At 46.0% G+C, this 72,089-nt stretch overlaps 1 protein-coding gene across 2 annotated transcripts; it reads left to right on the forward strand.

Moving 5' to 3' along the window:
* Positions 1-5,219: 5,219 nt before the first annotated feature.
* Positions 5,220-60,435, forward strand: LOC144674379 (uncharacterized). Of its 2 annotated transcripts, XM_078535778.1 has the most exons (7): positions 5,220-5,464; positions 48,519-48,567; positions 51,416-51,685; positions 54,003-54,071; positions 56,080-56,221; positions 59,400-59,531; positions 60,167-60,435. In XM_078535778.1, the coding sequence occupies exons 3-7, from the start codon at positions 51,445-51,447 to the stop codon at positions 60,171-60,173; spliced, it is 591 nt and encodes a 196-aa protein (XP_078391904.1). In that variant the 5' UTR covers positions 5,220-5,464; positions 48,519-48,567; positions 51,416-51,444; the 3' UTR covers positions 60,174-60,435. The 2 variants fall into 2 exon arrangements, with proteins under 2 accessions (XP_078391904.1, XP_078391903.1); XM_078535777.1 differs by lacking the exon at positions 48,519-48,567.
* Positions 60,436-72,089: the final 11,654 nt, after the last annotated feature.

Here is a 72,089-nt window from a genome sequence, read left to right on the forward strand (position 1 = left end):
AATAAAATAGATGAATGACATAAAATAAAGAAAGAAATTATTTTGGAAACATCTTATAACTTTTTAGTTTCAATTTTACTGATATGACATGGGAGGAAAACTATTTTTAAAAATAATTCCATCTATTAAGTGTCTGTTTCTACACAGGAGTCACCCAGTCTAATCCCACTCTCCAGTTCACTCCCCGCACCCTTTAAAATGCCACCCAGTCTAATCCCACTCTCCCCATACATCCTGTACCCTTTAATATCTCAGCCTGTCTAATCCCACTCTCCCCCTTGCTCTCTGTACCTTTTAATATCCCACCCAGTCTGAATGCAATCTCCCCCTCACTCCCCATGCTGTTCAATATCCCATTGTCTAATCCCACTCTCCTCTTCACATCTGTACCCTTTAATATCCCACCCAGTCTAATCCCACTCCCCCTTCACTTCCCATACCCTTTAATATCCCATTTTTTGTTGCAATGACTTTATTCCCTTTTTTTGTTTGCAAATTTGTTGCAATATTTGCGACAGAGAATCCTGGAATTAATTACCTGTGTGAAAAAAATCCCTAAAATTTTTATAGCTTATTTTATATCCAGGATTCTGTTTTATATGCTCTTAACATGAAAGTCAGCAAGTGTGTGCATATCCGTGTGAGACAGAAAGCATGTGTGTGTGAGACAGAGAGAGAAAACACGTCAGGGAAGGATTGAACCAGGGATGAGGGACTTCAGTTACTTGGAGAGACAGGAGCAACTGGGATTGTTCTCCTTAGAGCAGAGAAGATTTAGGGGAGATTTAATAGAGATTAAATATTGCTGAAAAGAGAAACATGTTGCCAAAGCTTATTAGGACAAACACAAGAATACCAAATTTCAAACAATCACACCAATTTATACTGTAGGGGAAAAAGGTGCTGATTTGTAGGCAAGTTGACTCTGATTGGCCAAGGCATTGCCACAGACAAAGAACCTATAGGCTCCCAAGTGCCTGTTGAGGTCAAAAAAGGTACAAGGCTTGAACTTATTCCTTTTGTTTGCAGAGAACAGGTCCCTGCTTATGAATGTATGTAACTTCTAACAAGCATAAATGAGCCATATTCAACCGATTATCTTACTTTGGCTGTTAATATAGCTATTAGCACACTCAGGATTGTTCACCAAGTGTTTCCCTCTCCAGGATCTCAATTTGCTTTTTAGGTTTTCCCACAATATTGGCATGCAAACATATTGACACTGATTTTCACCTCCCCTGGATTCCTGCTTGCAAATGCTTCGAGGGAAGCAAATATTCTCAAGAATAATGTTCAAGTGGCTGTGTGAGCCTGGAGTATTACTGTAGTATAAATTGTTGTGATTGTTTGAGATCTGGCATTCTTTTATTTGTCCTGATGAGTTCAAGATGAAAAGCTTCAGCGACATATCTCTTTTCTCAACAATAGTCAAGTATTCAAGCTCTGTTCTATCAGTGACAGTTTGATAGAGGCGTTCAAAATCATGGGGGGTGGTTTTGATTGAGTAAATAAGTAGAAACTGTTTCCAGTGGCAGGGGGAATCAGTAATCAGAGGAACACAGATTGAAGAGAATCGGTAAAAGAACCAGATGAGGGAGGATGAGGTGAATTGTTTTATGTGTGAATTGTGGTCCAGAATGCACTAAGGGTTGAAAGCAAATAAACCCTCAGATTACAATGCTATTTTTCCCAAAGCAAAGAGAGCTTGGTAGGGAGGGGGGTGGGGGGGGGTGCAGATTTATGATGAAAGTTTACGGGAACAGAAAGAGGTCACTCAAGGGGCCCAATGGCCTCCTCTTATGCTGTATCATTCTATATGTTTCAATCTCCTGCAGAGAATCAGCAACAAAGTGCTGCAGAAACTTTCTCGGCCACTAGAGGAGGATGCAGGCATGTCAGCTCGCCCTCTGGTGCCATGAAGCTGACATTGCAGCAGGTTAAATAGTGTTAAATCAGAGAAGGGTCACAGCACCAGAAGGAGGTCACTCGGCCCGACATGTCGGGCATGGTCCCTCTGCAAGAGCAACTCAGATACTTCCACTCCTCTTTTCCTGTAACGTTGCAAAGTTTTTTCCCTTTCAGATAAATATCCAATTCCCTTTGAAAGCCACGACTGAACCTGCATGCACCATGGAGCAGTGTATTCCAGATCCTAACCATTTGCTGCATAAAAAGACTTATCTCCCTCTGCCCTCGCACCCTTCCAAAACTGCGATGTCCAGAACTGGACACAGTGCTCCAGCTGAGGTTGAACTAGTGTTTTATAAAGGTTCACTATAGCCTCTTTGCTTTTGTTATCCATGCCTCTATTTATAAAGCCCAGGATCCCATCTGCTTTAGTATCTGCTTTCTCAACCTGTCCTGCCACCTTCAATAATTTTACAGCCAGGTCCTCTGCTCCTGCACCCTCTTTAGAATTGTACCCTTTATTTTATATTGCCTTTCCTCGATCTTCCTACCAAATTGAGCTGTGTTGTTTATTCCACATTGGAGAAACCTTGCTTCTACTTGTTTCAAATTGTTAAAATGATTGGATAACTTACCTTAGGAAGAATGTTAGAGTCACTGAGAAGGGTACTCACAAGACAGGGTCCAAGGGAGATGAGGCGTTAGTCTAAAACAAAAACAGAAACACCTGGAAAAACTCAGCAGGTCTGGCAGCATTGGCGGAGAAGAACAAAGTTGATGTTTCGAGTCCTCATGACCCTTCAACAGAACTAAGTAAAAATAGGAGAGGGGTGAACTATAAGTTGGTTTAAGGTGGGGGTGGTGGTGGGGGGGAGAAGTGGGGGTGCGGGGGTGGGGTTGGTTGTAGGGACAAGCAAGCAGTGATAGGAGCAGATAACCAAAAGATGTCACAGACAAAAGAACAAAGAGGTGTTGAAAGCGTTAGTCTGTTGTGGGAGAGGCTCAAGGGGCTGAATGGCCTCTTCCAATTCCTGTGCTCCTCAGTGCTCTGCGGGCTGTTCCCAGGGACACACACCGAGACAAACATCAACTGCAGCTGGAGGATCATCAACTCGGTGAAAGACGCTCTTTGGTCTGCCCGAAACTTGTTGGTCTTCCAGCACAAAGAGTTGTCCCCGACCGAGTGTTGCAGACTGGCACATTCCAAGGTCCAGGACTACGTGCTGAGGGACGCACTAAAGCTTGGGGCAGCCGCCGCAAAGGTGCAATGGGGAAGGGTCGCTGTCTAAGACCTTTCTGCCATAGTGCACCGAGGGGCTGGGAAAGGTATAGACCCCTCAGGCTGTACGACTCACAATGAATGTATGTAGTGAATACTAAATGTATTATAATTGTATTGAAGCACCTCAGAGTGCAACATGATGTATGTCGATAACTCCAATACCATTGGCACTGTCTGACTGTCTGTAATGACCATATTGAAATGACTGTAATATTCATTGATTGTATTGAAGCACCTCATGATCCATGTGTTAAAGTGGAATCTGATTGCTCTTTTTGTGATGGCCATTTAGAAATGTTTTGTAATGTTCTTTCAGATATTTTATGAATAAAGTATATTTTTCAAACAAAAAAACCTCCTGTGCCCCTCATGGTGAAGAGGTTTCTTGGCAGGAGGTGGCACAGATCTGGTAGAAATGTTAAAAAGTATAAAGTTAGAGACAGAAAAACACATGGGCTCCAGCGGCTCAAGGGAGGCGGCCCAGCACAATACAGTTACTAGCTCTGGCTGGGTGCATTCCTAGAGGTTATGTCATGGTACTGCCTCCTGCCAAGTGCCCCATGTTCAACCCCATTGGTTACTTGGCACGTCCATCCTCCAGGCCTCCCACTTGACCAGTTAGAAAGCGAGCAGCCTCTTCATTATCTGAGTGGTTGATTCTTAACTCTCCTTCTCAACTTGGACATTTTTGGAATTAATGGACAGAAGTGTTGAAAGAGCCTTTTTTTTTTCAATGCCTCAGGCTTTGCTCCTGGCTCTTTCCTGGAGATTAATCTTCGATTCCTGTAGACTCCAGGACAATCCTGGAGGTGTGGGCAACCACTTTGCCACCTTAGAGCAGTGAGGGATGGGCAATAAATGCCAGCCTTGTGAGTGACGCTCGCACACTGAAAATGACTAAAGGTGCAGTGACCTCCTGTGTTGTGGATTGATTGAACTATGCAAACTTACAGATTAGAAGAAGGCCATTCAGCCTGTCATGTCTGTTCTGGCCCTTTGAGAGAGCAGTTATGCTTAGGCCCACAACCTCACTTTTTGTCTGTAACGCTCTAATTTCATCATCCTTGGTCAACTTCTTCTTAAAAACCATTTATAGAATCAGCTTCCACCACCTTTTCAGGTCAGGCATTCCTGACCCTGATGACTCTATAAGTATAAAAAAAAAAAAATTCTCCTAATCACCTGTCCCAATCTTTTATCGATGATTTTCAAACCTGGTTATTAAATCTGCTATTTAAATTAAGTCATTAACCCCCTCACCAGAAGAGATGGTTTTTCATTATCTAAACCTCAATCCATCTTAAAAACCTCTAATAGGTCACTTCTTAGCCTTCTCTGTTCAAAGGGGATAAGTCTGAATTTTTCCAACCTCTCCTCACCAACCATAAAATTCTATGATTATCCTTTCCAAACCAGTTCAAACTACTTGGCTGGTAATATCAGGCCTCTTGTATGCTTTTTATACAAGCAAGTGAAAGCAAACATGTAAGCAGTGCCTTGGTGGGATAAATATGTCACCTGCGTATAAGAACATAAGAATCTGGAGCAGGAATAGGCCCCTCGGGTCTGCTTTGCCATTCAATAAGATCATGGCTGATCTTCTGCCTCCACTTTCCTGCCCTATCCCTCAATTCCCTTACTGCTCAAAAATCCATCAATCTCAGTCTTGAATATACTTAACGATTGAGCACTCACAGTTCTTTGGAGAATTCCAAAGATTCACAGTCATCTCAGTCCAAGATGGCCGACCCCTTACCCTGAGACTGTGACCCCCGAGTTCTAGACTCTCCAGCCAGGGGGGAAAACAACTGCCAATAATCGACCTTGCCAAACCCATAATTTATATGCTTCAGTGAGAGCACCTCTAAGTGCAAGCGAATAAAGGCCCATTCTACTCAAATTCTTCTCATAGGACAGCCCAGGAATAAGTTTTGTTTAGCTTTGGCCAAACGGACACGAGCGCTGAACTGTTGTCATGGTCTAAAAAAATCATGAGTTGATGTCAACCAACTGTTTCTTCATTCTGCAGCTGCTCTTATATTTGGCGACCATCCTCCAAATTGGAAGTATGGGGAGGGAGGCTATCTACCCAAAAAGCATTAACGATTCCAAAACCTACTCCAGGGGGTCAGTGCCGATGCATCAGGATCTCATGGAGAGAATGGTTGTTGCTGATGTTGACCAGGTCCAGAGATACAGAGGGTCACATGAGAACTGCTTCGTCCAAGGATTTACAACTGGTTGATTTGGGAAACTTGTCCTGCACTACAACTGGTGAGTAAACCATCTGTACAATCAGAGAGTTATATGATTTTGGACTCTTGTCAGTGAAATGTTGTTGCATCCCCTGTAAACTTGAGCTCATCCTAAACTCTGTTGCTCTGTATAGTAACACCCACCAAGCCCCATTCGTCACATCAGCTCCTGTTACTCACTGACCTACATTGGCTCCTGTTCCAGCAACACCACAATTTAAAATTGTCGCCCTTGTTTGAAATCCCTGCATGGTCCCCCCCTATCTCTGTAACCTCCTCCAGCCCCAACAACCCTCCCTACCTCTGTAATATCCTTCAGTCCCACAACCCTCTGAGATCTCTGCGGTCCTCCAATTCTGGTGTCATGTGCATCCCTATTTCCATCACTTCACCTTTGGTGTCTGTGCCTACAGTTGCCTAGGTCCCAAGCTCTGGAATTCCCTCCCTAAATCTCTCCATCTCTCTCTCTTTCCTCCATTAAGATGCTCCTTAAAACTGACCTCTTTGATTGATTCGTATGTGGTTTTGTATCTTGGAGTTATTCTTTGTTTTATAATGCTCCTGTGATGTGCTTTGAGAGGTTTCATTACTTTAAAGGCACTGTGGAAATATAAGTAGTTGTTGTTATTAAAGGCACTATTGAAAGGCAAGTTGTTGTTGCTGTGATTCTGTGGTTGAAATGCCAACTCCAGCCAGAGGTGGTGCTGTAGCCTGATCCCAGATATCTACAATTCTACAGTCAGCCACTAGGGGCCACACGAGGACATGTCCTATCATTGCTCTGTTCCCCCCCTTCCCTCTCTGATTCCCCTCTGGACCACAATACCCTCTCCTGGTAAGAATGAAACTCATCACAGGAATCATAAACCCATATTCTCCTGTTCACCCACACAGAACATTGAACTCCATGATGTGTTACATTGCCAAACTAGCCATTTATCTCCCATTCCCACTAAGGGCATTTCTTTTTAACCACATGATATGTGAGTTATGGAAGTGAAGAACTGAAATTTGCTGCCCGCTGCTTAAACTCGCACCAATTCCTGTTCAGCCATCACCCCGTGTACTTACTGACCTACATTGGCTCCGGGATCAGCAATGCCTCCATTTAAAAAATCTTCCCCTTGTTTTTACAAGAATACAAGAAATAGGAGCAGGAGTGGACCATATGGCCCATTGTCCATTGAGCCTGCTCCACTAATCAATACGATCATGGCAGATCCTGGGCTTCAACTCCACTTCCCTGCCCGATCCCCATATCCCTTGATCTATCAATAGACCAAAAACCTGTCCTTGAATCTCCTCAAATCCAGATTATCTGTGGTCCTCCAATTCTGGCCCCTTGGGCATCTCCAATTTAATTGCTCCAACATTGGTGGCTGTCTTCAGCTGCCTGGGCCTTCAGGTGCCTGGGCCCTAAGCTCTGAGATACCTACACCCCTCCACCTCGCTTTCCTCCTTTATGAAACTCCTTAAAACTTACCTCTGTGACCAAGCATTTGCTCAGTGTCATAGTTTGTTTTATAATGCTCCTGTGAAGCACCTTGGGATGTTTCATTACTTTAAAAGGTGATATATATATATATATATAAGTTGTTGTTATAGCTCCAGTGTAATAATTTGGGACATTTTATATTCTATTAAAAGCTCCATAGAAAGGAGGTTTGAAATAACAACAGAATGTGCCGGAAAGATCCAGGTCTGGCAGCATCTGTGGAGAGAGAAACAGAGTTGATATTTTGAATCAGATTTGACTCTTCTCCCGAACTGAAGCAAGGTGGAAATGCGATGGGTTTTATTCTGATGAAAAAGTGGGGAGGGGCTGAGTGCAACAAAAGGGAAGGTCAGGGATAGGTTAGAGGGTGAGGAAAATGAAATACCAAAGATATCATGGAACAAAAGGCAAAGGGAGTGATAATGATAGTAGTAGAGAAACAAAGCATTGGTCCAGAGTAGGTGTTAATAGCAGAATATAGGTCAGCGCTGTCTGAAAGCAAGACCATGAGCATAACATGTAAACTGGAAATTGGGGAAAAAGAAATTAAAAATGGAAGACAAGAGTTCATGGTCTGAAGTTGTTGAACTCAATGTTGATTCCAAAAGGATGTAAATTCCCTAATCGACCTAAAGGCATTTTACAGCCTCTGGGCTGTATATTGGGCTCTAAGCATTAATTCTGTTTCTCTCTCATTAATGCTGCCAGACCTGCTGAATTTTTCCATCACTTGCTGTTTTTCTTTTAGATTTCCAGCATATAAGTATTTTGCTTTTATTAAAGAAATAAGGTTGGTTGTTGATGTTAAAGGCTCCTTAGAAAGGCAAGTCGTCGTATAAGACCGAGGGTTGTGATTGTTGTTAAAGTGCTGTCCAAAGGCAAGTTGTTGCCGTGATGCTCTGGGTGAACTGCCAACTCTGGCCAGAGATGGTGCTGTAGCCTGATTCCCTGATATCAACCATTCTACAGTCAGCCAGTAGGAGTCACACAAGGACCACTCTTGTCATTGTTCTGTTTCCCTGTCCCTCTAGTTGTCAGCTGTGGCTCAGTTCATAGCACCCTCGCCTTTGAATCGGAAGGTTGTGGGTTCATGTCCCACTCCCGGAAACCAAGAACTGTGAATGTACTCGAAAGAGTTACAATCTGTGATTGTTGACAACTCGAAAGAGTTACTCCTCTATTCCCCTCTCTTCAAGAAGGAGAGCTGGGGGAAGGGAAATTCCAAGAGGATGAGGAATTGGTAATCGATGTGTTGGCACGTCAGGAGTGTTTGGTGAGGGTGTGAGTGATAAGGAAGCAGAGCGGAAACCAGGTTTGGTGAGTTGTGATGGATAGTGAGAATAGATCAGGAGGCCAGCAAGGAGAATGCTGGAATAATTAAATGGAGAGATCATAAAAGTTAGGATAAAGTTGTCTTTGGAAACAATCAAACAGTTTAAAAAAAAAATGAACAGGCTTAGAGTTATTTGCACTTGTGCTTTCACTTTGTTATAACCTACCTGTATCTGACCCATTTTTACTTGGAAATGGTTGAGTACCTCATTATTGTAAACCCTGAGATCATCAGTGGTTCATTGTTGGTGAATTGAAAAAAAAACACATTCTTATAGAACATTTCACAATCTCAGGAAAGAATTTTGCAGCCAAGAAAGACATTGTTCAAGTGCAGTTTGTTATGATCCCCAGCTGAGGTTACCACTGGACAAGTCTAATCCCATACTGGTACCCAGCTTGATAGATCCTAACTTTTATTTATTTGTTTAGATACGTGGAGAGGGGCTACTGAACAGAGTCACTGGAGTCAGCTGATGAACTTTTAACAAAAGAATAAAACATTTATTAAGCAAGAAAAGATGAACCATATTACAATATCCCTCACCCACAACTATACCTTTTATAGATATATACAGATTTGTAAGGATAACACAAGTTACAAAAACCTTATATTCTAAGATTCATAGTAAGTACACAGCCCATGTAAACCAATAGGCATCCTGTGGTCAGACACACCCACACCCTGAAACCAAGTGACAGATGCTCAACCAGATGCTATGGATTCCTCCTTAACTCCCCCCAGTGAGCCAACTAGTCTCACTGCACTCCGTCCTTCACATGAGGGTTTCCAATCTCCACTCTCCAAGAACTTGCTTTGGAATCTTGCCCCTAAACCAATGCATTCTCTCAGACGCCTTCTGCAAACGTTCACCTCCAGAGTGAACTCTCCTTCCAATGTTCCTAACCCCTGAGTCACCACATGCATTCAAGCTTTCTCCTATACACTCTCTCTCACTGTTCTCGCTTTAAGTCTGCTTTCTGCAGCTTTTGTCTCTTTAAATCTGAAGCTTAAATCTGGAACCTTTCTCTCTGCCCCTCACTCTTAATTCCACTCAACAGGACCTTTTCCAGGTTCTTTTCCTTCCCTTTGATTAGAAGGTCTGCTTGGCACTTTCTCCTGTTCCACTTCCCTGGATTTTGGGGTCTTTTCTTTAGCGTGGGACTGGCTATCTGTCCCCTTGGCTCCAGTCTCTCTTGGCAGCTACTTTCAAAACCAACTGAGCTTGAACAATTTCCAAATCAAACTGCTGTTTCTAGTTTCTTCTGTGTGTGCCTGCACGAGGGCCCTGCCTCACTGGACCCCTGTTGCTAGGTGACAGCCCAGTTTTTTTTACTCTTGTTTGCTTTACTTAACTTAGAGTTGTAAAACTCGCATTAGAAATGGAGGCACCTTTTAAAGTGAAACCAAAACTCAACTTGACCTTTTCTTAACCCACAAATACAGAAATAGAAATCAAACTTAAAATTTAAAGCTAAAACTCATTCCTAACACCTACAAATACAACTTAATTCATCCATCTCTATTTCCTAATACCTTTTCCTCTGGAGGAAAGAAAGCTTCACAACAGTGAAGGTTTCTTTACAATGGCCTCATATCTGCCTCACACAAACTTATCATAAACCTCTAACAATAACTTATTATATACTATACAAATAAATTTTCATTTTATTTCACAATTACACATCATATTTCACAATTACAAAAACGTACTTAAAGTCAATAAATGTAGCAAGATTAGTAGAATTTGCACATCATAGTATTATCATAACTCAACTAATGTTTATTTTTCTTCTTATCGCCAGTCTTTAACTCAGCAAAGAATTTTTCATTTAAGTCTACAGCCCAATTGTCCTTTTGTTAGCTGTTGGCATAATTCCATCTTCAGGCCCATTTTCCAAACTCAGATGTGGTAAATTCTCATTTCGATTTCGCAAAGTCAAAATGACAATTTTGTACATTAACAGCTCGTTTCTTCTCTGGTTGAAATCTCTTTTTGCCGTTTCAAGGGTGCCATCAAGATGCTGTATCAAGATATTGATACAAAAGGGTTTCATACTCCTGCTTGATTTGATCTTTAAACTTTTTATGATCTTGTTGTTTCTCACAATCCCATTTCGAGCAGGTCTTTTCCGCGTCTCTTTGGGCAATGTCAATTATATTCTCCCTGTGGAGTTTCATCGTTCGTTCCAACCCTTCAATTCTTTTGCATAATTCATGAACTATATCAGTCCACTCCTTTTCATGTTTTAGCTGGTCTTTTGCAACCTGTCCACTTGCCTGGATTCCAACTGCTGTATTTTGTACATTAGCACCGGCAGGCATTTGTAAATCAGTGTCTCTGTTCATTGACCTGAAAGTGTCATTTTGTGCTTTCAGTCTTTTTTGTTGAAATTCTTGATTTCCAATTCTGCAGGCACTTTAGTTGTTTTCATATTGTCCATTACCGAGGTTGATATATTAGTAATTTTACTTGGATCAGTGCTTTGCTCCACTGAACCACAATTCAGCAAGAAATTTTTATTCACAGGAACAACTTTGGAACTGTGACACTCCACATCACAGATCTCTTTCATCCTCTCCAGTTTGCATTGAAGTTCAAGAAATTCATTGCTCTTTGCACAGCAAAGTTCTAACAGTTTGTTAGTTTTGGTTTTTAATTCTCTTTTAACATCAACCATTTATTCTGATTTACCAACAATTCCTTTTCCTGATCAAGGCATTTTCCATGATATTTCATAAAGACTACTGATGCTTGAAGTTCATCAAGTTTTAACTGAAAGTTGACTTTGGTTAAATTTGCTTCTACAAGTTTAACAGTTAGACATCTCAAGTCCTCAGTCAAGTGTTCGACTTTCTGTGACTGATTCTCAATTGTTCTCACACATTCTCTTCTTTCATTAACAAACTCCTCTTTCATACGTAAAAGTTGGTCCTCCACAGGTTTTCCTTCGATTTCTTGTTCTCGGCAATAAGCACCTCATTTTTGGCCACAGTAGTTTTCTGAAGTTGCTTAAGATCAGCATGATCAACGGCCTGCTGCAATACAGTTGTTGCCACATTGCTGTCTCCACTAGCCAAATCATTACCCAGAATAAAATCCACCCCTTCAATAGGTGATTGGGGAATAATTCCCACCGTAACAATTACATTTACAAAGTGACTTTGTAAGTTAACTTTACGCAAAGAAACAGGTTCATAAGTTCCATTAATGCCACTTATTAATAGTTTCTAGTTCATAAAACTACCTGGAACACAAATGGTATCATCAGCCACCATCAATGATTGATCTGACCCTGTATCTCCCAGAATTTTGATTTGTTAATTTATTTTGTTGGAGGAGCAAGGGAACACTTCTCCCTTCGACACAAAACATCCAGACCCTCTGTTATCCTGACTTCCTTCACCAGCAATCAAAGAAGAATTCTCTGGACTACCTCAAACCATCTCCTCCTTTCCTGTATGTTCTGAGGGAACACGTTTCACCCATATTCCAATTCCCTTTCTTTGTCTTCTCTTTCTCTTGCATATTCAAGTCGCTCCATTTGCAACTGGATCTTAGCTATCTCAGTTGACTCACCCCAGGGAGAACGTGGTCTCTGTTATCCCTTCCAGTTTTAAAGGCTGTGCCATTATCTCAAATATCTCTGCTTTCTTCACCCCTTCAAGTAATTCTAACTCCAACTTATCTGCCAATTCCATTAGCTTGCTCTCGGTAAATTTCTGTAAACCGGTCAGAGTTACATTTTCCATCTGTAGGAAAGTCAAAGCAACTTCCAATGCCCTTTTGAATTCCAACCTGTATAATACACTTTACAGCATCTCCAATGCCTCTTTGCCTCCACATACTCATTAAACAGGATTCACAGATCCCACCAAAAGTCAAGGATTTCCAATCCTACTTTATGGTGATAATCTAGAACCAATTATTATTCTGTGTCCAATCACCCACTGTCCGCATTTCAAATCCGGCTAGGGCCCTCTGTTGACTCTGTCTTTGAGTACAACTGATGTACTGAAGCAAATCAGTCTTACTCCCGGTAGTTCGTTTTAAGTCGACTTTATTATATCACATGGACTTACTTAAAAGCCAAAATAACTCTAAAAGCTTACACAGTTTGGAATGTATTGATACTACCCGTCCAAGAAGAGGTGATCAGTCTCTGGCTTGGTGGTAGATCTTGTTGCTGAGAGTCCCTGTCTCAGGGTCCAATTGGCGAGGGTCGTTCCTGCAGGTCTTCGCTGTCCATGTCTCCGAAGTTCCTCCTTTTATACAGTTGCACCCAGCATTGGGAACGTTCTCAATCACATCCTGATGTGAATCGTGGTCATCTGTTTACTAAGCGATAAGTGTAAAACAGGTTCCATCTGTTACACTGTTCCTTGTGATTAAGTTAGTTTCTCATTTATGTTGATTCATCCAGTGGGGAGGCGGGTGGGAGGTGGTTGGGGTGGGGTGGGGGGAAGAGGGGGGGGGGTGGGGTACCTTCTGTTCCCTGAGATCAATCGCCCCTTCCCCTTCAGCTGATGGTGCACATTCCATTCCTGCCACTACTTCTATGTTGACATCCTTTACCATCATGTTCCATGAATGTTGCAGCTTGCTTAGCCTTTCTGGCTACAGTCCCCCCCCACCTTTGATCCATTGGAAGGGTACTGCAAATGGATCACTTGCACACACCTTCTCTAAATAGGCAGTATCATCACCCACCCCCAAACCATGCATGGTACATGGATGGTTTACAACAGTTACATGGTTCACGACTATTTATCGACAGACCAGACATTTTCGTTAATCAATCAGTCCCTTTTCAGCACATATAATTCCATATCTAACTTCCCTTCCATCTGAATTTTCCAGCGTTTGAGCATTAGTACAAAATACGTTAAGCATATCAAAGTACAAAATATCAAGATTACAGCAACATGAGAAACAATTCTTATCCATGGATAAATTGTACATTTGTCCCCCCAATCCCAAATATCATCCCACCAATTACTCTCCTTAATACTGCTAATATCCTTAGCTTTCCCTGCGGTATTTTGTTCAACTTCTAGGTAGGTCACAAAGGTTTTAGTTAACTCCTCCTTTATTCTCGTCAAATGTTCGGGCAATAACTTGATTTCTGTCAAGTGGTTTTCCTTATAATTTTTAAGTTTCCCTTTTATTTCTTCCGTTACATTCACATCAACTGCTTGTCTTTTATGAATGTCTACTAACTCTATCCTCCCTATCCTAGTTGGGACGTCCGGTTGCAAACAGAAGGTGGCCCCATTAATTGGGCATCTTAAGTGCCCATATTGAAATATTGCTTCTTTGGTGGTCACACAGTACACTCCTCTGCCCGTGTATCCTATTCGGGTGGTACTACCTATTGTTCTTCTCGCTACCAAAGTGCAATTCAGCATTCCCTTTGCTTTAAATCCACACAGGGCTCCCTCATTCGGATATATCTGGTAAGAACATATGGTGGTTTTGTCTGTTCCCTCGCACCTAAATAACTCTGATCCCACTGTAGTTCCATTCATTTCTATTGCATAGGCTTGTGTGGCTTCGTGTTCTATGCTTACCCCATCTGTGATGACTCCTATATTGTCCACGGTGAAGACTCGCTTCTCTATGGTGTTTTTCGACACTGTAGGAATTCACAGCACCATTCCTATTGCACTTTCAGTACTTCCCTTGCAATCTTCATCAAACCACGCTTTGGTTAGTTTTCCTTAACTCATAAGTCATCAGGTTAGGATTAGATTCTCTGTTCATTAAATTCTGCAATTGTTCATTACCTATCCATGATGGGACGCCTCCTTTATTAACGTGTTCCAAATTTTCTCTTAACTGTTCAACCATCCAATTTCTGTAGATACCACAAAGAGTTCTGTTTTGTCCCCTATTGCTGATATTCTTTTGCCTCATTATTAATTGGTTTATCGTCTTAGCATGTCCCCCTAGTACTCTGACTATTTCTTCACTTGCCAATGTTTCTTTCTGTTCAGCCTGCGAACTTGTCCTCTGATTTTCATTTAATCTTTCCAATACCCCTTTCACTTGCCTAATCAACATTCTCAACTTAGTATCCAAATTTACTAAGTCAAGGGTGTTTACAGTTGACATCCCAGCACCATAGGCTGACAGGCTGGTCTCTATTAGGCCTCATCTCTTTCTGCTATGTCCCCCTTGCCCTATCAAATTCTTGTCCTATTTCTTAGCCCAATAGTATTTTAGTCAATGACAGAAACAGTTTCTTTTCAGTATCCGGACACCAGTCGAGCAGTTGGATAGCACTAATATTCAACACCACTGGTATCAACTCATGATGTACATTATCATACAGCCTCTGTTCTGTTGCTCTTAACACAATACCACTGTCAGGTCCTGGAACAAGAACTGGGCATGACAATGGGTTTACAGGAGTTGTGGTCAAGACTCTTGTCATGGTTGGTGCTGTGGTAGTCGTCATGGGAGGCTGATAGCATACTTCTTGCTTCCGTTTCTGTCTATCTATATATCCTATCAGAGAGGCTATCGTAGATGGCAGAGTGTCTGGAGTGGTTACCTTATAACACGAAACATTGACACATTTTGTGTTTTCCCAACACTGAACTGTGGCTGGACTGCTTTTTGTACTCTGGGTAAAATTAGGACACAGGTGTGTGTTATTATGTAATTAAGTATGAAGGGTTTCCTAGGCCTCTCTGAGTGTCAATAGCAGTAATGTTTGGGCTCAACTGTAAAGTATTGGGCTCAATAGGACACATAAAACATACAGGGGTACTTTTTTCATTCACCATTAATTTCGATCCACGGTATGTTCCCAATCCCTTCCAGTGTAAGTTCACGGATTGTTCTCGGTTGCTACTGACTCCAACCATTCCAAAAATTGCTAGAAGAAATATCACTCCTTTCTGGATCATACTGATTGATCACTTCAATTATTCAATCTGGAAAATAATCAATGTAACATCTGCTCTTATCTACAGTTCGTACTACAGCCAATTAACCTGGCTGAGGTCAACGGTATCATCCAGGCGACTTAAATGCCATTTTCTCTGTAAACGAGTCCAAGACGGGGACATCAGTATCTGCTTAGGCTTCCTTTGCTTTTGGCCCTGATTCCGGGGTGGTTGTTGTTGGGCCCTTTGAGCGTTCCTTGTGGCCCTCCCCGCTCGCAGCACTTGTGGCGGTGGTTGAGGGATAGGGACCGGAGACAATGTTTCCCATGCGTCCGTCAGTACATGATGCTGGTGGCTACTTTACTTGCCAAACAATTTTAATTGGTTTACATGATACCACCCCATTTGGCTGGAGTCCAGCAAAACCTTGTATACTGTTGGGCTTGCTTTGTCCACTATGGAGTGGGGACCAAAGTATTTAGGGGACCAAGAATGTGCCTGGCTGGTAGAGCTGGAGCATAACTCTCTGTCCTATGTCATATTTGACAGGCTTCGCTTTGCCATCAAAATATGCCTTACTCTATCTCTTCTCCTTTCCCATTTTTGACCATGACAGCCATTTGTGCAGCCTGGACATTGTCCAATAACTGTTGCACGGCTTTCCTGTGACTGAGAGCCATCAGTTCAGGTTCTGAGAGGTTGAGTCGCACGAGGGCTTCAATTCCTCTCATGGGACGCCCTGTCATCAGGACATGAGGGGTAAAACCTGTTGAGCTCGATACCATGTTGCGTACCAGCATTAGGACAAAGGGTAGGACCATATTCCAGGTGGAATTGTTCTGTTGTTGGACAGTTTCCCGAATCATGCCTTTCAGGGTTCTATTCATCCTCTCCACTATAACACTAGCTTGCGGACGGTAAGCTATATGGAATTTCTGATTTATTCCCAATAAGGCCATTACATTTTGCCTGACCTGGGCGGTAAAATGGGTACCCTGGTCGGACTCAGTACTATGTGGGAGTCCCCATCTGGTGAATACTTGCTGCACCAATATGTTGGCAGTTAATTTAGCTGTATTAGTCCTGGTGGGAAATGCTTCAACCCACTTGCTAAAGGTGTCAATGATCACCAGGATGTATTTATATCCCCCCCTTGCATGGTGGCAGAAGGCCTATATAGTCTATTTGCAAATTCTTCCAGGGTCCATTTACTGGTCTAGTGTGTCTAAGTTCTCCCTTGTTAGCATAATAGTCAAGGTTATTTTGGGCACACACCAAACACTTGTCCACATAGTATTTTACGTCCCTGTCTACATTGGGCCACCAACACAAGCTCAGTCGTTGTTTCTATTCCTTGGTGCCCCTGAATATTCCGGCATTGGTATATTACCTGGTTGCGGACTTGGGTTGGTACCACGCACCGTCCATCCTCAAGGACGAGTCTGCCCTCGATTTGCACCCTAGCTTTCCACTTGTTATATGACGTGGGGTATACTCCATCTCGGATTTGTTCTAGGTCATTACCCATACCTTGGGCCTGTATAAGGTCCTCAACTTTAGTCTGGGTTGACGATGACTGTGTTTGCTTGCTCACCTATTCGTGGTTGCCATGGTTCCCCTCCTCAGGCGCCTTGTTTTGCCAATTCATCTGCTCCTCTGTTCCCAGCAGGAGTGCGCTTTCACTTTGATTCTACCGTATTCCTGCCCTTGGGCTGTTTGGACAATGTATTTTAAGAGGGGCGCAGATGGCAAAAGGTTTACCGTCCGCTGATACAAAGCCCCTTGCTTCCCACAGGGGCAGGAAATCAGTTAAGCTGTTGCATACACACACGCTGTCCGAATATATGTCCCATTGGTGGGGGAAATTTGTCGGAGTGGCCCACCACATAAGCTACCGCGGCTAATTCGGCGTTCTGAGCGCTCATTTGAGCTGGCAGTTTTAAAGCAATCTCTGCTCAGTCTTCTGCATAGATGCCACATCCTGTTTTCCGAGCTCCGTCTTCCATCATGGAGGGTCCACCAACAAAAATATTCAGGGTCTGACTATTACTATTGACCCCCAAGCCCAGGCTTCCGCCCTTTTCGCTTCAGCACAAATGGTCCCTTGGGGTCACTTGCTGTCAATACCTGACACTCATGATGAGGCTCACTGCTATAACTGAGATTGTCAGCCAGAAAGGCAGGTGCTTTGATCTGCAATATCTCTACCCTGCAACATCAGAGTCCACGGGACTGTACGATTTTGGCTAACGGTACCATCCTCGATGTGTCCGACCAGCAACAGCTGGATGGGTGGGTATGCTCGGTGAGGACCATTAAGGGGTTCAAGGCCAATTATGTATGCGAAATGTTGTACCGCCCAAATGAGGGTGTCGCTCACAGACTCAAAACCCTTGTTCTACAGGGGTTAGAAAGCCGAGATGCATATGCAACTGGTCCGAGTCTCCCGTGGCCTTCCTGCAAGCGGACCGCCGAGATGGTAGAGTCCCGTGGCAGCAACCTCCAGAGCAAAGGGAAGTGCTGGGTCTGGTACCTGCAAGGCCGGAGCCTTGGCCAGGGCTTGTTTTAGTCCCAGGGTGGCCTGAGTGTGTTGTTCCGTCCACAGTCATGAGGCACCTTTCTTTAGAAGGTCTGACAGTGGGGCAGCTTTGGTGGCAAAACCATCGATATGGTTCTGGCAATATCCTACTAAGCCTGGAAAGGATCTGAGGGATTTCACATCCCCGGGGGAGGGGTAGTTGTAATATTGCCCTGATACGTTTAGTCTCACTCTCTCGTTCCCATAGGTATACCGTCATTCCCAAATACGTAACTTGGGATTTCATAATCTGGGCCTTTTTTTTTTGGTTAACTTTTGAGTCCCAAAGAGGCGAGGAGGGGCTAACAATTCACCGAGGAGCTGAAAATAATTCTCCCTCAGTGTCGGTTTGGAGGAGGAGATCATCAACGTATTGAATTAAACGTTCGGGTTGGTGAAAAGCTAGTGAGTCCCTGCGCTAATTCTGATGGAAGATCGAGGGGGAGTTATGAAATAAAAATATAAAGATAAAAACAAAAAACTGCGGACGCTGGAAATCCAAAACAAAAACAGAAATACCTGGAAAAACTCAGCAGGTCTGGCAGCATCGGCGGAGAGGAACAAAGTTGACGTTTCGAGTCCTCATGACCCTTCAACAGAACTAAGTAAAAATAGGAGAGGGGTGAAATATAAGCTGGTTTAAGGGGGGGTGGGGGTGGGGAGAGAGAAGTTGGGGGGGGGGTGTGGTTGTAGGGACAAGCAAGCAGTGATAGGAGCAGGTAATCAAAAGATGTCACAGACAAAAGAACAAAGAGGTGTTGAAGGTGGTGATATTGTCTAAACGAATGTGCTAATTAAGAATGGATGGCAGGACACGCAAGGTACAGATAGCTCTAGTGGGGGTGGGGTGAAATAAGACTAAAAGGGCATAAAAGGTATAGATTTAAAAATAATGGAAATAGGTGGGAAAAGAAAAATCTATATAAATTATTGGCAAAAACAAAAGGGAGGGGGAAGAAACGGAAAAGGGGGGTGGGGATGGAGGAGGGAGTTCAAGATCTAAAGTTGTTGAACTCAATATTCAGTCCGGAAGGCTGTAAAGTGCCTAGTCAGAAGATGAGGTGCTGTTCCTCCAGTTTGCGTTGAGCTTCACAGGAACAGTGCAGCAGGCCAAGGACGGACATGTGGGCATGAGAGCAGGGTGGAGTATTGAAATGGCAAGCGACAGGGAGGTCTGGGTCATGCTTGCGGACAGACCGAAGGTTATGAAACCCTTGAGGTAGACAGGTCCAAGTGTATTCTTGACCTTCAAATGGAAAAGCACATTTTATGGACAACCCCTTTGCAAAGGAATGGACCAAAAACCATTACTAATATCCAGAACGGTAAATATATCGGGCTTGTTTCACATAGTCTCAGGGCTGGTCGCCATCGTATGTGCGGTCAGCAGGATAGCCCTATTTAACTCCCAGTAGTCGATCGTTAGTTGCCAAGAGCTGTCAGGCTTCCTAACTGGCCAGATTGATCAGTTGTTTGTTGACGCCACAGGGCACAACACTCCCTGTTGTAACAGACTCGAAATTTCACTCTCTGCTTTCTTGGGGGAACCCGTTCCCGTGGTTCTGGATCGGGGCCGCCTATAACCGCCTCACCTATCATTCATTCGACTGCAGTGGGTTGCAAAGGTGGATCTATGCTTACCAATTGAGTTCTTGTACGTCGGGATCATCAGCCATGTCCGTAGGTTTAACCCAAAGTCCCCCGACTGTGCTAATTCTCTCGGGGTACGCCCCAGTGGGCACTTGCACGGGCACCCCCGCTACTTCGCCCCATTCGCCAAAATGCAGCCATTTTACTGGATCAAATGACAAATTACACTTTCTCATTAGGTCAGCCGAGAACGTACTCTGCTTCGGGGTGTAAATTCACTCAAATACTGCCGAGTGGTAACAAGACAAATCCCCCCCCAACCTGAGTTCTAGAGGGCTAGTCTCGAATCCCTTCTGTGAGTGTCCGGTGAAACCACTCAAGATGATTGTCCTTGAGGTGCATTTTGTCTGTCCCCTTATGAGGTGTCAGCTGTGGCTCAGTTCATAGCACCCTCGCCTTTGAATCAGAGGGTTGTGGGTTCATGTCCCACTCCTGGAAACCAAGAACTGTGATTGTACTCGAAAGAGTTGCAATCTGTGACTGTTGATAACTCAAAAGAGATTGTCTGTCCTCTTCCCAGTGCTTCTGTCCAGCGGGTCCCGGACCCTCCAATGTCTGATCGGCATATTCGGCCCTTTTGGTGGTTTAGGTACTCCCGGAGCACCTTCTCCCATTCTGGCATTTTACTGGCCATTTTACCTCCGTTTGTCCGCTATGTCGGTGGTTCAAGCATGGTTGTGACTTTAAGGCGATCACTTAACCGGACCACCCAGGGACGCCAAAATGTTGACTCTGTCTTTGAGTACGAACTGACGTACGGACAAACCAGTCTTACTATCGGTAGTTTGTTTTAAGTCAACTTTATTATATCACACAGATTTACTTAAAAGCTCTTTACCAGAATAATTCTAAAAGCTTACACCGTTTGGAATGTAATGATACTACCCGTTCAAGGAGAGGTGATCGGTCTCTGGCTTGGTGAGTCTCTCTTGTCGCTGAGTCCCTGACTCAGGGTCCACTTGGCGAGGGTCGTTCCTGCAGGTCTTCGCTGTCCATGTTTCCGAAGTTCCTCCTTTTATACAGTTGCACCCAGCATTGGGAACGTTCTTCATCACATACCGATGTGAATCGTGGTCATCTGTTTACTAAGCGATAAGTGTAAAACAGGTTCTATCTGTTACACTGTTCCTTGTGATCAAGTTAGTTTCTCATTTGTGTTGATTCATCCTGGCACCTCTAAGCTCAGTAAGGCTACAGTGACAGCCATGAGATAATTCTGTGAAAATGCAAGGCTAAAATAAGAACTAGGAGCTGCAAAGCAAGCAGTAGTTGAGCTACAGAAAGAAGTGTCAGATGAGAAACAGAAAAATCGGGGAGGGGGTGGTACCTTCTGTTCCCTGCAATCAACCGCCCCTTCCCCTTTTCCCATTTTCCCATTCCTGCCACTACTTCTATGTTGACATCTTTTACCATCATGCTCCATGGATGTTGCAGCTTGCTTAGCCTTTCCGGCTATGCCTCACTTTGTTATGGTCCCCAGCTGAGGTTACCACTGGACAAGCCCGATCCCAGGGTGGAACCCAGCTTGATAGATCCTAACTTTTATTTGTTTGTTTAGATATGTGGAGGGTGTAGCTGCTGAACAGAGTCACAGGAGTCAGCTGATGAACCATTAACAAAAGATTGGAACATTTATCAAACAAGAAAAAATGAACTTTATTACAAAAACTATCTTATACTCTGAGCTTCACAGTTAGTACACAGTCCATGTAAACCAATAAGTACCCTGTGGTCAGCCACACCCATACCCTGAAACCAAGTGACATATGCCAACTCAACCAGATGCTATGGATTCCTCCTCAACTCCCCCCAGACACTTGTCACACTGTGAGCCAACCGGTCTACTGCATTCCATCTTTCACATGAAGGTTTCCAATCTCTGCTTTCCAAGAACTCACTTTGGATTCTTCTGCCAAACTGACACTTTCTCTCAGATGCCTTCCACATGAGTCCACCTCCAGGGTTTTGAACTCTTCTTCCGATCTTCCTCTCCCCTGGGCCACCACATACATTCAAGCTTTCTTCCATGCGCTCTTTCTCACTGACTCAGCCATCAACAGCACACCACTGTTCACATGCCCATAGCAAAAGGTTACAGACTTTCAGCCCTCTCTTTGCACCTTCTGGTCTCTTGCAAGCTGTTCTCATTTTAAATCTGCTTCCTGCAGCTTATGTCTCTTTAAACCTGAAGCTTGGAGCCTTTCCCTCAATCCCTCACTCTTAATTTCACTTCACAGGACCTTTTCCAGGTTCATGTCCTTCTCTTTGACTAGAAGGTCTGCTTGAGACTTTCTCCTGTTCCATTCTGCTGGATTTTGGGGTCTTTTCTTTAGCTTAGGACTGGCTACCTGTCTCCTTTGCTGCATTCTCCCCTGCCAGCTACTTTTAAAACCACTGAACTCAAACAACTTCCAAATCAAACTGTTGTTTCTAGTTTCTTCTGTATGTGCCTGTGGGAGGGTCCTGCATCTCTGGACCCCTCTTGCTAGGCAACAGCCCAGGTTTTTTTTTAAACTCTTGTTTGCATTACTTAGCTTAGAATTGTAAAATTCTCATTAGAAATGCTGACACCTTTTGAAGTGAAACTAAAACTCAACTTGACCTTTTCTTAACCCACAAATACAAAAATACAAATCAACCTTAAGCTTTAAAGCTAAAGCTCATTCCTAACACCTACAAATACAAATTTCACTTACTTGAACTATCTCTATTTTCTAATAAGTTGTTAATTGCATTAATTGAGATTGAGTGCATGCAGGCGGAGGGCATTGATTAGATGGTTCCTTGAGCGCAGAAAAAGAGGCACTTACTGACAACAGGGGTAGAATGGAGTCAGGAGATATATACTTACACTGTTTTACTCTGAATAAATTGATTCCAAGTAAAGACTGGCTCTGGTTTCTTCCTTCAACATCTATTTTCTAGTGATGTTTGTTGAGGGACCTGGTGGGAAGAAGGGGGAAATAACTCATAAGATTAGATCATCAGAAATGGGAGCAGCAGTAGACCATTTGGCTCATCGAGCCTGCTCTGTCATTCAATGAGATCATAGCTGATATGATTCTGGCCTTAACTCCACTTTTCTGCCTACAACGCCCCCCCACCCACCCCCATAACCCTTTACTACCTTGTCAATCAAAATTCTGTCTAATTCAGCCTTGAATTTATTCAATGACCTGGCCTCCACTGCTCTCTGGGGAAGAGAATTCCAAAGCTTAATGACTGTCTGAGAGAAAAGAATGCTCCTCAACCCCATGTTAAATGGAAGGCCCCTTACCTTTAAACTGTGTCCCCTAGTTCTAGATTCCCACACAAGACCCCCCTCAGGATTTTATCTGTTTCAATAAGATTAACTCTTATTCTTCTAAATTCCAATGTGTACAGGCCCAACCTGTTCAACCTTTCCTCATAAGACAAACCCCTTCAACCCAGGAATCAGCCGAGTGAATCTTCTCTGAACTGCTTCCAAAATTAGTACATCCTCCCTGAAGTAAGGAGAAGCAAAACTGTACACGGTATTCCAGCTGTGGTCTCACCAATTCCCTGTACAGTTGTAGCAAGATTTCCCTACTTTTATACTCCATCCCCCTCGCAATAAAGGCCAACATTCCATTTGCCTTCCTAATCACTCCCTGTTCCTGCATACTAACTTTTGGTGATTTAAAAAAAAAGTTTCATAGGCTGTGGCAAGGCCAGAATTTATTGGCCATCCCTAATTGTTCTTGAACCAAGAGACTTGCTAGGCCATTTCAGAGGGCAGTTGGTCAACCACATTACTGTGCATTTGGAGTCACATGTAGGCCAGTCCAGGTAAGGACAACAGATTTACTTGTATTTTTACACCAGTCAATGATAGCTTCATGGTCTAACTAGCTTCATAGTCCAGATTATATTATTGAATCTCAATTCCAGTAGCTGATATGGTGGGATTTGAACCACTGCCCACAGAGCATTAGCCTGGGCCCTTGGGTTATTAGTCTACTGACATTGCCACTACACCACCATGTCCCCATAATGTGCACTCGCCCCCATTATACACCATGCACCAAATCTCTGCCCAAATCTCAATTAACTTATCTATATAAAAACAAAAAGCTAAAAGCTACTGCGGATGCTGGAAATCCAAAACAAAAACAGAATTACCTGGAAAAACTCAGCAGGTCTGGCAGCATCGGCGGAGAAGAAATCAGTTAACGTTTCGAGCCTTCATGGCCCTTCGACAGAACTGAAGCATAGTTAGGAGAAAGGAGAAATATAAACTGGTTTAAGGTGGGGGGTGCGGGGGGGGTGGAGAGAGAAGTTGAGGGTGTGGTGATTGTGGAGATAAGCAAGCCGTGATAGGAGCAGATAATCAAAAGATGTCACAGACAAAAGGATCAAAGAGGTGTTGAAGGTGGTGATATTTGTCTAAGAAAAGTGCTAATTAAGAATGGAAGACAGGATACTCAAAGTACAGCTCTAGTGGGGGCTGGGGTGGACAGACTAACAAGGTTTTAGTTTTAGATTTAAAAATAATGGAAATAGGTGGGGAAAGAAGAATCTATATTAAGATTCTAAAGTTTAAGATCTAAAGTTGTTGAATTCAATATTCAGCCCGGAAGGCTGTAAAGTGCCTAGTCGGAAGATGAGGTGCTGTTCCTCCAGTTTGCGTTGGGCTTCACTGGAACAATGCAGCAAGCCAAGGACAGACATGTGGGCAAGAGAACAGGGTGGAGTGTTAAAATGGCAAGCGACAGGGAGGTTTGGGTCTTTCTTGTGGACAGACCGCAGGTGTTCCGCAAAACGGTCGCCCAGTTTGCATTTGGTCTCTCCAATGTAGAGGAGACCGCATTGGGAGCAACGAATGCAGTAGACTAAGTTAGGGGAAATGCAAGTGAAATGCTGCTTCACTTGAAAGGAGTGTTTGGGCCCTTGGACGGTGAGGAGAGAGGAAGTGAAGGGGCAGGTGTTGCATCTTCTGCGTGGGCATGGGGAGGTGCCATAAGTGGGGGTTGAGGAGTAGGGGGTGATGGAGGAGTGGACCAGGGTGTCCCGGAGGGAACGATCCCTACGGAATGCCGTCAGGGGGGGTGAAGGGAAGATGTGTTTGGTGGTGGCATCATGCTGGAGTTGGCAGAAATGGCGGAGGATGATCCTTTGAATGCGGAGGCTGGTGGGGTGATAAGTGAGGACAAGGGGGACCCTATCATGTTTCTGGGAAGGAGGAGAAGGCATGAAGGCGCGCATCCTCCCTCACGCCTTCTCCTCATCCCCACCCCGTTTCTCCCCCCCTCCCCCCCTTTTCAATAATTTATATAGATTCTTCTTTCCCCACCTATTTCCATTATTTTTAAATCTAAAACTAAAACCTTGTTAGTCTGTCCACCCCACCCCCACTAGAGCTGTACTTTGAGTATCCTGTCTTCCATTCTTAATTAGCACTTTTCTTAGACAAATATCACCACCTTCAACACCTCTTTGATCCTTTTGTCTGTGACATCTTTTGATTATCTGCTCCTATCACGGCTTGCTTATCTCCACAATCACCACACCCTCAACTTCTCTCTTCCCCCCCCCCCCCTCACCTTAAACCAGTTTATATTTCTCCTTTCTCCTAACTATGCTTCAGTTCTGCCGAAGGGCCATGAAGGCTCGAAACGTTAACTGATTTCTTCTCCGCCGATGCTGCCAGACCTGCTGAGTTTTTCCAGGTAATTCTGTTTTTGTAACCTATCTATATCTCTTTTCAGACTCTGTCACATTCCTCATCATGCTTTCCCACCTATCTTTGTATCATCTGCAAATTTGGCTACAATACAGTTCTGTTGAAGAGTCATACGGACTCGAAGTGTTGACTGTGTTCCTCTCCGCAGATGCTGTCAGACCTGCTGAGTTTTTCCAGGTATTTTTATTTTTGTGTTTATTTTGGCTACAATACAGTTGGTCCCTTCATCCAGTCATTAATATAGATTGTAAATAGTTGAGGCCTGAGCACTGATTCCTGTGACACTCCACTAGTTACAGTTTGCCAAACTGAAAATGGCTTATTTATCCCAAATCTTTTTCATGTTAGTTAGCCAATCCTCTATCCATGCTAATATATCACCCCCAATACCCTGAGCTCTTGTCTTGTACAGTCATTTAAGGAAGATGCTTGTGTAGTAGTAATGTCACTGGGTTAATAATCCAGAGGCCTCGGCTAGTGCTCTGCTGACATGGGTTCAAATCTCACCATGGCAGTTGATGGAATATAAATTCACATAATAAAATCTGAAATTCAAAGCTAGTCTCAGTAATGGTGACCATGAAACTATCATTGATTGTTGTAATAACCCACCTCGTTCATTAATGACCTTTAGGGAGGGAAATCTGCTGCCCTTACCTGGTCTGGTCTACATGTGACTCACAACAGTGTGGTGGACATGTAACTGCCCTTGAAATGGCCTGGCAAGCCTCTCAGTAGTTCAAGGGTAATTAGGGATGGGCAACAAATGCTGGCCTTTCCAGTGACACCCACATCCCATGAAAGAAAAGCATTTGCATGTGACACCTTTTCCAAAATGCCTTTTGGAAATCCAAATACACTACATCACCTTTTGCAGTTCATGCAAGAAAGTGAAAACTTCAAGATCAACTCCATTTTTTGGACTTCAATAAAAACAGTGGTACATGACAGACAAAGTTTCACCTCAGTGAGGTAAGCTGCTCATGCAAGAAGAATTACAACATCATAAGAATGGCTCAAAGTTTTCTGGACCTTCATAAAACTAATAATACACATCAGAAAATATTTTATCTCAGTGAGATAAGGAAGTTGAACGAAGATAATATGGAACTTCTGAAGAATGACTCCAAAAGTTTTGGCCTTTGAAATGATCTTAGTACATGACAGAACTATGTTCAACCCAAAGGGATAAGCACCTCATGCAAGGAAAGCAAAACATTTCAAACACAGATCAAGTTTCAATTTTAATTTCCAGTTGAAATTGAGATGTTTTAATTTCCTTGCAAATGAAATGCTTATCTCACCGAGTGGAACATATTTTGGTGATGTATTACGAAACAGTATTTATGAAAGACCAATGAAATGGAGTCATTCTTGAGAAATTTTGATTATTCCCCTTCCGTTTCCTTATTTCACTGAGAAGGTTTGATTTGAAGTGAAAAAAGCCAAGTCGGTCGCAAAGTTTTGATTTTCTTGCAGTAAGTGCTTACCTCACTGGGTTAAACACATTTCTGACATGCGCTGTTATATTTACGCAATTTAATATTTCAGTTTTAAGTTAACTCCTCTGCTTTTGAATTCCATTCCTTCAAATGCTTTTAGTTAAAACGCAGGGAATTGGTGGCGTAGTAATAATATCACTGGCCTGGTCATGTAGAGGACATAGGTTAAAATCTCCATCATAGCAGCTGATGGCATTTGAATTTACCTAATGAGGCAACCTCAGATTAAAAGCTGGGAACATGAAGCTATCACTGATTTTTTTTCTTTCGAGTACAATCACAGTTCTTGGTTTCCGGGAGTGGGACATGAACCCACAGCCCTCTGATTCAAAGGTGAGGGTGCTATGAACTGAGCCACAGCTGACACCTCTTACAGCAATGTGGTTGACTCTTGACTGCTCTCTGAAATGGCCTCTCAGCAAACCCCTCAGTTCACGGGAAATCAGGGCTGGGTGAAAATTGCCGGCTGTGCCAGCAACGCCCACATCCCACGAAATAATAATAAACGATTTCTGTTAGAGGTGGGGAAACATAGATGCAGGTTAACTTGAGAGAAAGCAATCGATTGGCTCGCATCCTGCAGATAACACATGATAAAAGCCAAGGCAAAGCCAAATCCTGAGGATCCTGGAAACCTGAAATCAAAGCAGAAGAATGCTGGAGATACTCAGCAGGTCAAGCAGCATCTGTGGAGAGAGAAACAGAGATCATGTTTCAGGCCAATGACCTTTCAGAACTCTGTAATTGTAACCTCCTTGCGTAATTTCCTGATAAAACACATTTTGGATTCTCTCACCCTCTAAAATTGTCACCTGTGAGCAGGGCAAGATTAAATACTCGGATTTTCCGGAACAATATGTTCTAGAAGGTTTGCATCTGCGGATTTTGTCCATTTTGGAAAGGTCCCACGGGGTCTCACAGCCTCATGTGCTCAGGCCCAAGTGGACACAGACAGACCTGAGGCTTTTTGCCACTAGGCGTCAAGTGTAAAAGTGTTGACGCTCAATTAAACTAGAAATAGAAACAGGGAGATGGCCGAATGTATTTCGCACCTAGAATGAGTTTACGATAAAATGTTAACTTTAATTGAAAACATCAGGCCAATTGGAAATCAGAGTTTATTATTTTGCTCATTATTTGATAGATCTGGTGTACTTAAACCCACAACTAATGCAGACAGGTGAATAATGTGTAAATAGACTGATAATATTGATTGGGATGTCTTGGTGATGATTAAAATGAACCCTTTTATCCATTGCAATCAAAACAAAAAATGCTGGAAAAACTCAGCAGGTCTGGCAGCATTTGTGGAGAGAAAGACAGAGTTAACGTTTCGAGTCCATATCAGAGCCTTTTATCCATTGTGTCACTGACACAGGGATGTTCCTCCCTGACACTATTCGTGTGTTAATTTTTTTTTAAAATGTGGAATATTTAATTGTTAAATGGTTATTTTTAAAGGTCGATCATTTATTTTCTTAAAGCGGGTAGCTGTAACCACATTACATGACGTTTTGTGGCACCATATTGTGAGTGTCCTGTTGCAGATTAGTCTATGCATTACATGTAAGATGTGAACAGCAGGAAATGAGCTGATTGAGACTTGAAGTATGTGTTGCAATCGCGTTTTAAAACTACCTTTAGAATTATCTTTAAAATCGGTTACTGACACTCGCCCCAGCGTTTGCTGTGTTTGCTGTTCAACTGATCGGGAGTTTATACTGATACACAAAGGATTTGATAAAAATCAGAAGTTTGTATTAAAATCCAACCATCCAATTTGGGGGTTTCTCACCCTGATTTTCTCCACATTCAAAATTCAATGTTCAATTCGAAAACCGACAGGATATTTCAGGATAAATTTAACGAATGAACTATTGAATTTCACAGTAATTCTCCATGGTGTGATCATTGAACAATGAAGAGGGCTAGATTGGGAAATATCGTTTGTAATGTTGTCTGTAAACTTACACTAGAAATAGACAGTTTTAAATGAAGACAAACAGGACCTAGTGTGTGGTGCACGGGCTTGGGATATAACAGCAAATACTGGTAAATACACAAGTTGATGGAAACCAAGAAGCTGCAGAACTTTACCAAGTTTTGAATGTGGAGTGTCAAGTTTGTGCAGGGCCCTCCCAAGTGTGTCTTACCGGGGCTTAAATGACTTCTCTGCTTTTGAATCCTGTTCATTACATGACTTAGTTACATTGGAGGGAGTTGGGGCGGGCAGAAAGCGGTCCAGCAGCATCCTCCAGACCACAAATAACAGATCATTGAATATCGTGTGACTTGCTTCTCACCTCCCACACGGTCTCCCTCTGCTTCCTGTTCGCACTGTAAGGTTTGATTGTAGACTCGGATTTTCCTCCACGATGCTCTGGGTGAGTTATGAATGTTTGTGCAATTTGAGGAAAACAGGCGAGTCAGAACGAGGAATGCGTTTCATGACTTTTGGGGGCGGATTCTGTGCATTTTAAAAAGTAAACGGGGAGGGAGTCGCATAGACCCGGATCCACTTAGACCCGGAGCACATCAGTTACTGTTAATTTCGCGCGTTGTCCAGTGGGTTTAATTCAACAGGTTCACCGGTTACTTTGAACAGAACCCCGATAAGCAACCTTCGGGCGGAAAATATGGAGTAAATCAACCGCTTTGCAGAACACCTTCGGTCTGTCCGCAAGCATTAGCCAGACCTCCCTGTCGCTTGCCATTTTAACACTCCACCCTGCTCTCATGCCCACATGTCCGTCCTTGGCTTGCTTCAGTGACGCTCAACGCAAACTGGAGGAACAGCACCTCATCTTCTGACTAGGCACTTTACAGCCTTCCGGACTGAATATTGAGTTCAACAACTTTAGATCTTAAACTCCCTCCTTCATCCCCACCCCCTTTCCGTTTCTTCCCCTTCCTTTTTGTTTTTTCCAATAATTTATATAGATTTTTCTTTTCCCACCTATTTGCATTATTTTTAAATGTATTCCACCCATCGTTGATCCACCCCTCACTAGAGCTGTCTGTACCTTGCGTGTCCTGCCATCCATTCTTAATTAGCACTTTTCTTAGATAATATCACCACCTTCAACACCTCTTTGTTCTTTTGTCTGTGACATCTTTTGGTTATCTCCTCCTATCACTGCTTGCTTGTCCCAACAACCCCCTCCCTCTCTCTACCACCTCCCCCCCCCCAAACTTAAACCAGCTAATATTTCACCCCTTTCCTATTTTTACTTAGTTCTGTTGAAGGGTCATGAGGACTCGCAACGTTAACTGTGCTCTTCTCAGCCGATGCTGCCAGACCTGCTGCGTTTTTCTGCTTTTGTTTTGGAGTCAATCAACATCCAGGAACTCTTTGTAACCAAGAACAACTCTCTGTACCTTGTCAACCCCGTCTTCTGTGAAAAATGAGCCGCTTACAAATGATTGAATCGATGTTGTATAGACATTTATTTTATCCCCCACATATATCTTAAAATGTTTTGTATATCTTACTTAGTTGTTTTGTTTAAACCCCTCACTTTGGACGGACTCTGAATTCATTGCAGAGTGTATATGTGTCGGGGGTGTTAAAAAACGTCACAACGATTTTCTGAACGCGATTTTCTCCCAGTCTATTGTGCCTCATGCTCTCCTTGTGAACAGTCCGGGGTAATAAGAGCGGGTGAGCAGTTGGTTTTCTGCAAATGTTGAGACTAAGTGAAAAGATCATGAGCCTCCATTTAAACTGCAAAGTAGATTGTAGATTGGCACCTTGTAGTTCACAAATAGAATCAGTTTAATAACTATAACAGAAAACAAACTAATTTATTTTTGCAAGTTGTTATTTTGCTCATTGTTTGATAGATCTGATGTATTTAAACGCGTATCTATTACAGCGAGGTGAACATATTTTAAATTGCCTGATAATATTGAATGTGTTTGCGATGATTAAAATGAATCCTTTCACTAATTACAAGTGTCACAAATTGGTTCATCCCTGATGATGTTAATGTGACTTAAATGTGGAATATTTTAGTTGTCGAATGGTTATTTTTAAAGGTGGATTTTTTTCTCACTTGGGCCATCTCACCTGGGTTACAGAGGAACTAATCCTCATGAGAGTGTAGTGGTAACAGTGAGTGATAATTTATCCAACACCGCGATGGCAGATTATAACAGTGTACGTGTGTTGCGGTTTCGATCCATGTATTCATATATAAGACACCAAGGACAGTATTTTTAAATATGGAAATTGCTAAGAAGGGTATGAGCTGATTTAAGCTAAAGGCATAAATTGTAGTGGTGCTTGAAACCATCTTTGAAATGGATGCATTTTAAAATTCGGTCAGCTATACCCGCCCCGGTGTTTGCTGTGTGTGGCTGCGCTGATAAATATTTCCATTGATCAAGAGTCTATATTGACCCGCAAAGGACTTTAATAACATCTGTTCCTTGGACAGGGCTAATCCGATGTACATTATGAAACACTGAACATCTTGATTTTACAGATACGTTTTTCTGCTGCTTTTGTTAACATTGAATGTTCCAATTGCTTCTCTCCAGTGAGAATTCACGGGTGTAGATTTGACTGTCTTAACACATGAATGTGTGAGATTCAGTGTAGAAAGCTGACAGAACCCCAATAGTCAGTGAAATGTTAATGTCCTTGTGGATTCTAGTTGTGTTCTTTAGATTTCCACTTTATTTCCCTGTCAGTTGAAGCCTAGAACAAAAAGATGTCCAAAGTTTGTATCAAAATCCCAACCAACCAATTTGGAGTTTCTCATCTTGACTTTCTCCACATCCCACATTCAAAATGAAATGTTCAACTCGAAAACCGAGAGGATGTTTCTCGAGCTTCGGGAATGCATTGAACGAATGAACTATTGAATTTCACCGTAGTTTTGGATGGTGAATGATAATTGAACAATGAAGGGCGAGACTGGGAAATGTTGGCATTTTTATTTAAGAATTCCATTCACCTGGACATTGATTTGGGCTGACAGGAATAGTCAGATTATTCCCGTCTATAGACTGCCCAAGGGTTTATCACAACCCAATCCAATATTTTGAAATAAAGGCAAAATGCTGCGGATGCTGGAAATCTGAAACCAAAACCAAAATAGCTGGAAAAACTCAGCAGGTCTGACAGCATCTGCGGAGAGGGATACAGTTGACGTTTCGAGTCCGTATGACTCTTCATCAGAACTAAGGGAATAGAGAAATGAGGTGAAATATAAGCTGGTAGAGGGGTGGGTGGGACAGGTAGAGCTGGATAGAGGGCCAGTGATAGGTGGAGGCAAAGAAGAGATTGCCAAAGATGTCAGAGACAAAAGGACAAAGGGGCGTTGACGGTGGTGATATTATCTAAGGAATGTGTTATTGGGGACATTATTTTGATGGTCGTTTGTCTGTAAGCTTACACTAGAAATAGATGAATAAAGACAAATGGGACCTAGCGTTTGATACACTTGGCTTGGAATGTAACAGCAACAAGTGTGGTTGTATAAAGGCAAAATACTGCGGACGCTGGAAATCTGAAACAAAAACCAAAAATGCTGGATAACTTCAGCAGGTCTGATGTCATCTGTGGAGAGAAAGACAGAGTTAACGTTTCGAGTCTGTGTGACTCATCTTCAGGACTCGAACCGTTAAAAGTGTGGTTGTATTTGTACAAAAGGGCAGGGCGTTGGCGCAGTGGTATTGTTACTAGATTGACAACCCAGAGACCAGGGGGGACTGCTCTGGGTACTGGGGTTCAAAACCCACCATGGTAGAATTTAAATTCAATAAAAATCTGGAATTTTAAAAAAAGGTGAAATCATTGTCGATTGTTGTTAAAAACCCATCTGGTTCACCTTTTAGGGAAGGAAATCTACTGTCTGGTAGCCTAGCCTACATGTGACTCCAGACCCACCCACACCAATGTTGACTCTTCAACGGGATGGGCAAAAAAACACTGGCCAGTGCCCATGCCCACATCCCAAGAACAAATTAAAAAAAAAAATGATGGTTAGACCACAGTTGGAAGATTGGGTTACCTCTGGGAATCTCAAAGTAGGAACGAGATTGGAGCATTGGGAAGATTCCCTAGAATGAGACCAGATAAGTAAAAGCTTAAATTAAAATTATTAAGAATTGCATACAATTCACAGCACAGAAACAGGCCCTTCATCCCTTCTCTTCCATACTCACCCCATTCCCACATCCTTCTATTCCTTTCTCCCTCATGTGTTTATCCAGCTTTCCCCTGAAATGCATCGATACTGTTCACCTCAATCCACTCCCTGTGGGAACGAGTTCCATATATTCCCCCACTCCCTGGGTAAAGGACTCCTGCATTTCCCATTGGATTTATTAGTGACGATCTTATATTGATGGCCCCATAGTTCTGGTCTACACCAGCACCCCCCCCAAGTGAAATCCTTGTCTCTGCCTCTTTCCTATATATAAAAAAAAACCCTTCATGATTTTAAAGCCAGTTGCCCGGTCAGTTCTAAGCCTGAGAAAAGAGCCTCACTCGGCCTGTTCAATGATTTCTGCTGGTTATAACCGCTCAGATCTGCTGTGTGAATCTTCATGCAAGTATCTCGTGTGTCTATGTCCTTTTCTTAATGGCGACCAGAATTGTGCCGAGTCATCACGCTGTGTCCAATCCAAGGTTTCTATGCATTTCACAAACTAAAATCCTCTGCCTTTGAATCTACTCCTGAAAATTCTTCAGTTAAAAACGATTTTCGTTCGGTGAAACTTAGCCGAAGCTTAATTTGAGGAAGAGCAGTCGATTGGACTGATAGACATGCTCATTTTCATGCCACTTCCTGGTTAGATTCTCCAGGGGACTGGTTTGGTATTCGAATCTTCCAGAGCAATGTTCTTGGTAAGTTCTGAATGTTTACAGAAAATAGACGAGTAAGAATATGGGAATGGGTTGTATTGGTTTTTGATGTGGATTTTGTCCATTTGAGATAAATTTGGCTTTTGGTCTTCTCCCATGTGCTCTCACCCCCGGGTCCGGCGCTGAGTTTCTACCTGTAACTGTAAATTTTCTGGACGTTTGCACAGAGAGCTCTCCAATAATTCCCTGCTTACTTTGAACAAAACCCCGACAAATAGAGAATAAATAAACATGTGGAAACTCTTTGTAACGAAATATTCACTCAAATACAACGTAAAACTAACCCGCCTTCGGTTAACAACAGGAAGTGTTTGTAAGTCAATGGATTTATCTGAATTTTTTTTTTGGAAAGTGGCGCTAATTTCGTTAATTTGATTTGTTGATATGGGCCCTTTGGGCGGAATATCAGTTTATTACAGAATATATGTTTATTGGCGAGGTTGAAACACCATTTGATTTCCTGAGGGCGATTTTCTCTCAGTCCAATGGACTTGCTGTAATGAATGACTTGTCTTTATAAAGCCCAAGACGCTATGGACAGGCTGGTTTCCTGTGTTGTTGGCAATATTAAGGTTAAAGATGTTGAGTCTCACTCAAACTAGAAATAGAAAACTGAGATGGCGGATCGATACACTGTATTTCACCACTGGAATGAGTTTAATATAAAATGTTAATTCTATCTGAGAACATCAGGTCAATTGGAAACTGGAGTTTACTATTTTTCTCATTATTTGATAGATCCGGTGTATTTAAACCTGTAATTGTTACGGCTAGATGAATGTACCGTAAACTGCCCGATGCTATTGATGGGATGTGTTTGCGATTATGAAGATGGATCCATTACAAGTGCCACTAACACGGAAAATTCCGCCCGATGGCTTGCGCCGGGGGTGGTCAACTGTGTTAAGCATCACCTGGTGTGGCTCAGAACCCCAACCTGGCCTGTCAGTCTCTGCTGCATTTGCAGGCTGAGAAGGTACACGATGCACTGGCCTCTATTATCTATGGTCCCCCCTTTGTTTCTGCTCATATTGCTGCTTCCAATGATAATCCAAATTAGAATTTTGTGCCCAGTGTGTCCTCTAGCTCAGCATGAACGGTCCCGCTGCAGGTCCTCTAGAAAACATGATAATTGTGCATTCCATAGTATGATTCACTAGAGCAATGCCTTGGGAGATCCCTTTCTCTTAGTAAAATAATTTGAGGTTTTAAACACTAGCTCCATAATTTCACATTGGCAAATAATCATCATTTCTTCCTAGATAAGTTAAATATGAAACCATTTTACTTCATGCAAGATTTTTCAAAGAGAATATTGATTTGAGGGACAACGATAACAAAATAATAACTCTAAAACAAAAACAGAATTACCTGGAAAAACTCAGCAGGTCTGGCAGTATCGGCGGAGAAGAAATCAGTTAACGTTTCGAGCCTTCATGGCCCTTCGGCAGAACTGAAGCATAGTTAGGAGAAGGGAGAAATATAAACTGGTTTAAGGTGGGGGTTGGGGGGGGGGGGGGTGATGGGAGGTGCGGGGGGTGGAGAGAGACGTTGAGGTTGTGGTGATTGTGGAGATGAGCAGATATACAAAAGTTGTCACAGACAAAAGGGTCAAAGAGGTGTTGAAGGTGGTGATATTTGTCTAAGAAAAGTGCTAATTAAGAATGGAAGACAGGATATTCAAAGTACAGCTCTAGTGGGGGTGGGGTGGAAAGACTAACAAGGTTTTAGTTTTAGATTTAAAAATAATGGAAATAGGTGAGGAAAGAAGAATCTATATAAATTATTGGAAAAAAAGGGGGGGCGGAGAAACGGGGTGGGGATGGGGGAGGGGGAGTTTAAGATCTAAAGTTGTTGAAGTCAATATTCAGCCCGGAAGGCTGTAAAGTGCCTAGTTGGAAGATGAGGTGCAGTTCCTCCAGTTTGCTTTGGGCTTCACTGGAACAATGCAGCAAGCCAAGGACAGACATGTGGGCAAGAGAACAGGGTGGAGTGTTAAAATGGCAAGCGACAGGGAGGTTTGGGTCTTTCTTGCAGACAGACCGCAAGTGTTCCGCAAAACGGTCGCCCAGTTTGCGTTTGGTCTCTCCAATGTAGAGGAGACCGTATTGGCTATGGGTACCCGCATGGGCCCCAGCTATGCCTGTCTCTTTATGGGGTATGTGGAACATTCCTTGTTCCAGTCCTACTCCGGCCCCCTCCCACAACTCTTTCTCCGGTACATCGATGATTACTTCGGTGCTGCTTCATGCTCTCGTCGGGACCTGGAAAAATTTATTAATTTTGCTTCCAATCTCCACCCCTCCATCATCTTCACATGGTCCATCTCTGACACTTCTCTTCCCTTCCTTGACCTCTCTGTCTCAATTTCTGATGATAGACTGTCCACCAATATCCATTACAAGCCTACCGACTCCCACAGCTACCTCGACTACAGCTCCTCACACCCCGCTTCTTGTAAAGACTCCATCCCATTCTCTCAGTTCCTTCGCCTCCGTCGCATCTGTTCTGATGACGCTACCTTCAAAAACAGCTCCTCTGACATGTCCTCCTTCTTCCTTAACCGAGGTTTTCCATCCACGGTCGTTGGCAGGGCCCTCAACCGTGTCCGGCCCATATCCCGCGCATCCTCCCTCACGCCTTCTCCTCCTTCCCAGAAACATGATAGGGTCCCCCTTGTCCTCACTTATCACCCCACCAGCCTCCGCATTCAAAGGATCATCCTCCGCCATTTCCGCCAACTCCAGCATGATGCCACCACCAAACACATCTTCCCTTCACCCCCCCTGACGGCATTCCGTAGGGATCGTTCCCTCCGGGACACCCTGGTCCACTCCTCCATCACCCCCTACTCCTCAACCCCCACTTATGGCACCTCCCCATGCCCACGCAGAAGATGCAACACCTGCCCCTTCACTTCCTCTCTCCTCACCATCCAAGGGCCCAAACACTCCTTTCAAGTGAAGCAGCATTTCACTTGCATTTCCCCTAACTTAGTCTACTGCATTCGTTGCTCCCAATGCGGTCTCCTCTACATTGGAGAGACCAAACGCAAACTGGGCGACCGTTTTGCGGAACACCTGCGGTCTGTCTGCAAGAAAGACCCAAACCTCCCTGTCGCTTGCCATTTTAACACTCCACCCTGTTCTCTTGCCCACATGTCTGTCCTTGGCTTGCTGCATTGTTCCAGTGAAGCCCAACGCAAACTGGAGGAACAGCACCTCATCTTCCGACTAGGCACTTTACAGCCTTCCGGACTGAATATTGAATTCAACAACTTTAGATCTTAAACTCCCCCTCCCCCCCATCCCCACCCCGTTTCTCCCCACCCCCTTTTTTTTTCAATAATTTATATAGATTCTTCTTTCCCCACCTATTTCCATTATTTTTAAATCTAAAACTAAAACCTTGTTAGTCTTTCCACCCCACCCCCACTAGAGCTGTACTTTGAATATCCTGTCTTCCATTCTTAATTAGCACTTTTCTTAGACAAATATCACCACCTTCAACACTTTGACCCTTTTGTCTGTGACATCTTTTGATTATTTGCTCATCTCCACAATCACCACACCCTCAACGTCTCTCTCCCCCCCCCCCCCAGAACCCCCCCCCCCCCCACCTTAAACCAGTTTATATTTCTCCCTTCTCCTAACTATGCTTCAGTTCTGCCGAAGGGCCATGAAGGCTCGAAACGTTAACTGATTTCTTCTCCGCCGATGCTGCCAGACCTGCTGAGTTTTTCCAGGTAATTCTGTTCTTGTTTTGGATTTCCAGCATCCGCAGTAGCTTTTAGCTTTTTGTTTTTATAAATAATAACTCTAGCTCATCTAATCTGTATAAAACGCTGGTTAGGCCACAGCTAGAGTATTGCGTGCAGTTCAGGAATCCACATTATAGAACTGATGTGATTGCACGAGAGAGAGTGCAGAGGAGACTTACCAGGATGTTGCCTGGGCTGGAGAGATTGGATAGACTGGGGTTATTTTCCCTGGAGCAGAGGAGATTGAAGGGGGACATGGTTGAGGTGTATAAAATTATGAGGGGCATAGATAGGGTAGAGAGGAAGGAACTTTTCCCCTTAGTGGAGGGATCAATAACCAGGGGGCATAGATTTAAAGTAAGGGGCAGGAGGGTTAGAGGGGATGTGAGGAGGAACTTTTTCACCCAGAGGGTGGTGGGAATCTGGAACTCTCTGCCTGAAAGGGTGGTAGAGGCAGAAACCCTCAGAACATTTAAGAAGCATTTGGATGTGCACTTGCGATGCCACGGCATACAAGGCTATGGGCCTAGTGCTGGAAAATGGGATTAGATACTTGTTTGACCAGCGCAGACTCGATGGGCTGAGGGGCCTTTTTTCTGTGCTGTAGACCTCTAAGACTCTATGACAAGTTCCTGCCTGAGATTGTTCGTGTGAGTTGGTTTTTTTTGAAGTAGGCTATTTTAATTGTTGAATTTGTTTTATTTTTCACCGACCTATTTTTTATCCACGTGGTGAAAGTGGAACTGAACGACATTAGAGAATGTGAAAGCTTTATTTAGACTTTATCCAACAGGCAATGGAAATTGAGCACAGGTTAGGGGTTAAATCCATTGATTGTACACCATGTTTTTGCCTGGTATTGAATTCTGAGCAGTAATGTGTGGGTGTTAAATTCTCCTTCAGAAGTGAAATGTGTGACCCATCCTGTGGGATCGCTTGTTGAATTTTAGACCTAAATTTTTTTTACGAGATATCAATAACAGGTTGTTTGAGCATATGAATGGCCAAGAAGGAAACGAGCTGATTTAACCTAAAAGCTTAAATTGTTTCTATCATTGAGATGGATGTATTTTAAAATATCACTCAGTGATGCTCGCCCCGGGTGTTTGCTGTGTGTGCTGCATTGAGAAGTATTTCCATTGATCGGGAGTTGATATCGGCACACAAGGATTTTGATTAAATCAGTTCATTGGACAGGACTAATCTGATGTACATTATGAAGCAACGAATATTTTACAAAGACATTCAAAATTGAATGTTCGATTCTGGATATTTCTCGTGTTTCAGTAGTAAATTAACCAATAAACAATTGAATTTCACGGTAATTTTCGATGGTATTATTTATTTATTTATTCATGGCATGTGGGCGTCGCTGGCTGGGCCAGCATTTATTACCCATCCCTGATTGCCCCTTGAGAAGGTGGTGGTGAGCTGCCTTCTTGAACTGCTGCAGACCATGTAGTGTAGGTACACTCACAGTGCTGTTAGGGAGGGAGTTCCAGGATTTTGACCCAGCGACAGTGAAGGAACCACGACATATTTGCAAGTCAGGATGGTGAGTGACTTGGAAGGGAAATTCCAGGTGGTGGTGTTCCCATGTGTCTACTGCCCTTGTCCTTCTAGATGGTAGTAGTCGTGGGTTTGGAGGGTGCTGTTGACGGACCTTTGGTGAATTCCTGCAGTGCATCTTGTAGATGGTACACACTGCTGCTACTGTGCATCAGTGGTGGAGGGAGTGAATGTTTGTGGATATGGTGCCAATCAAGTGGGCTGCTTTGTCCTGGATGGTGTCAAGCTTCTTGAGTGTTGTGGGAGCTGCACTCATCCAGGCAAGTGGGGAGTATTCCATCACACTCCTGACTTGTGCCTTGTAGATGGTGGACAGGCTTTGGGGAGTCCAGAGGTGAGTTACTCACTGCAGGATTCCAGCCTCTGACCTGCTCTTGTAGCCTCAGTATTTATATGGCTAGATCAGCTCAGTTTCTGGTCAATGGTAACCCCAGGATATTGATAGTGGGGGATTCAGTGATGGTAATGCCATTTAACAACAAGGGGTGATGGTTGGATTCTCTCTTATTGGAGATGGTCATTGCCTAGCACTTGTGTGGCATGAATGTTACTTGTCAGCCCAAGTCTGGATACTGTCCAGGTCTTGCTGCATTTGGACATGGACTGCTTCAGTATCTGAGGAGTCATGAACGGTGCTGAACATCGTTCAATCATCAGCAAACATCCCCATTTCTGACTTTATGATGGAAGGAATGTCATTGATGAAGCAGCTGAAGATGGTTGGGCGGAGGACACTACCCTGGGGAGCTCTTGCAGTGATGTCGTGGAACTATGGTGACTGACCTCCAACAATCACAACCATCTTCCTTTGTGCTCGGTATGACTCCAACCAGCAGAGAGTTTTCCCCCTGATTCCCATTGGCTCCAGTTTGCTAGGGCTCCTTGATGCCACACCCGGTCAAATGCTGTCTTGATGTCAAGGGCAGTCACTCTCACCTCACCCCTGGAGTTCTGCTCTTTTGTTCATATTTAAACGGAGGCTGTAATGAGGTCAGGAGTTGAGTGGCCCTGGCAGAACCCAAACTGATCATCAGTGAACAGGTTATGCTAAGGAGGTTCCGCTTGATAGCATTGTTGATGAACCCTTCCACCGCTTTACTGAAGATCGAGAGCAGACCGATGGGGCAGTAATTGGTTGTGTTGGATCTGTCATGCTTTTTGTGTACAGGACATACCTGGCAATTTTCCACATAGCCGGGTAGATGCCAGTGTTGTTGCTGCACTGAAACAGCTTGGCTAGAGGCACGGCAAGTTCTGGAGTACAAGTCTTCGGTACTATTGCTGGAACATTGTCAGGCCCCACTATCCAGTGCCTTCAGCCATTTCTTTATATCATGTGGAGTGAATTGAATTGGCTGAAGACTGGCATTTGTGATGCTGGGGACCTCTAGAGGAGGCCAAGATGGATCATCCACTCAGCATTTGTGACTGAAGACTGTTGCAAATGCTACAGCCTTATCTTTTGCTGGGCTCCCCCATCATTGAGGATGGGGATATTTGTAGAGCCTCCTCCTCCAGTGAGTTGTTTAATTGTCCGCCACCATTCACGGTTGGGTGTAGCAGGACTGCAGAGCTTAGATCTAACCTGTTGGTTGTGGAATTGCTTAGCTCCATCTATCACTTGCTGCTTATGCTTTTTGGCAAGTAATCCTGCGTTGCAGCTTCACCAGGTTGACACCTCATTTTTACATATGCCTGGTGCTGCTCCTGGCATGCCCTCCTGCACTCTTCATTGAACCAGGGTTTACCTCCTGGCTTGATGGTAATAGTAGAGTGGGGGATATGCTGGGCCATGAGGTTGCAGTTTGTATTCGAGTACAATTCTGCTGCTGCTGATGGCCCACAGTGCCTCATGGTTGCCCAGTCTTGAAGTGCTATATCAGTTCAAAATCTATCCCACTTAGCACGGTGGTAGTGCCACACGACACGATGGAGGGTATCCTCAATGTGAAGGCGGGACTTTGTCCCCACAAGCACTGTGTGGTGGTCACTCCTACCGATACTGTCATGGACAGATGCATCTGCAGCAGGCAGGTTGGTGAGGATGAGATCAAGTGTGTTTTTCCCTCTCGTTGGTTCCCTCACACCTGCCACAGCCCCAGTCTAGCTGCTATGTCCTTTAGGACTCAGCCAGCTTGGTCAGTAGTGGTGCTACTGAGCCACTCTTGGTGATGGACATTGAAGTCCCCCACCCAGAGTACATTCTGTGCCCTTGCCACCCTCATTGCTTCCTCCAAGTGATGTTCAACGTGGAGGAGCACTGATTCATCAGTTGAGGGAGGGCGGTACGTGGTAATCAGCAGGAGGTTTCCTTGCCCATGTTTTCCTGGTTCCATGAGACATCATGGGGTCCAGAGTCGATGTTGAGGACTCCCAGGGAAACTCCCTCCCGAAGGTATACAACTGTGCCGCCACCTCTGCTGGGTCTGTCCTGCCGGTGGGACAGGACATACCTAGGGATGGTGATGGTGGAGTCTGGGACATAATCTGTAAGGTATGATTCCGTGAGAATGACTATGTCAGGCTGTTGCTTGACTAGTCTGTGAGGCAGCTCTCCCAATTTTGGCACAAACCTCAGATGTTAGTAAGGAGGACTTTGCAGGGTTGACAGGGCTGAGTTTGCCACTGTCATTTCCGGTGCCCAGTCAATGCCGGGTGTTTTGGTTGGTTTCATTCCTTTGAGGCTTGACACCACTGAGCAGGTTGCTAGGCTATTTCAGAGAGCGTTTTTAAGAGTCAACCACATTGCTGTTTGTCTGGAGTCACATGTAGGTCAGACCAGGTATGGACATCAGATTTCCTTCCCTAAAGGGCATTAGTGAACCAGATGGGTCTTTATGACAATCGCCAATGGTTTCATGGTCATCATTAGACTTTTAATTCCAGGTCTTTATTGAATTCAAATTTCACCATTGAACCCGGGCCCCCAGAACATTACCCTGGGTCTCTGGATTACTAGTCCACTATACCACTATGCCAGTTTGGGAAATATTGACATTTTAGTTAAGAATTCCATTCATCTGGACATTGCTTTGGGCTGATAGGAATAGTCAGATTTTTCCCATCTATAGACTGTCCAAGGATTTATCGCAACCCAATCCAATATTTTAAATGACTATTGTCTGTAAACCTACAGTAGCAATAGATGATTTTAGATAAAGACAAATGGGATGTAATGTTTGATACACAGGCTTGGAATGTAACAGCAACAAGTGTGGTTATATTTGTACAAGAATGGTTAGACCACATTTGGAAGATTGTGTTTCCCCTGCGCATCCCATTGTAGGAAGGAGATTGGAATATTAGAGAGGGCACTCTGAAGATTCCCTAGAATGATACCAGAATCTTAAATTTGGAAAGGTAAAACAATGATCAAAATTTAAATGTAATATATCTGAATTACAAAGAATTTACAGCACAGAAACAGGCCATTCAGCCCATCTGCTCCGTGCTGGTGTTTCTGCTCCACACGAGCCCCCTCCCACCCCCTCTTTATCTCACCCCATCACCATATCCTTCGAGTCCTTTCTCCCTCATGTGTTTATCCAGCTTCCCCCTTAAACACATCGACACTATTCACCTCCACCACTCCCTGTGGGAGCGAGTTCCACATTCCCCCCACTCTCTGGGTAAAGAGGTTTCTCCGGAATTCCCCATTGGATTTATCAGTTACGATCTTATATCGATGGACCCTAGTTCTGGTCTCCCCCACACACAAGAGGAAATGTCTTCTCTAATTCTACCCTATCAAATTTTTCATAAAGACTTCTCTCAACGTTGAAGGTGTTTTGTTTCTAACCTAAGGCTCCTCCTGACCTGCCCGTTTCTGCTCCTCCTGTGATGGGGAACTATTGTTCAATTAGTAAGAACATCAGAATATAAGAAATAGGAGCAGGAGTAGACCAGTGAGCTTGCTCCACCATTCAACAAAATCATGGCTGACCTTCCTTCCTCTACTCCATCTCCCTGCACTATCCCCATGTGGGAGAATAAAATACATCTACAGGATAACAGAGGGTTAAGTGGTTAAACCATAGTGGAATACTACAACAAAGTCTCCTTGCACCAGTAGCAGACAAACCTGCGCTGTCAGCTCTTGTGAAGTAGAAAGACAAGTATCATAATCAAACTACCAAGAGTCCTTGAAACAAAGTTAGGTTGTCTGTTATCAGCACATGAGACAGGGTCTAGTCATGCTATCTGTTGTCTGACCAGATGACTAGTCGCCAGATGGGCTACTCAAGGTTTTGTGTAACTACTCAAGGTTTTTCCGTAATTATAAACTAAGACAGAACAATTGCATGCATGCCGAAGATAAAATTTCAATGTTATTAATTACGCACGCTTTTACTATAACTATGTGTGTACTCTGATGCTTCCTCAGAGTTCCGGCTAGCTCCATTGTACGCTGCTGGGCTCTCCGTGATATCATGATTCAATAAAGACTTCCGAGACAAACCTCCTGGGTCTGAGTGTTCACTCCGTTTTCCGCGACACCCCATATCCCTTCATTCCCTTCGTATCCCAAAAATCTATCAGTCCCAGTATTGAATATTCTCAATGAGCTCTCTAGGATAGAGAATTCCAAAATTCAGAACCCTTTGTGCTTACAAGCACTGAACTGAGTGATGTCTGTTTTATTGTTTATAAACTTCAGGAAAGAAATGATCACAATGAATCAGTATATTAATTATTATTAGCTTTATAATGATGATGGGCAACATCTTAATTGTTTTTATTTTCCTGTTATTAGCTGACAGTTGACAGATGGATAAATATTGTTTCAGAATTTGTTACTTTGATAAAACTGGTTATTTCACAGACTGGAGGAGAGTATACAGTGATGTTCCCACAGGGTTTATATTCGGACCACTGCTCTCTGTGATAGACTAAAGACCTGGACCGGAATTTATGTAGCCTAATTTCAACATTTGTTAAATTCATTCATGGGATGTGGGCCAGCATTTATTGCCCATCCCTAATTGCCCTTGAGAAGGTAGTTGTGAACTGCCTTCTTGAACCGCTGCAGTCCATGTGGTGTTGGTACACTCACAGTGCTGTTAGGGAGGGAGTTCCAGGATTTTGACCCAGCGACAGTGAAGGAACGGCGATATAGTTCCAAGTCAGGTGACTTGGAGAGGAAGTTCCAGGTGGTAGTGTTCCCATATGTCTGCTGCCCTTGTCCTTCCAGCTGGTAGTGGTTGTGGGTTTGGAAGGTGCTGTCTAAGGATCCTTGGCGAATTCCTGCAGTGTGTCTTGTAGATGGTACACACACTGCTGCTACTGTGTGTCGGTGCGGGAGGGAGTGACTTTTTGTGGATGGGCTGCCAATCAAGCGGGCTGCTTTGTCCTGGATGGTGTTGAGCTTCTTGAGTGCTGTTGGAGCTGCACTCATCCACGCAAGTGGGGAGTATTCCATCATACACCTGACTTGTGCCTTGTAGATGGTGGACAGGCTTTGGGGAATCAGGAGGTGAGTTACTCCTAGGATTCCTAGCCTTTGACCTTATCATTGCAGATGATAAATAGCTCCAAAATATAGTAAACAATGAGAATTAAAGTATCAGACTTTAGGGTAACAGAGAGAGGCTTTTGAAATGGCAGATACATTTTGTGAAAAGACATTACATATTTTGGTAGGAAGAATGAGAAGGGGCAATATGAATTAAACTGTCCAATTATAAAGGGGGTGCAAGAACAAAGAGGTCTGGGGTGGGTGGGGTGAATATATGAAAATCTGGAAGGTGGCAGGACAAGTTGAGAAGGCTGTTTTAAAAGTATATCAGATCCTTGGCTTTATTAACAGAGCAATTGAACAGAAAAACAAGGAAGTTATTGCTAAATCCTTTATAAATGACTGGTTAGGCCCCAGCTGGAGAGTTGTGTCCAATACCAGCCATCACACACTTTGGGAAGGATGTTGAGAAGTTGGAGAGGGTGTGGAGGAGATTTACTGGAATTTTCCCAGGGATGAGGGACTTCAGTTCATGTGGAGAGACTGGAGAAGCTGGGATTGTTCTCCTTGGAGCAGAGAAGGTTAAGGGGGAGATTGAATCGAGGCGTTCAAAATCATGAGGGGTTTGGATAGAGTCAATAAGGAGAAAGTGTTTCCAGCGGCAGGAGGGTCGGTAACCAGAGGGACACAGATTGAAGGGAATCGGGGGAAAAGAACCAGAGTGGGGAGATCAGGAGATTTTTTTTTTGGACACAGCGAGTTGTTGTGATCTGGAAGGCGCTGCCTGAAAGGGCGGTGGAAGCAGATTCAATAGGAACTTTCAAAAGGGGGTGGAATTAGAGAAATAGTTGGAAAGGGACGGATTTGCAGGGCTGGAGGGGAAAAGAGCAGAGGAAATGGAGGAATTTTTTTTTCTGTGTGATTCTATAAACTCCTCCTGGGCTCTTGACTCATTTGGGAAATCCCCATCTAGCTTCAGAACCTTCCAGATGGAGTTTCTTGCTTGACGATCTGGTGAACGTGACCCAGCCCTTACATTGGCCAATTTAGGCAATTCCCACCTCTGGTGGTTGGCGTTGGATCATTCAATGCCGCATCTAGATTCCCTTTACTCAATGTTTAACATGGAAGCTTTTTTCTAAATTTGTTTATTCGACTAATTAGCACTCGCCTGGCTTTTTTTTAAAAAAAAACCTGCAGTTAAAATCCAGTTTTAAAAAAGGAACCCGTTTAAATTTCAATCAAGTTTGGACCGAGAGATTGTCCCTCTCTCAGACCTGTTAGATCCACCAGAGACAGAGGTGGTGTCCCCTTAGTCACGAGGTGTCAGCTGTGGCTCAGTTCATAGCACCCTCGCCTTTGAATCAGAGGGTTGTGGGTTCACGTCCCACTCCTGGAAACCAAGAACTGTGATTGTACTCGAAAGAGTTGCAATCTGTGACTGTTGATAACTCGAAAGAGTTCCCCTTAGTCACCGTTTACTGGACTCTCTCCTCTTGGCGGTCGATGAATGTAAAGGGCACAATGATTTTCAAGGTTTGTGGATCCCTGGGCAGCCCACTCCCCTGAATGGAAACAGCGTCAGGGAAGCTTTGAGAAGCGTTTCAGCCGGTTTCGCCCGCATTGCCTCCTGCAGAAGAATCATACAGACTCGAAACGTTAAATCCGTTTCTCTCTCCGCAGATGCTGTTAGACCTGCTGTGTTTTTTTTTCCCAGCGTGTTCTGCTTCTGTTTTGGTGTTAACCTTCTCGGCCTCTGGGATTCACATTTACCACTTCCTCCTCTTGTCCTCGGTCTCTTTCTCCTCTCTAAACATCCTCCCGCAGCCTCGGGGCGTTGATCTAATTCGACATTTGAGATCCAGTGGCTCAAATGGATTGAATTGGATTTAATAGCTCGAGACCATTCTGAGGAATTTTATGGAGAATTATCAGTGCAAGAGGAATTCAGTTCTAAGACCATGTGACGGATCGGGCTTTGGTGTGGTTGCTTACATGAATATGTTTGGATTAATAAGAGTTCCATGTAGCATTCGGATGTGTAGTGGAAACTCGTAGACTGATACAGCACAGGAGGAGGCCATTCGGCCCATCGCGCCTGGGCGAGCTCTTAAAAAAAGATCCAACCTCCCCTCCCGCTCTTTCCCCACAGCCCGCCCAATCCTTTCCCTACTTTCAAGTATTTCCTTTGTGAGGGTCGCTGGGGGAATCTGTTCCTAACCGCCTGAAAGCTACCTTAAGGGCGCCGGGGGTACCGGGCGGAATGTGAAGGATGTATTTACAGAGTGGTGCGATTGGCAGTATCTCGTGATCTTGGACTTGAGGTTGCACTTTTTTGCAAAGCGCTACAATTTCCTCACCGCGTGGAGGTGGTGTTAAATTTGCTTACCAGGCAATGCTCCCATTTTGTGAGAGGCGAAGGTATGAAGAGGAGAGAGAGACTGAGACAGACGCAGCAGCCACAACCTGAGCTAGAAACTGGGCTTGGGAACCGATGCTGAGAGAATGGTATCAAGTCGGCTACCGGTTCCACACAGCGCCTGATATTTATCGACTGCTGTGGAGTTTGAAATCTCGCCATCTTTCACCCCTCACGGGCTCTGAATTGTCATTTGAAATATTTGGCTTCTACTGTTTACATAGACAGTTGGAAACTCTTTCGAGTTATCAACAGTCACAGATTGCAACTCTTTCGAGTACAATCACAGTTCTTGGTTTTCTGGGAGTGGGACATGAACCCACAACCCTCTGATTCAAAGGCAAGGGTGCTATGAACTGAGCCACAGCTGACACCTCATAGACAGTTGGAACCAGTCAAATCTCAGAACTGTGGAGATTTGGAAATGTGTATGTTTAATGTTGCTCATTTACTTGAGTTAGTTCTCTACACAGTCACACCAATATCTGGCTGGGTTGCTGATTAGTTTTAACATTCGCGATTTTAGCATTCGCTGTGAAATTAAATCCAACTTTCTCAATTCAACTGCATTTTTAACTAGTGAGGCTACAGACAAAAACTATGAATGAGTAATGAGTTTCGGGCTATTAGTAACGTTTTCGAAAAAATAAGACTTTATTTCGTCACCTTAGGATCTCTTAAAGCATTTTACAGCCAATGAAGTCATTTTGAAGTGTAGTCACTGTTGTAATGTAGGATAGGCAGCAGTGAATTTACACACAGCAAGATCCCACAAACAGCAATGCCATTTAGCCAAGGCCATCTGTTTTTAGTGATGTTGGTTGAGGGATAAATATTGGCCCCAGGACATCAGGGAGAACTGCCCCCTGCTCTTCTTCCAAATAGTGACCACATGAGAAGGCAGACAGAACCAAGGTTTAATGTCTCATCTGAAAGGCAGCACGTCTGACTTTGCAGCGCTCCCTCAGCGCTGACCCTCTGACAGTGTGGCGCTCCCTCAGCGTTGACCCTCCGACAGTGCGGCGCTTCCTCAGCATTGACCCACCGACAGTGCGGCGCTCCCTCAGCGCCGACCCTCCGACAGTGCGGCACTCCCTCAGCGCTGACCCTCCGACAGTGCAGCATTCACTCAGTATTGACCCTCTGACAGTGTAGCGCTCCCTCAGTACTGACCCTCTGACAGTGTAGCGCTCCCTCAGTGCTGACCCTCCGACAGTGCGGCACTCCCTCAGCGCTGACCCTCCGACAGTGCAGCGCTCCCTCAGTACTGACCCTCCGACAGTGCGGCGCTCCCTCAGTACTGACCCTCCGACAGTGCGGCGCTCCCTCAGTACTGACCCTCCGACAGTGCGGCACTCCCTCAGTACTGACCCTCCGACAGTGCAGCGCTCCCTCAGTACTGACCCTCCGACAGTGCAGCGCTCCCTCAGTACTGACCCTCCGACAGTGCAGCGCTCCCTCAGTACTGACCCTCCGACAGTGCAGCGCTCCCTCAGTACTGACCCTCCGACAGTGCAGCACTCCCTCAGTACTGACCCTCCGACAGTGCAGCGCTCCCTCAGTACTGACCCTCCGACAGTGTGGCGCTCCCTCAGTACTGACCCTCCGACAGTGCAGCACTCCCTCAGTACTGACCCTCCGACAGTGCAGCACTCCCTCAGTACTGACCCTCCGACAGTGCAGCACTCCCTCAGTACTGACCCTCCGACAGTGCAGCACTCCCTCAGCACTGACCCTCCGACAGTGCGGTGCTCCTAATGTTTCTACCTGGTTGCTCTGTAACACTTTTCTGATTTGAAGCCTAGTTATTTAAATTCCTGTTTCTTGATACTTACAGGAACTTCTGTGCGTGACTGGAACAATCCTCCCAAGCCTCACGGTACCAGGTATGTAATAATGTAGGGAAGATTAGTTATGGCTGAAATGTTTATCAGAGAATATCCAATTTATTTTTTTATCCCTTTGTAACAATGCAACACCAAGACTGGTTGAGATCTCCCATTCATGTCATATATTAGAAGCTTAAACTTAGCGTGCCTATATACTGCACTCTATTATCCATGATCATCTGAACAGTTCCAACTACAGCAAATGAGCAAAGTGATTAACCCCTAATTGTCAGAGTTATCAAAGAGAAAATGAGACACAACAAGTCATTGACTCTGTTCACCCAGCTGCACGCAGACGTCATCACAAGGTTAAGGAGTGATTGCACACTTAGGTATTGACTGACACACTTGAACAATGCACCTGTAATGGTATCACATACAGTTTGTTACAGCATAGAAACAGACCAATGAGCTCTTCTCTTTCATACTGATGTTTTTGCTTCACACAAGCCTTCTCTCACCCCTTCTTCATCTCACCCCATAACCATGTCCTTTTATTCCTTTCTCCCTCATGTCCACTTCCCCCTTTAATGTATCTTTATTATTCACTTCAACCACTTTCTGTGGTAGTGAGCTCCACATTCTCACTACTCTCTGGGTAAAGAAGTTTCTGCTGAATTTCCTGTTGGATTTATTCAAATTTGCTTTGTCTCTTTAAGCCTTTGCAGCTTCTTAAGTCTGCTGGAACCTTCTGTTTGTCGATGCCATAGCACAATGTTTTACTGTTGAGAAGAAAGACATGTTGCTGAAGTTTTTTGTCTTGCATTCATCAGGACAAATGCAAAAATACCAAATTTCAAACTATCACAACAATTTATATCACAGGAGAAAAGGGTGCTGATTGCTTGGCAAGTCGACTCTGATAGGCTGAGGTGTTGCCATGGGGAACTAAAGCCACAAGACTTGAACATATTCCTTTAGTATGCAGAGGACGGGTCCCTATGTATGAATGTATGTCGCTTCAACAAGTGTAAATGAGCTATGGCATGAGCTCAACTGATTGCCTTAAATTGGTTGTTAGGGTAGATATTAGCACAATTGGGATTGACCGGCACTTGTTGAACAATTGTGGAATCACACCTAACAGTGGACATTTTGTTTAGGATTTCACCAGAGAGTATACACATTGGGATTCGTATAGTTCCATGTGCTATACGATTGGCCTCATCGGCAATCTTGTAAGTAGGGCCCTAGCCCATTTGCTCACTGTGCAAGCTTGATGCAGATACAAAGTGCATCAAAGCTATTCTGTGAAAAATGGCTATCCTGGTCAGACCATTGTCAATGATTAGTTGATCAAATCAAACCATTTGTTCCTTAAGCTGTTCATTATAGGCAGAATACAGTTCATACTCAGCCAGCTTACCCTTGCAAAACCAAAACAAAACACCTATTGTTAGATGAGATCCCGCGATTGGACAGCACTTGCTGAACAATCCTGAATGCGCTAATAGCTACACTAACAACGAATTTAAGATAATCAGTTAAGCTTGTTATGTGGCTCATTTATGCTTGGTAGAAGTGACATACGCTCATACATGGGACCCAATTCTCTGCAAACAAAAGGAATATGATCAAGTCTTGCACCTTTTTCTAATTACCTGGGAGCTCGGGGCGCCTATAGTTCCCCATTTCTTTCTCTGTAACAACCTCTCAGCCAATCAGGGTTGACTTACCAACCAATCAGTACCCTTTTCTCCTGTGGGAGGAGGCTCAACACCAAAATGGAGCAGATGGGCCAAATGACCTGTTTCTGTGCTGGAAATATGATGTAAGGAAGAAATGTGTTAGATGTTCCACTTGTTTCCTGTTCTTGCTCATGTTCACTGTCCAGTAAACCCCCTGCTGAAAAGTATAGATGCACGGAGCTCAGCTGAGGACAGGGTTGGTTATGATTGTGATGCCTCATGTGGTTGAGTAACCATTGATGCACGCCGCCTCAGGTCGGCATATTGAGAATGTGTCCAAGCTGCTGAATGGCCAATCCCGTCAGAGGAGTAAAAGAGAAGGGAATTTGGAGTGGGGGTGGGGGAGAATACACATGGTTTTCGTAAGACGAGATCTGGTTTGGAATTTTATGCTGGCCGAAGTCAATGGACTTGGAAGTCAATGGCTTACCGCATCTTACAGCCCTGCCCCACCACAACAGGGCCATACAATTCCACCCCGGAGTACTGCATGGAGTTTGGTCTCCTTAACCTAAGAAAGTAAATACTGGCCCAGCCAGCGACGTCCACATCCCATGAATAAATTTTTAAAAAGTACATTCTTGAATGAGAATGATTGCAACGAAGATTCACTAGACTGATTCCTGCGATGAGAGGATTGTCCTGTGAGGAGATATTGAGTAGAATGGATGTATATTCTCTTGGGTTTAGAAGAATGAGAGGCGATCTCATTGAAACATGTAACATTTTGAGAGGGTTTGATAGGGTAAATGCTGAGAGACTGTTCTTTCCCCCCCCAGGTTGGAGAGTCTAGGACTGGAGGGGGTAGTGGTGTGCTGGGGGCAGGGGTCATAGTCTCAGAATAAGGGGTCGGCCATTTTGGACTGAGATGAGGAGAAATTTCTTCACTCAGAGGGCTGTGAATCTTTGGAATTCCCTACCCCAGAGAGCTGTGGATGCTCCATCATTGAGTATATTCAAGACTCAGATTGATAGATTTTTGGGCAATAAGGGAATCGAGGGAAAGGATGGGAAAGTAGACTTGAGGATGTAGATCAGCCATGGTGGTATTGAATGGCGGAGCAGGCTCAAGGGGCCAAATGGCCTCTTCCTACTCCTATTATGTGCTTTAAAACAAATGAAAAGTTGCCTAAAGCTGTTTGTTCCATTTCTTTCAGTGTCTATCGAAGGAACAGCAAATATAACAATGAATAAATGTGTGACCGACGATCAGAGGCCTGTCCTGAGAAAAGGAATCGCTGATATCATTTGCAATGGGTCAAGTTGCACTGGGGATTATAGGGCAGATTATAATCGGCATGGCTGTTACTTCATGTGCATCCCAGACATTTCACTCCTACCAGGTCATTCCAAAGAAAATCTTTTTCTGGAGCATGGGGATATTGAGTCCTGGGAGTCGATACCTGTAACATTCAGTTTGGATGATGGTGAGTTTAAACAAACCTGCATGCGATCCTGCTTTGCACCAAATGCTTGTTTTCTCCTCAACAACCTTTCATTTTAGTCTAGAAAATGTAGGGTCATGAAAGTTCCCGATCATGTTCACTTCATGCAAAAAAAAAAGCCTCCAGTATTGGGCGGTGAAACTTGCTGCACAATTAGCTCTGCTCCACCCGCAGCCTCACAAAATCACAGCACACCAGCTCCCCTCCGAGTCGCTCGCACACACACACCGTCCCGACTTGGAGATATATCTTACTTCATCGTCACTGGGTCAAAACCCTGGAACTGCCTCCCTAACGGTTTCGTGGGAGCCCCTTCACCACACGGGGCTGAAACGGCTCAAGAAGGCGGCCCATCACCACCTTCTCAAGGGGCGCCTCGGGATGGACAATAAACGCCGGCCTTGACAGTGACAGCCACATCTCAAGGGTTAATAAATTAAAACAACAATCTCTTGTTGATCCAACTTGCATATCAAGAAATTGCTGGGATTACACCGTTCGTGTGAATGACTCTCGCCGTGGTCATTTAGAGCTGGGAGTTTGTATCTTAAGGATCCTGTTCATGATGGGATTTAATGTCCTGAGATGATACATCCATCCTTCAACTTTACAATTCTCTTACCCATTTTCCAATCCCTCTGTGCTTTGGCTGTTAGCCTCGTGCAAAAACTGTTCCATCCTCCAACATCCACATGAGCTTCAGGACATTGCTGTTTTTCTGCATTCCTACTCTATTAAACTCACTGTAGAAAGTTAGGATGGAGCATCAGGCCAACCAATAGCAGGACTGTGGGGGAGGGGCAAGAGGAGGCAAAATGCTCATGTGATAAGACTTGCAGGAAGACAACCAATCTGAATTGGCATCCCAAGTTCAGCTGACCTTTCGTGTGCCGCTCACTATTTGAGTAACTAGATGCCGTTCGATCTGGAGTGTGAGTGGTGACCGAGAATCATCAAGCATAGAAGACCATTCGGCCCATCTTGCCTGTACTGTCTCTTAGGAAGACCTATTCAATTAATCCCTGTCCCCTGCTCATTCTCCATGGTTCTGCAGATTTGTTTCTTATTCACGTATTTATCCATCTTGTACTTAAAGAGCATTTTTAGTGTTGTTAAATCCCAACTTCAGAGCTTTATAAAACAGAATTTGACCCTGAGTCACACAAGGAGATATATTAGGGACAGCTGACCAAAAGCTCGGTCAAAGAGGTCGGTTTTAAGGAGCGTCTTAAAGGACGAAAGAGAGAGCTGCGGAGGTTCAGGGAGGGAATTCCAGAGCTTAGGGCCCAGGCAGCTAAAGGCACGGCCGCCAATAGGAGAGTGATGGAAATCAGGAGATGCTCAAGGGGCTGGAATTGAAGGAGAACAGAGATCTTGAAGGGTTGCAGAGGAGGTTACAGAAATGGAGAAGGATGTAGAGGCTGGAAGAGGTTACATAGATAAGGAGCATTCTGGGGGCTGGAGGAGGTTAAAGAGATAGGGAGGGTTGTAGGGGCTGGAGGAAGTTATGGAGATCGGGATGGTTGTAGGGGCTGGAAGAGGTTAAAGAGATAGGGAGAGTTGTAGGAGCTGGAGGAGGTTACAGACTTAGGGAGGGTTGGAGGGATTAAATGATATTACAGGGATAGGGAGGGTTGTAGGAGCTGGAGGAGGTTACAGGGAGAGGGAGGGTTGTAGGGGCTGGAGGAAGTTATGGAGATCGGGAGGGTTGTAGGGGCTGGAGGAGGTTACAGAGATAGGGAGGGTTGTAGGGGCTGGAGGAGGTTGCAGAGATAGGGAGGGTTGGAGGGGTCAAAGGATATTACAGAGATAGGGAGGGTTGTAGGGGCTGGAGGAGGTTACAGAGATAGGGAGGGTTGTAGGGGCTGGAGGAAGTTACAGAGATCGGGAGGGTTGTAGGGGCTGGAGGAAGTTATGGAGACCGGGAGGGGTGAGAAGAGGTTACAGAAATAGGGAGGAAGTCGAGGAGGTTGTGAAAAGGTTAGAAATTAAGGATGAGAATTTTGAAATTGAGGCATTGCTGGATGTGGAGCTAATGCCGGCCAGTGAGCAACATGGGGGTGATGTGGGCAAGGGACTTAGTGTGTGTTAGGATATGAGTGCAGCATAGTTGGATGGTCTGGGGATTACGGAGGGTGGAATGTGGGACACTGCCTAGGAGAACATTGGAATAGTTGAGTCTGGAAGTAACAAACGCAGACATGAGGGTTTCAGCAGTAGATTAGCTGAGTTGGAGGGAGATGTGGAAGGTGAATAGTGGAATTGTTTCACATTTCAACTGTAATGTTTTCTATTCCAGTTTGTCCAACCCCAGACCCAAATGTAACTTCTGCAGTTGATCATCATGAACAACACGAAATAGCCAAAGGTAATACTGTGTGAAATTTCATAATGTAAGATAAAGTGCCAACTGTGGTTCAGTGTGGCCAGAACTCTTAACTGAGTCAGAAGGTCATGGGGTCAAATCCCTCTCCATTAGACACAGGAAAAATTGAAGCCGCAACTCAGTGATGTCCGTACTGAGGGAGTGCTGCACTGTCGGAGGGTCAGCGCTGAGGGAGCGCTGCACTGTCGGAGGGTCAGTACTGAGGGAGTGCTGCACTGTCGGAGGGTCAGCGCTGAGGGAGCGCTGCACTGTCGGAGGGTCAGTACTGAGGGAGTGCTGCACTGTCGGAAGGTCAGTACTGAGGGAGTGCTGCACTGTCGGAGGGTCAGCGCTGAGGGAGCGCTGCACTGTTGGAGGGTCAGTACTGAGGGAGTGCTGCACTGTCGGAGGGTCAGCGCTGAGGGAGCACTGCACTGTCGGAAGGTCAGTACTGAGGGAGTGCTGCACTGTCGGAGGGTCAGCGCTGAGGGAGCGCTGCACTGTCGGAGGGTCAGTACTGAGGGAGTGCTGCACTGTCGGAGGGTCAGTACTGAGGGAGCGCTGCACTGTCGGAGGGTCAGTACTGAGGGAGTGCTGCACTGTCGGAGGGTCAGTACTGAGGGAGTGCTGCACTGTCAGGTTCAGTACTGAGGGAGCGCTGCACTGTCAGAGAGTCAGCACTGAGGGAGTGCTGCATTGTTGGACTTGCAGTACATTTTTAAATTCTTCTATGGGATGTGGGCGTCACTGCATTTGCTACCCGTCCCTAATTGCCCCGACTCAGTTCATTTCAGAGGATAACTAGGAGTCTACCACATTGATGTGGGTCAGACCAGGAAAGGGTGGCAGATTTCCTTCCCTAAAGGGGAACCAGATGGATTTTTATACCAATCGATGGTAGTTTCATGGGCACCGTTACTGTGACTAAGATTATATTCTAGATTTATTGAGTCAATTCAAATTCCCCCAGCTGCTGTGGTGGGATTTGAACCCATGTCCCCAGAGCATTAGCCTGAGCCTCTGGATTACCAGTGGCATGAGTACTGGCACATTTTTTTGGCGGAGGCTACAGAGGTGGACTGAGGGGGTAAGGAAACCATAGAGGAATTTGAAAAGCAGGGGGCGAATTTTATAATCGAGGCTTTTCTTGGCCAGGATGCATTGTAAATCAATGAGTGTGAAAACAGGGTTTAATGGACGAATGGGGCTTGGTGTGAACTGGGATACAGGCAAACTGTGTAACAACAGTCAGTGTGCAGTGTGAAAATACATTCAGTCTGAAACAGGTTACAGGAGAGCTGGGAATTCATCAACATCAGTGGAAGGCAGCAGTGAGGAGACAGGAATGCTCAGTGTTAACCATCACTGGCTTCCCCAAGGTCCAGGGTACAAGCCCATGTCACCCTGTGACCTCAGACAGATAACCTTCAGAGTAGTGAGGCTTTCTATTCCCTGAATATCAAGACTGGGTTTGTCAACATGCAACATGTTAATGCCCCCTGTACGTTGTATGTTGCCATGCTGCAATTCCAATTTCAACACTTCATGGTCTCTTCAAAAGCTAGATTCAAGTTACAGAGGAGCAAGAGGGGGCCATTCTGCCCCTCGAGCCTGACCCACCATTCAGTCGGATCCTGGTTGACCTTCCACCTCCATTCCATTTTCCCCCACGCTGTCCCCAAATTCATCGACTCCCTCAGTGTCCAAGTGACCCGATCGACCTCGGTCTTGAATATACTCAATGTCTGAGCATTCACACACCCTAAGGTATTCCCGGGAAATCCGACAGTGAGTTGATCACCATCCTGCTGATGGTCATCTACCCAGAACGTTACACGGTGAAGAGTAAAGGTGGGGAGATTTTTCTACAGTCATTCAGATCAGGTTAGGGTCCACAGTCGACATTTTAAACCATTGTTAGACTGAGAGTTTTGCTAAGTGTGTAACATTATTTTTTGGTAATTTTCTTGGCAGTAACAGGGTATTGTTTTATTGATTTTCTGGAAAACAGGTAACGGAACAATGAAAGGGGATAATCCTCATGGAATGCCGGGATGGTTCATCGGTCTGATTGTATTGGCGATTTTTGGAGTTTTGGTGCTGATTGGAATCATAGTTCGCTGTTTTTTCCACGAAACCTGGAATAACATTCAGTGAGTCTGAAGTGAAATTTGCCCCTGGATTTGGGGGTGCTTGTGAAGAGGTGTAGGACGGGCAGGGAATGGACTCCCTGGATGGTGCCTATTGTCTGATAGAGATTAACAATGGCTGACTCATTGCTGCCTCTGTTAATGACTGGAAACTGTAATTTAAACACATTCTATATGCCTCTCATGCTCCTGTATCAGGGAATGTCGCTCTAACTCTCTCTCTTTCACATTTCAGTATCTGGGAAGATCCCACTAACCTCCGTTCTCTCACTCCTGTATCTGGGGAGGTCTTTCTAACCCCCTCTTTCACACCTGTATTTGGGGATGTCTTTCTGACCCCACCTCTCTCACTCTCCTGTATCTGGGGAGATCTCTCTCTAACCCGCCTCTCACTTCTCTAACTGGGGAGGTCACTCTAATGCCCCCCTCTCCTCTCTCGCTCCTGTATCTGGGGAGATCTCTCTCTAACCCCCACTGTCACAATCCTGTATCTGGGGAGGTCTCTCTCTAACCCCCTCTCTCTAACACTCCTGTATCTGGGGAGGTCTCTCTCTAACCCCCACTGTCACACTCCTGTATCTGGGGAGGTCTCTCACTAACCCCCTCTCTCGCTCACTCCTGTATCTGGGGAGGTCTCTCTTGAACCCCCTCTCTCTCACACTCCTGTATCTGGGGAGGTCTCTCTCTAACCCCCTCTCTCTAACCCCCTCTCTCTCTCACACTCCTGTATCTGGGGAGGTCTCTCTCTAACCCCCTCTCTCTAACCCCCTCTCTCTCTCACTCCTGTATCTGGGGAAGTCTCTCTCTAACCCCCTCTCTCTCTCTCACTCCTGTATCTGGGGAGGTCTCTCTAGAACCCCCTCTCTCTCACACTCCTGTATCTGGGGAGGTCTCTCTCTAACCCCCTCTCTCTCACACTCCTGTATCTGGGGAGGTCTCTCTCTAACCCCCTCTCTCTCTCACTCCTGTATCTGGGGAGGTCTCTCTCTAACCCCCTCTCTCTCTCACTCCTGTATCTGGGGAGGTCTCTCTCTAACCCCCTCTCTCGCTCACTCCTGTATCTGGGGAGGTCTCTCTCTAACCCCCTCTCTCTCACACTCCTGTATCTGGGGAGGTCTCTCTCTAACCCCCTCTCTCTAACCCCCTCTCTCTCTCACACTCCTGTATCTGGGGAGGTCTCTCTCTAACCCCCTCTCTCTAACCCCCTCTCTCTCTCACTCCTGTATCTGGGGAAGTCTCTCTCTAACCCCCTCTCTCTCTCTCACTCCTGTATCTGGGGAGGTCTCTCTAGAACCCCCTCTCTCTAACCCCCTCTCTCTCATACTCCTGTGTCTGGGGAGGTCTCTCTCTAACCCCCTCTCTCTCACACTCCTGTATCTGGGGAAGTCTCTCTCTAACCCCCTCTCTCACTCACTCCTGTATCTGGGGAGGTCTCTCTCGAACCCCCTCTCTCTCTCACTCCTGTATGTGGGGATGTGTCTCTCTAACCTTCTATATCTGGGGAGGTCTCTCTCTAACCCCCTCTCTCTCACACTCCTTTATCTGGGGAGGTCTCTCTCTAACCCCCTCTCTCTCTCACTCCTGTATCTGGGGAGGTCTCTCTCTAACCCCCTCTCTCTCATACTCCTGTATCTGGGGAGGTCTCTCTCTAACCCCCTCTCTCTCACACTCCTGTGTCTGGGGAGGTCTCTCTCTAACCCCCTCTCTCTCACACTCCTGTATCTGGGGAAGTCTCTCTCTAACCCCCTCTCTCACTCACTCCTGTATCTGGGGAGGTCTCTCTCGAACCCCCTCTCTCTCTCACTCCTGTATGTGGGGATGTGTCTCTCTAACCTTCTATATCTGGGGAGGTCTCTCTCTAACCCCCTCTCTCTCACACTCCTTTATCTGGGGAGGTCTCTCTCTAACCCCCTCTCTCTCTCACTCCTGTATCTGGGGAGGTCTCTCTCTAACCCCCTCTCTCTCATACTCCTGTATCTGGGGAGGTCTCTCTCTAACCCCCTCTCTCTCACACTCCTGTATCTGGGGAGGTCTCTCTCTAACCCCCTCTCTCTCACACTCCTGTATCTGGGGAGGTCTCTCTCTAACCCCCTCTCTCTCACACTCCTGTATCTGGGGAGGTCTCTCTCTAACCCTCTCTCTCTCTCACTCCTGTATCTGGGGAGGTCTCTCTCTAACCCCCTCTCTCTCTCACTCCTGTATCTGGGGAGGTCTCTCTCTAAGCCCCTCTCTCTCACACTCCTGTATCTGGGGAGGTCTCTCTCTAACCCCCTCTCTCTCTCACTCCTGTATCTGGGGAAGTCTCTCTCTAACCCCCTTTCTCTCACACTCCTGTATCTGGGGAGGTCTCTCTCTAACCACCTCTCTCTCTCACTCCTGTATCTGGGGAAGTCTCTCTCTAACCCCCTCTCTCTCACACTCCTGTATCTGGGGAGGTCTCTCTCTAGAACCCCCTCTCTCTCACACTCCTGTACCTGGGGAGGTCTCTCTCTATCCCCCTCTCACACTCCTGTATCTGGGGAAGTCTCTCTCTAACCCCCTCTCTCTCACACTCCTGTATCTGGGGAGGTCTCTCTCTAGAACCCCCTCTCTCTCACACTCCTGTACCTGGGGAGGTCTCTCTCTAACCCCCTCTCTCTAACCCCCTCTCTCTCTCACTCCTGTATCTGGGGAGGTCTCTCTCTAACCCCCTTTCTCTCTCACTCCTGTATCTGGGGAAGTCTCTCTCTAACCCCCTCTCTCTCACACTCCTGTTTCTGGGGAGGTCTGTCTCTAACCCCCTCTCTCTAACCTCCTCTCTCTCTCACTCCTGTGTCTGGGGAGGTCTCTAACCCCTCTCTCTAACCCCCTCTCTCACACACTCCTGTATTCGGGGAGGTCTGTCTCTAACCCCCTCTCTCTATCCCCCTCTCTCTTACACTCCTGTATCTTGGGAGTTCTTTCTAAAGTTTTAGAACTGTGGAATTGACAAAGAATCACATGGAAATAGAGAACACAGAAACAGGCCATTCAGCCCATCTGCTCCACACAAGCCTCCTCCCACCCCCTCTCCATCTCACCCCATCCCCATATCCATCTATTCCTTTTTCCCTCATGTGTTTATCCAGCTTCCCCCTAAAATACTTTGGGACATCCTAAGCCTGTGAAAGGTGATGTTTAAACAGGGACTTTCTTTTTCTAGTTGTCCCCGACTGGATTGCACAGCCGAAGGAAGGCCTCAGAATGAACAGGAAATGGACTCTCTTAATAATGCTCCTGCTGAGATCAATATACCAGAAAATGTAGACACCAACATGCCAGTGGGTCTTGCCAGGTATGTATTGTTCTGGGGTGAGAGAGGGATGAAATGTGAGGCATCTGTCCTCGGGCTCTGTAACAGTGGTCGGGGTCTGACTTTTCAATAGCTGTGTGGAAACCTTTGACCTTTAAACAATAATGGCTCCCAGCACAGACACAATAGCTCGGTCTGAGAAGTGAAGATTGGAGGCGACAGAATCGAGTGGGGGGGGAAGAGAAGGATGAGGGTTGACCTGATCGAAAATGGTGGAAGTGTTTTGATAGGGTAGACGTAGAGAAGATGTTTCCACTTGTGCGCGGGGTGGGTTGGAGACCAGAACTAGGGGGGTGCTATCGATATAAGATAGACACTAATAAATCCAATGGGGAATTCAGGAGAAACCTCTTTACCCAGAGAGCGGGGGGAGAATGCAGAACTCGCTCCCACTGGGAGTGGTCGAGGTGAATAGTGTCGATGTGTTTAAGGGGGAAGCTGGATAAACACACGAGGGAGAAAGGAATAGAAGGATTCGGGGATGGGGTGAGATGGAGAGGGAGTGGGAGGAGGCTCGTGTGAAGCAGAAACACCAGCATGGAGCAAATGGGCAGAATGGCCTGTTTCTGTGCTGGAAATAGTTTGTAATTGTTTGTCATTTTGTTTTAATATTTCAGGGTGTAAACACTTCTGGTGAACCACGTGGAAATATTTGGATGAACTGATCAGCATGTTACCAGAAAGTAGCGTCCAGTGGTGGCTGCCACTGGACGATCTTACATCGATGCCCCCTAGTTCCTCTCCACCCCCACAAGTGGAAACACCTTCATCTACCCGATCGAAACCCCTTCGTCATTCTAAAGGCCTCGATCTCCTCCAATCTCAGAAACATGGTTAATGGGAGAACTGTTTTAGCTTAAAAGTTCCATGTATTTAAATTTAACTTAAATAAATAACAAAAACAAAAACAGAATTACCTGGAAAAACTCAGCAGGTCTGGCAGCATCGGCGGAGAAGAAAAGAGTTGACGTTTCGAGTCCTCACGACCCTTCAACAGAACTGAGTAAAAATAGGAGAGGGGTGAAATATAAGCTGGTTTAAGGTGGGGGTGGGGGTGGGGGGGAGAGAAGTTGGGGAGTGGGGGGGTGGTTGTAGGGACAAGCAAGCAGTGATAGGAGCAGATAATCAAAAGATGTCACAGACAAAGGAACAAAGAGGTGTTGAAGGTGGTGATATTATCTAAGAGAATGTGCTAATTAAGAATGGATGGCAGGACACTCAAGGTACAGCTCTAGTGGGGGTGGGGTGGAAAGACTGACAGGGCATTACAGGTATAGATTTAAAAATAATGGAAATAGGTGGGAAAAGAAAAATCTATATAAATTATTGGAAAAAACAAAAGGGAGGGGGAAGAAACGGAAAAGGGGGTGGGGATGGAGGAGGGAGTTCAAGATCTAAAGTTGTTGAATTCAATATTCAGTCCGGAAGGCTGTAAAGTGCCTAGTCGGAAGATGAGGTGCTGTTCCTCCAGTTTGCGTTGGGCTTCACTGGAACAATGCAGCAAGCCAAGGACAGACATGTGGGCAAGAGAACAGGGTGGAGTGTTAAAATGGCAAGCGACAGGGAGGTTTGGGTCTTTCTTGCAGACAGACCGCAGGTGTTCTGCAAAGCGGTCGCCCAGTCTGCGTTTGGTCTCTCCAATGTAGAGGAGACCGCATTGGGAGCAACGAATGCAGTAGACTAAGTTAGGGGAAATGCAAGTGAAATGTTGCTTCACTTGAAAGGAGTGTTTGGGCCCTTGGACGGTGAGGAGAGAGGAAGTGAAGGGGCAGGTGTTGCATCTTCTACGTGGGCATGGGGAGGTGCCATAGGTGGGGGTTGAGGAGTAGGGGGTAATGGAGGAGTGGACCAGGGTGTCCCGGAGGGAATGATCCCTACGGAATGCCGCCAGGGGGGGTGAAGGGAAGATGTGTTTGGTGGTGGCATCATGCTGGAGTTGGCGGAAATGGCGGAGGATGATCCTTTGAATGCGGAGGCTGGTGGGGTGATAAGTGAGGACAAGGGGCACCCTATCATGTTTCTGGGAGGGAGGAGAAGGTGTGAGGGCGGATGCGCGGGAGATGGGCCGGACACGGTTGAGGGCCCTGTCAACTACTGTGGGTGGAAAACCTCGGTTAAGGAAGAAGGAGGACATGTCAGAGGAACTGTTTTTGAAAGTGGCATCATCAGAACAGATGCGACGGAGGCGAAGGAACAGAGAGAATGGGATGGAGTCCTTACAGGAAGCGGGGTGTGAGGAGCTGTAGTCGAGGTAGCTGTGGGAGTCGGTGGGCTTGTAATGGATATTGGTGGACAGTCTATCACCAGAAATTGAGACAGAGTGGTCAAGGAAGGGAAGGGAAGTGTCAGAGATGGACCATGTGAAAATGATGGAGGGGTGGAGATTGGAAGCAAAATTAATAAATTTTTCCAGGTCCAGAGAGCATGAAGCAGCACCGAAGTAATCGTCGATGTACCGGAGAAAGAGTTGTGGGAGGGGACCGGAGTAGGACTGGAACAAGGAATGTCCCACATAACCCATAAAGAGACAGGCATAGCTGGGGCCCATGCGGGGACCCATAGCCACACCTTTTATTTGGAGGAAGTGAGAGGAGTTAAAGGAGAAATTGTTCAGTGTGAGAACAAGTTCAGCCAGACGGAGGAGAGTAGTGGTGGATGGGGATTGTTCGGGCCTCTGTTCAAGGAAGAAGCTAAGGGCCCTCAGACCATCCCGGTGGGGGATGGAGGTGTAGAGGGATTGGACGTCCATGGTGAAGAGGGGCATGAGAGCAGGGTGGAGTGTTGAAATGGGGGCATGAGAGCAGGGTGGAGTGTTGAAATGGGGGCATGAGAGCAGGGTGGAGTGTTGAAATGGGGGCATGAGAGCAGGGTGGAGTGTTGAAATGGGGGCATGAGAGCAGGGTGGAGTGTTAAAATGGGGGCATGAGAGCAGGGAGGAGTGTTGAAATGGGAGCATGAGAGCAGGGTGTCATTGTTTTATCTTTACCTTTTAGCCTTTTTCGATTCCTTCCCCCCATCCCACCCCCACTAGGGTTATCTGTACCTTGCTCGTCCTGCTTTCTACCCTTAATTAGCACATTCCTTTAGATAATATCACCACCTTCAACACCTCTTTGTCCTTATGTCTGTGACATCTTTTGGTTAAACACATCGACACTATTCACCTCGACCACTCCCTGTGGGAGCGAGTTCCACATTCTCCCCACTCTCTGGGTAAAGAGGTTTCTCCTGAATTCCCCATTGGATTTATTAGTGACGATCTTATATCGATGGCCCCTAGCTCTGGGTTTCCCCCCAATGCCCCCACCGCCCCCACCACAACAACTGGAAACATCTCTACATCTTTCCAATCGAAACCCTTTCATCATTTTAAAGGCCTTTATCAGGTCACCCCCTCAGCCTTCTCTTCTCTGGAGAAAAGAGCCCCAGCCTGTTCCATCTTTCCTGATAGTTATGACCTCTCAGTTCTGGTATCAACCTTGCAAATCATTTTTTGCATCTCAATATCCTTTTTATACTATGGAGACCGGAACTGTGCACAGTGCTCCAAGTGTGGTCTAACCAAGGGATATGGAGATCAGAACTGTCCACAGTGCTCCAAGTGTGGTCTAACCAAGGGATAAGGAGATCAGAACTGTGCACAGTGCTCCAGGTGTGGTCTAACCAAGGGATATGGAGACTGGAACTGTGCACAGATCTCCAAGTATGGTCTAACCAAGGGATATGGAGACCAGAACCGTGCCCAGTGCTCTGGGTGGTCTAATCAAGGGATATGGAGACCAGAACTGTGCCCAGTGCTCCAAGTGCGGTCTAACCAAGGGATATGGAGATCAGAACTGTGCACAGTGCTCCAAGTGTGGTCTAACCAAGGGATATGGAGACCAGAACTGTGCCCAGTGCTCCAAGTGTGGTCTAACCGAGGGATATGGAGACCAGAACTGTGCACAGTGCTCCAAGTGTGCTCAAGCCAAGGGATATGGAGATCAGAACTGTGCACAGTGCTCCAAGACAAAAACAGAATTACCTGGAAAAACTCAGCAGGTCTGGCAGCATCGGTGGAGAAGAAATCAGTCAACGTTTCGAGTCTTCATGACCCTTCGGCAGAACACTCCAAGTGTGGTCTAACCAAGGGATATGGAGATCAGAACTGTGCCCAGTGCTCCAAGTGTGGTCTAACCAACAAGTGGTACTGAATAAATTGTTGGAGCTGCAGCCTCACAGGTGCCCAGTTCCTGATGGACTTCATCCTAGGGTCTTAAAAGAAATGTCTAGTGAGATAGTTGAGGCATTGGTTTTAATTTTCAGAAACTCCCTAGATTCGGGGAAGGTCCCCTTAGATTGCAAAAGATGGCGAATGTAACTCCATTATTCAAAACGGGGAGGGAGGGAGAACACGGGAAACTACAGGCCAGTTAGCTTAACATCTGTCATAGGGTAAATGTTAGAAGCTATTATTAAAGGAGCTATAGCAGGGCACTTGGATAAGCTCAAGGCAGAGATAAAACAATGGATGGAAATACATTTAAAAATAATGGAAGTAGGTGGGAAAAGAAAAATCTATATAAATTATTGGAAAAAAAGTGGGGGGGAATCGGAAAGGGGGTGGGGATGGAGGAGAGAGTTCATGATCTAAAATTGTTGAACTCAATGTTCAGTCCGGAAGGCTGTAAAGTGCCTAGTCGGAAGATGAGGTGCTGTTCCTCCAGTTTGCGTTGAGCTTCACTGGAACAATGCAGCAAGCCAAGGACGGACATGTGGGCATGAGAGCAGGGTGGAGTGTTGAAATGGCAAGCGACAGGGAGGTCTGGGTAATGCTTGTGGACAGTCTGAAGGTGTTCTGCAAAGTGGTCACCCAGTCTGCGTTTGGTCTCTCCAATGTAGAGGAAACCGCATTGGGAGCAACGAATGCAGTAGACAAAATTGAGGGAAGTGCAAGTGAAATGCTGCTTCACTTAAAAGGAGTGTTTGGGCCCTTGGACGGTGAGGAGAGGGGAAGTAAAGGGGCAGGTGTTGCACCTTCTGTGGTTGCATGGGAAGGTGCCGTGGGAGGGGGTTGAGGTGTAGGGGGTGATGGAGGAGTGGACCAGGGTGTCCCAGAGGGAAAGATCCCTGCGGAATGCCGCCAGGGGGGTGAAGGGAAGATGTGTTTGGTGGTGGCATCATGCTGGAGTTGGCGGAAATGGCGGAGGATGATCCTTTGAATGCGGAGGCTGGTGGGGTGATAAATGAGGACAAGAGGCACCCTATCATGTTTCTGGGAGGCAGAAGAAGGTGTGAGGGCAGATGCACGGGAGATGGGCCGGACACGGTTAAGGGCCCTGTCAACCACCATGGGTGGAAAACCTCGGTTAAGGAAGAAGGAGGACATGTCAGAGGAACTGTTTTTGAAGGTAGCATCATCAGAACAGATGCGACGGAGGCGAAGGAACTGAGAGAATGGGATGGAGTCCTTACAGGAAGCGGGGTGTGAGGAGCTGTAGTCGAGGTAGCTGTGGGAGTCGGTGGGCTTGTAATGGATATTGGTGGATAGTCTATCACCAGAAATTGAGACAGAGAGGTCAAGGAAGGGAAGGGAAGTGTCAGAGATGGACCATGTGAAAATGATGGAGGGGTGGAAATTGGAAGCAAAATTAATAAATTTTTCCAGGTCCCGACGAGAGCATGAAGCAGCACCGAAGTAATCATCGTTGTACCGGAGAAAGAGTTGTGGGAGGGGGCCGGAGTAGGACTAGAACAAGGAATGTTCCACATACCCCATAAAGAGACAGGCATAGCTGGGGCCCATGCGGGTACCCATAGCTACACCTTTTATTTGGAGGAAGTGAGAGGAGTTAAAGGAGAAATTGTTCAGTGTGAGAACAAGTTCAGCCAGACGGAGGAGAGTAGTGGTGGATGGGGATTGTTCGGGCCTCTGTTCAAGGAAGAAGCTAAGGGCCCTCAGACCATCCTGGTGGGGGATGGAGGTATAGAGGGATTGGACGTCCATGGTGAAGAGGAAGGGGTTGGGGCCAGGGAACTGGAAATTGTTGATGTGACGTAAGGTGTCAGACGAATCACGGATGTAGGTGGGAAGGGACTGGACAAGGGGAGAGAGAATGGAGTCCAGATAGCAAGAAATGAGTTCCGTGGGGCAGGAACAGGCTGACACGATCAGTCTGCCGGGACAGTCCTGTTTGTGGATTTTGGGTAGGAGGTAGAAGTGGGCCGTCCGAGGTTGGGAGACTATCAGGTTGGAAGCTATGGAAGGAAGATCTCCAGAGGAGATGAGGTCAGTGACAGTCCTGGAAACAATGGCTTGATGTTCTGTGGTGGGGTCATGGTCCAGGGAGAGGTAGGAGGAAGTGTCTATGAGTTGACGCTCAGCCTCTGCGAGGTAGAGGTCAGTGCGCCAGACAACAACAGCACCACCCTCGTCAGCGGGTTTGATGACAATGTTGGGGTTGGACCTGAGAGAACGGAGTGCAGCAAGTTCAGAGAGAGACAGATTAGAATGGGTGAGAGGAGCAGAGAAATTGAGACGGCTAATGTCACGCTGACAGTTCTCAATGAAAAGATCAAGAGAAGGTAAGAATCCAGAGGGAGGGGTCCAGGTGGAGGGAGAATATTGGAGGTGGGTGAAAGGATCCGTTGAACGGGGAGAGGACTCCTGCCCAAAGAAGTGAGCACAGAGACGAAGGCGGCCGAAGGAGAGTTCAGCATTGTGCCGAGCCCGAAATTCATTGAGATGAGGGCGTAAGGGTATGAAACCAAGTCCTTTGCTGAGCACTGAACGTTCAGCGTCGGAGAGGGGGAAGTCAGGGGGTATAGTGAATATGCGGCCGGGGCTGGGGTTGGAAGATGGGGTGGGGACGGAGGGACAGGCAGGGGTGGAGGGTCCCAGATGGGTGTTGGTGTCGATGAGTTGTTGAAGCAACAATTAAATAACGCCTTTTAAAAATTATTGACCTTTGTTTTGTTTTACTGAAACTCATTTAAAACATCATTCTTTAACAGCTTGCACTTATGCGGCACCTTTATTGTCCAAAGTCACTTTTTTCAGGAATGTAAGTCAGACAGGAATCTGACCCCGAGCCCCATATGGAGATATTGGGGGGGGGACAGGTGAGAAAAACCTCAGGCAAAGGGGTCAGTTTTTAAGGAGTGCCTTAAGGAAGGAAGGAGAGAGAGGGAGGCGGAGAGGTTTATGGAGGGGATTCCAGAGCTTAGGGGCCCCAGGCAGCTGAAGGCACGGCCGCCAATGGTGGAGCGATGGGGGGAATCGGCAACATGTACCTTCAACAGCACCTTCTAAACTCACGACCTTCACCTGCTCAAGGGGCGTCTCGGGATGGACAACAAATGCCAGCCTTGCCAATTCTTATAAACAAACAAACAAACAAACAAAAGAATAAAGTGAGGCAAGATAAACCAAAAGGTATTAATTTGAAGGGGGTGCAGTAAGGGAGAGACCTGGGGTATGTATATAAATTGTTGAAGGTGACAGAGCCAGAATGCTGTTTAAAAAGGCATTCTCAACCTAGAGCCACTGACTACAAACAGGAGGAGGTTATGCTGAAGCTTCTTAAATAACTGGTTACAGACCAGCTGCAGGATTGTGTCCAGTTCCGGGCATTTCACACTTTAGCAATGACGCCAAAGTTTTGTGGAGGTTGCGGAGGAGATTCACTTGAATTGTCCCAGGGTTGAGGGACTTCCGTTCATGTGGAGAAGCTGGGATTGTTCTCCTCGGAGCAGAGAAGGTTAAGGGGGAGATTGAATTGAGGCGTTCAGAATCATGAGGGGGTTTGGATAGAGTCAATAAGTGTTTCCAGCGGCAGGAGGGTCGGTAACCAGAGGGACACAGATTGAAGAGAATCGGGGAAAAGAACCAGAGGGGGAGATGAGGGGAATGTTTATTATTTTACACAGCGAGTTGTTGTGATCTGGAAGGCACTTTCAGGTAATGAATGCAAATTCAATAGGAATTTTCAAAAGGGGAATTGGAGAAATACTTGGAAAGGGATGGTTTTGCAAAGCTCGGAGGGAAGGAGTAGGATTAATTGGATAGATCGTTCAATGAACCAGCATAGCTATGATGGGCTGAATGGCCTCCTCCTGTGCCGATTCTATAATTATCATCACCTTTTGCCTTACAATATCATCACTAACTATCATTGTTATTTCATCTCTCCTGCGCTCCACCCTTTTGTCCGCAGCCTCTCCTCTTTTCCCTGACACTCTGCCCACTTACATTCAGTCCCAAACTTCCTCCAGTTCTGATAAAGGGCCATTGAACAGAAATGTTCACGGTTTTCAAATCCCTCCTTGCCCCCACCTCCATGTCTGTAACCTCCTCAAGCCCTCACAACCCTCCCTATCTCTGTAACCTCCTCCTGCCCCCACAACCCTCCCTATCTCTGTAACCTCCTCCAGCCCCCACACCCCTCCCTATCTCTGCAACCTCCTCCAGCCCCTACAACCCTCCCTATCTCTGTAACCTCCTCTCCAGCCCCTACAACCCTCCCTATCTCTGTAACCTCCTCCAGCCCCGACAACCCTCCCTATCTCTGTAACTTCCTCCAGTCCCTACAACCCTCCCTATCTCTGTAACTTCCTCCAGTCCCTACAACCCTCCCTATCTCTGTAATCTCCACCAACCCTCCCTATCTCTGTAACCTCCTCCAGCCCCCACAACCCTCCCTATCTCTGTAACCTCCTCCAGCCCCTACAACCCTCCCTATCTCTGTAACCTCCTCTCCAGCCCCCACAACCCTCCCTATCTCTGTAACCTCCTCCAGCCCCCACAACCCTCCCTATCTCTGTAACCTCCTCTCCAGCCCCCACAACCCTCCCTATCTCTGTAACCTCCTCCAGACCCCACAACCCTCCCTATCTCTGTAACCTCCTCTCCAGCCCCCACAACCCTCCCTATCTCTGTAACCTCCTATCCAGCCCCCACAACCCTCCCTATCTCTGTAACCTCCTACAGCCCCTACAACCCTCCCTATCTCTGTACCCTCCTCCAGCCCCCACAACCCTCCCTATCTCTGTAACCTCCGCCACCCCTACAACCCTCCCTATCTCCGTAACCACCTCCAACCCCTACAAATCTCCCTATCTCTGTAACCTCCTCCAGCCCCCACAAACCTCCCTATCTCTGTAATCTCTTTCAGCCCACACAACCCTCCCTATCTCTGTTACCTCCTCCAGCCCCTACAATCTTCCCTATCTCTGTAACCTCCTCCAGCCCCTACAACCCTCCCTATTTCTGGAACCTCCTCCAGCTCCTACAACCCTCCCTATCTCTGTAACCTCCTCTCCAGCCCCCACAACCCTCCCTATCTCTGTAACCTCCTCCAGCCCCCACAACCCTCCCTATCGCTGTAACCTCCTCCAGCCCCCACAACCCTCCCTATCTCTGTAACCTCCTCCAGCCCCCACAACACTCCCTATCTCTGTAACCTCCTCCAACCCTCCCTATCTCTGTAACCTCCTCCAGCCCCCACAACCCTCCCTATCTCTGCAACCTCCTCCAGCCCCTACAACCCTCCCTATCTCTGTAACCTCCTCTCCAGCCCCCACAACCCTCCCTATCTCTGTAACCTCCTCTCCAGCCCCCACAACCCTCCCTATCTCTGTAACCTCCTCCAGCCCCTACAACCCTCCCTATCTCTGTAACCTCCTCCAGCCCCCACAACCCTCCCTATCTCTGTAACCTCCGCCGCCCCTACAACCCTCCCTATCTCCGTAACCTCCTCCAACCCCTACAACCCTCCCTATCTCTGTAACCTCCTCCAGCCCCCACAACCCTCCCTATCTCTGTAACCTCCTCCAGCCCCTACAACCCTCCCTATATCTGTAACCTCCTCTCCAGCCCCCACAACCCTCCCTATCTCTGTAACCTCCTCCAGACCCCACAACCCTCCCTATCTCTGTAACCTCCTCTCCAGCCCCCACAACCCTCCCTATCTCTGTAACCTCCTCCAGCCCCCACAACCCTCCCTATCTCTGTAACCTCGTCTCCAGCCCCCACAACCCTCCCTATCTCTGTAACCTCCTCTCCAGCCCCCACAACCCTCCCTATCTCTGTAACCTCCTCTCCAGCCCCCACAACCCTCCCTATCTCTGTAACCTCCTCTCCAGCCCCCACAACCCTCCCTATCTCTGTAACCTCCTACAGCCCCTACAAACCTCCTTATCTCTGTAATCTCCTCCAGCCCCCACAAACCTCCCTATCTCTGTAATCTCTTCCAGTCCCCACAACCCTCCCTATCTCTGTAACCTCCTCCAGCCCCTACAACCCTCCCTATCTCTGTAAGCTCCTCCAGCCCCTACAACCCTCCCTATCTCTGGAACCTCCTCCAGCTCCTACAACCCTCCCTATCTCTGTAACCTCCTCCAGCCCCCACAACCCTCCCTATCTCTGTAACTTCCTCCAGCCCCCACAACCCTCCCTATCTCTGTAACCTCCTCCATTCCCTACAACCCTCTCTATCTCTGCAACCTCCTCCAGCCCCCACAATCCTCCCTATCTCTGTAACCTCCTCCAGCCCCCACAACCCTCCCTATCGCTGTAACCTCCTCCAGCCCCCACAACCCTCCCTATCCCTGTAACCTCCTCCAGCCCCCACAACCGTCCCTATCTCTGTAACCTCCTCCAGCTCCTACAACCCTCCCTATCTCTGTAACCTCCTCTCCAGCCCCCACAACCCTCCCTATCTCTGTAACCTCCTCCAGCCCCCACAACCCTCCCTATCTCTGTAACCTCCGCCACCCCTACAACCCTCCCTATCTCCGTAACCACCTCCAACCCCTACAAATCTCCCTATCTCTGTAACCTCCTCCAGCCCCCACAAACCTCCCTATCTCTGTAATCTCTTTCAGCCCACACAACCCTCCCTATCTCTGTTACCTCCTCCAGCCCCTACAATCTTCCCTATCTCTGTAACCTCCTCCAGCCCCTACAACCCTCCCTATTTCTGGAACCTCCTCCAGCTCCTACAACCCTCCCTATCTCTGTAACCTCCTCTCCAGCCCCCACAACCCTCCCTATCTCTGTAACCTCCTCCAGCCCCCACAACCCTCCCTATCGCTGTAACCTCCTCCAGCCCCCACAACCCTCCCTATCTCTGTAACCTCCTCCAGCCCCCACAACACTCCCTATCTCTGTAACCTCCTCCAACCCTCCCTATCTCTGTAACCTCCTCCAGCCCCCACAACCCTCCCTATCTCTGCAACCTCCTCCAGCCCCTACAACCCTCCCTATCTCTGTAACCTCCTCTCCAGCCCCCACAACCCTCCCTATCGCTGTAACCTCCTCCAGCCCCCACAACCCTCCCTATCTCTGTAACCTCCTCCAGCCCCCACAACACTCCCTATCTCTGTAACCTCCTCCAACCCTCCCTATCTCTGTAACCTCCTCCAGCCCCCACAACCCTCCCTATCTCTGCAACCTCCTCCAGCCCCTACAACCCTCCCTATCTCTGTAACCTCCTCTCCAGCCCCCACAACCCTCCCTATCTCTGTAACCTCCTCTCCAGCCCCCACAACCCTCCCTATCTCTGTAACCTCCTCCAGCCCCTACAACCCTCCCTATCTCTGTAACCTCCTCCAGCCCCCACAACCCTCCCTATCTCTGTAACCTCCGCCGCCCCTACAACCCTCCCTATCTCCGTAACCTCCTCCAACCCCTACAACCCTCCCTATCTCTGTAACCTCCTCCAGCCCCCACAACCCTCCCTATCTCTGTAACCTCCTCCAGCCCCTACAACCCTCCCTATATCTGTAACCTCCTCTCCAGCCCCCACAACCCTCCCTATCTCTGTAACCTCCTCCAGACCCCACAACCCTCCCTATCTCTGTAACCTCCTCTCCAGCCCCCACAACCCTCCCTATCTCTGTAACCTCCTCCAGCCCCCACAACCCTCCCTATCTCTGTAACCTCGTCTCCAGCCCCCACAACCCTCCCTATCTCTGTAACCTCCTCTCCAGCCCCCACAACCCTCCCTATCTCTGTAACCTCCTCTCCAGCCCCCACAACCCTCCCTATCTCTGTAACCTCCTCTCCAGCCCCCACAACCCTCCCTATCTCTGTAACCTCCTACAGCCCCTACAAACCTCCTTATCTCTGTAATCTCCTCCAGCCCCCACAAACCTCCCTATCTCTGTAATCTCTTCCAGTCCCCACAACCCTCCCTATCTCTGTAACCTCCTCCAGCCCCTACAACCCTCCCTATCTCTGTAAGCTCCTCCAGCCCCTACAACCCTCCCTATCTCTGGAACCTCCTCCAGCTCCTACAACCCTCCCTATCTCTGTAACCTCCTCCAGCCCCCACAACCCTCCCTATCTCTGTAACTTCCTCCAGCCCCCACAACCCTCCCTATCTCTGTAACCTCCTCCATTCCCTACAACCCTCTCTATCTCTGCAACCTCCTCCAGCCCCCACAATCCTCCCTATCTCTGTAACCTCCTCCAGCCCCCACAACCCTCCCTATCGCTGTAACCTCCTCCAGCCCCCACAACCCTCCCTATCCCTGTAACCTCCTCCAGCCCCCACAACC

Source organism: Cetorhinus maximus, unplaced genomic scaffold (genome assembly GCF_964194155.1).
Source record: "Cetorhinus maximus unplaced genomic scaffold, sCetMax3.hap1.1 HAP1_SCAFFOLD_645, whole genome shotgun sequence".
Lineage (NCBI taxonomy): Eukaryota > Metazoa > Chordata > Chondrichthyes > Lamniformes > Cetorhinidae > Cetorhinus > Cetorhinus maximus.

Coding starts and splice junctions, on each gene's coding strand:
- LOC144674379 (XM_078535777.1), top strand. CDS start 5,365: ATGTTGACCAGGTCCAGAGATACAGAGGGTCACATGAGAACTGCTTCG. Junction 51,686..54,002: donor AACATTCAGTTTGGATGATG/GTGAGTTTAAAC, acceptor TTTCTATTCCAG/TTTGTCCAACCCCAGACCCA. Junction 54,072..56,079: donor ACAACACGAAATAGCCAAAG/GTAATACTGTGT, acceptor TCTGGAAAACAG/GTAACGGAACAATGAAAGGG.